Consider the following 67,992-nt stretch of genomic DNA (forward strand, 5'->3'; position numbering starts at 1 on the left):
CCCGGCGGGCGGGACGATTATTCACAGCCCAAATTTAACACCTTTGTGCAGCTCCTTAAAATCCTCCTTGGAAAAATAGAACAGAGAAAATCAATGTCATCAGCCTCCATTTTTATCAATGTCTCACTCTCACTCTCTCTCTCTGTCTCTCTGTCAGTATCAGTCTCTTTCTCTCTCTCTCTCTGTCTCTGTCTCGCTCTCTGTCTGTCTTTCTCTCTCTCTGTCTCTCTGTCAGTATCAGTCTCTTTCTCTCTCTCTCTCTCTTTCTCTGTCTCTGTCTCTCTCTCTCTCTCTCTCTCTCTCTGTCTCGCTCTCTGTCTGTCTTTCTCTCTCTCTGTCTCTCTGTCAGTATCAGTCTCTTTCTCTCTCTCTCTCTCTTTCTCTGTCTCGCTCTCTGTCTGTCTTTCTCTCTCTCTGTCTCTCTGTCAGTATCAGTCTCTTTCTCTCTCTCTCTCTCTCTGTCTCTCTCTCTCTGTCTCTCTCTCTTTCTTTCTCTCTGTCTCTCTCTCTCTGTCTCTCTCACTCTGTCTCTCTCACTCTCTCTCTCTGTCTCTCTCTCAGTCTCTCTCTCTATCACTCTCTGACTCTTTCTCTCTCTCTGTCTCTCTCTGTCTCTCTCTCTCTGTCTCGCTCTCTCTCTGTCTTTCTCTCTCTCTGTCTGTCTTTCTCGCGTGTCATGCGGGCGACCGGGGTTCAATTTCTCCGACCGGGAGGAAGAAAAGGTCTGGATTCATTTTACAATTCTTTGAGAGTTGGGAAAAAATGCCGTTTCAGCAGATGCTAAAATAGCATTTTAAGAATTACAGTTAAATATGGAATCTTTCTTTTCATCTCAATAAACATCTCATGATTTGATTGATGGAGATTCAGCAGATGGCAAACGAGTGTCACTGAGCAAGATGAAAAGAAATCGGTATTAAGTTAAAGAGATACCCGGAGTGGGGTTCCTACCAAGTTAGGTTTAAATCCATTGGATCTTAAGTCCAACGCCGGAACCACATTTTTTTACTCTTCTATTTTTCTCTGTAGCTTTTTAACACGAAGTTGCACCAAGAAATATAAACACTATTTCATATGGTAAAGACACTTTTTCCGGTTCGGGGAATTGAACCGCTGTCTCAGAGTGGGAGAGAGGGGGTACTCCACTACACTGACCAGCAACAGGGCAGAGGACAGCGCTGGGCGTTCACTGCAGAAGCTCAGAGCAAGAATGGTGCTGTGAACAGACCTTGGCTCATTCACCAGCCCCAGAGGGAGGAGTGAGCAAGGAGAGGGAAACAAAGAGCGAGAGAGACACGGAGAGAGGCAGAGAGAGAGAGAGAGCTTTGGCAATACGGTTCTCTGTAAACTTTCATGCCAATAAAGCATTGGAATTGGAGAGAGAGAGCTCTATACTAACGAGGAACTGGTGCAGGAAGTTGATATACAGTTCTTCATATGACAGTAAATCTTTCAAAATGAGTTTCAATCATTTTTTTCTGTCCTCATTTTCCAAGGAGGATTTTAAGAATCTGCGCAAAATTTTAAATTTCCAGATTTTGAACACTCTTTCTCCCCATCGGGGAATTGAACCCCGGTCTCCCGCGTGACAGGCAGGGATACTCACCACTATACTAACGAGGAATTGATGCCTGTGTGAGCTATGAACAGAACTCAACAAAAAAGAGACAGAGAGAGAGAGAGACATAGAGACAACGAGAAAGTGAGAGAATGAGAGAGAGAAACAGAGAGAGACTGAGAGAGAGACAGGCCGAGACAGGCAGAGACACAGAGAGAGACAGAGACATACAAACTGAGACACAGGGACAAAGAGAGAACGAGAGACAGAGGCAGAGACACAGAGAGAGATAGACAGACAGAGACACAGGGAGGGAGAGAGCTACAGAGAGAGACACACACAAACAGGGACAGCGAGTGTCAGAGACAGAGAGAGACAAAATAGGCTCTGACATTGATTTTTTTCTGCTGCACTTAAATTATAGAACTACCAGGAGTGAGAATCAAACCTACGTGGGTATAAACCCATTGGAACTATAACTCCAACACCTTAGCCACTCAGCCATCCTGGTGCAGTCACTGACAGGGGACTGTCTCTGTGAGAATCGGACTTCAAGTCCCACCCTGCCACAGAGTTGTGTCCAATTTTAGGCACCACACTTTAGGAAAGATGTGAAGGCTGAGGAAAGTAGCCCCGCTTGTTACCCGAGTGACTGGCAGACACACAGAAACACAGGCAGACACAAAGAGACACAGACAGAAACACATAAACATAGTGAGCAGGCATGTCTGTGTGCGTGCTCGAGTCTTTGTCTCAAACACTGCATAACTACTTCCTCTACCAGGTGCTTGATAGTATAGTGGTGAGGATTCAATTCCCCGACAGGTTCTCTCTGTCTCTCTCACTGGTTACCGCTCTCTCTCTCTCTTTCTCCATCTCTCTATCTGTCTCTCTCTCCCTCTCTCAGTCTCTCTCTCGCTCTCTGTTTCCCTCTCCTTGCTCACTCCTCCCTTTGGGGCTGGTGAATGAGCCCAGGTCTGTCCACAGCACCATTCTCGCTCTGCGCTTCTGCAGTGAACGCCCAGCGCTGTCCTCCGCCCTGTTGCTGGTCAGAATAGTGGAGTCGCCCCTCTCTCCCACCTGAGACAGCGGTTCAATTCACCGACCCGGAGGAAGAGCCTTTACAATTTCTGACCGTATATTTGGTGAATATTTGCAGATCAACGAAAACGAGAAAAATCCTAAAGTATTGAATGTTGTGGGGGTTAATTCCGCCTAATTCATGATTAGTTCTCCAGGGATTTGGTTACATTTTGAAATGAAATGGGATGAAAATGCTGAAATCGTAGTTGGCAGGATTCGAACCTGCACAGGGAGACCCCAATGGATTTACTAGTCCATCGGCCTTAACCACTCGGCCACAACTACTGGGTTTGAGAAACTTTAAATGTTGCTCAGATAAAATCGCAATCATCCATCACTCTGTAGGAAAACAGCACTCAGTCCCTGAACAGTCTCCGCTCAAGAAAATTCTCAGAGACAATCTCCTCTCGCATTGTTTTACTTTTCTTTTTTTCTCTGTAACTTTATAACACGATGCTACAGCTAGAAATGCAATTAAAGAGGGCGCTGCGAACTGAATTCCGGTCTCTATGGTGTAACAGGCGAGGATGCTCACCACTGCACTAAGGAAGGACATTGCAGTGCGTTCAGTGCAGAAGCGCAGAGCAAGAATCGCGCTGTGGACAGACCGGCGGGCGGGACGATTTTATTTAACACCTTTGCGCAGCTCCTTAAAATCACCCTTGGTAAAAGAGAGCAGAAATAAATCAACGTCAAAAACCTCCATTTTTGTCAATGTCTCTCTCTCTCTGTTTCTCTCTCTATGTCTGTCTCTCTCTGTCTGTCTCAGTCTCTCTCTGTGTTTCTCTCTCTGTGTCTGTCTCTCACTCTCTCTCTCTTTGTCTCTCTCTGTGTCAGTCTCTTTCTCTCTCACCCTGTCTCTGTCTCTCTCTGTCAGTGTCAGTCACAATTCACAATTCAAATGATTTATTGGCATGAAAGTTTACAAGGAACCATATTGCCAATGCTTACACAACAAAAAAAGTACAGTTTTCCAACATTCTGTAGGTGTCAAACAATTTTGACCCTTGTTGGGAACATACAATATTACTTTTAAACAATATTAATTTAAACAGTCTTTGTACATCATTGGGTACATTCAGTATTAATTTTAAACAGTCCTCAGGTTGTGACATGTTGTTACATATTTGGCACCAAGGTATGGTCTGTCTCCTTCTCCCAGGACTAATCTTAATTTTGACAGGTCATCCAAATCCTTGAAATCTGGGGTTGTTTGCCTTAGCTTGTTAAATAATATGTTTCTTGATGTGTTGAATTTTTCGCATTTTAGGAGGAAATGCATTTCTGTTTCAACCTCGCCGGTCAGACATTGATCGCATGTTCTATTCTCTCTAGGCTGCCAGGATTTCTTGTATCTCCCTTTTTCAATTGCCAGTTGGTGGTCGCTTAGTCTGTACCTGGTGAGGGTCTGTCTCTGTTTTGTGTCTCTGATGGTCGAGAGATAGTCTGCCAGTTTATATTCTCTTTTTAGGGCCCGGTAACATTCTAATCTGCTTTGGCTTTTGGTTATTTTGTTCCAATGTTCCAGGTAGGTTTCTTTACATTGTTTAATGATTTGGTTCACTCGGATTGGTGTTTTGGACGGCAGTGTTGGTCTGGGACTGGTCAGGGTCCGGCTGGGTAGGAGTACTTAGTTTCAGTAGCAGCTGACTCAGGGGACTCTTTTCTGGGTTTAGCTCTTGGGTCTGGAAGGCTTTAAAATGAAGGGTGTCTGGGGAGCTAGTTTTGAGGTGATTTAGGAATTTTAGTGCTCGTTTTTGGATGTTTATTATCAGTGGGTATCTGCCTAGTTCGGCTCTGCATGCATTTGTTGGTGTTTTCCTTTGGGTGAGAAGGATGCTTCGGCAAAATTCTGCATGTAGGGCTTCTATTGTGTGTTTTTCCCATTTAGTGTAGCTATGGTGATTTAGCGGGCCCCATACTTCACTACCGTACAGCGCAATGGGCAGGATTATGCTGTCAAATATTTTTAGCCAGATTTTGATTGGGATTTGGATGTTGTAGAATTTTCTTTTTATTGCATAAAGGGCTCTTTGGGCTTTTTCTTTTAGTGCATTCACTGCTATGCTGAAGCTCCCTGATGCTGTAATGGTTAGACCAAGGTAAGTGTAGCTCATAGTGTGTCCTATGATGGTATCACTGAGAGTAAACTGGTATTTGTTTTCCTGACACCTGGGTCTTTTTTGAAAAATCATGATGTTGGTTTTCTTTAGATTTACTGTTAGAGCCCATTTTTGGCAGTATTTGTCGAGTAGGTCTAGTTGTTGCTGTAATCCCTGTTCTGTGGGAGACAGCAGAACCAGGTCATCCGCATAGAACAGGGATTTCACTTCTCCATCCAGGAGACAGAGACCCGGTGACTCGCTTTGCTCCACCATGACTGCTAATTCATTTATGTATATGTTGAACAGGGTCGGGCTCAAATTACAGCCCTGCCGGACGCCTCTTCTCTGGGTGAAGAAATCGGTGCGTTTGTCTCCAATTTTGACCCCGCATTTATTTTTCAGATACATCGATTTAATAAGGTCATAGACTTTGCCCCCTATTCCACACTGAAGAAGTTTATAATAGAGCCCTTCGTGCCATATAGAGTCAAAGGCTTTCTTGAAGTCAATGAAACAAGCGAATATTTTCCCATTTTTTGTTTGGTGTATATGTTTTTCAATGAGAGTGTGAAGGGTATAGATATGGTCGGTGGTGCAGTGTTTTGGAAGAAAGCCTATTTGATTTTTTCTGAGGATATTATGTTTGTTAAGAAAATCCAGTAATCTACTATTTAGTATACTGCAGAATAATTTCCCTAGACAACTGTTGACACAGATGCCGCGGTAGTTATTTGGGTCTTATTTGTTTCCACTTTTATATATGGGAGAGATGAGACCTTGGCACCAGATATCGGGAATACAGCCTGAACGTAATATGATGTTGAATAACTTGAGTACCGCACCCCGCATCTCCATATTGCTGAACTTGAGCATTTCATTTTTGATGTTGTCTGGACCACAGGCTTTCTTTAGGTGGAGAGATTTTGTTTTTGTGGCCAGTTCTTTCCATGTGATTGGGGAGTCTAGAGGGTTTTGGTTGTCTTTAATTATTGCTTCTAATGTGTGGAGTTTTTCTGTGACATGATGTTGACTTGGGTTTGTTTCGTTTATTGGGATGTCTTTGTTGAGGTTTTCAAAATGTGTTCTCCAGATGTCGCCATCTTGGATTGGTAATGCTTGCAATTGTGTTGTACTCAGGTTATTCCACATTTCCCAGAATTGATTTGGATTAGTGGAGTTTTCAATTTCTTCGAGTATTTTGTGGGTATAATTTTGTGTTTTGTTTCTAATGGTGTGTTTATATCTTTTGAGGGTCTCATTGTATCTAATACGTAGGTCTGGATTGTTTGGTTGGCGATGCTTTTGGTTTGATATTTTTCTCAGGTCTTTTCTGGCATTTTTGCATTCGTGGTCAAACCATTTCTCATTTTTATTTTGTCTTTTGTAACATTTCCTCTTCTGTTTCACAAGGTCGGCTTTTACAGCTGCCTCATGGAAGATCATATTTATATCCTCTATGGCCATGTTTACACCATCTCTGGTGATCTCATATAGATTTTCTTTAAATTTTGATATTTTACTTGTGAGATCAGGTGAATTTAGTGCTGTGATGAATTTATCTCCACTGTCTGGTGCCCATCTGTATGCCTGGTTTATTTTATGTAGCTTAATGTGTTCCTTTTTTGTGTCTGTAGTTTCGGCAGAAAGTTTAAGGTACACATTTATTTGGTTATGGTCTGAGAGGGGGGATTGCTGCCTGACAGTGAATGCGTTGATATCGCAGGGGACCAGGTCAGTGATTGTTTAATCCACGACACTAGACCCAAGAGTTGAGGAATATGTGAGTCTCCCTAAGGAGTCCCCTCTGAACCTACCGTTAACTATGTACAGGCCTAAGGCTCGGCAGAGTTGCACTACCTCTCTACCGCTTTTATTTATTTCACAATCGAGGTTGTTCCAATTTGCGATGGCTGGTGTGACATATAGAGGGGTCTGGCCAAACACATGGTTGTTGCCCTGTGGGTCTATGAAGTCAGGCTCACATCCGGTCCTTGCATTTAGTCAGTCTCTCTCTCTCTCTCTGTCTATCTCTCTCTCTCCCTGTCTCTCTCTGTCGGTGTCAGTCTCTTTCTCTCTCTGTCTGTCTCTGTCTCTCTCTGTGTCTGTGTCAGTTCTTTCCCTCTCTCTCTGTCTTTGTCTCTCTCTGTCGGTGTCAGTCTCTTTCTCTCTCTCTCTATCGCTCTCTGACTATCTCTCTCTCTGTCTCTTTTTCTCTCTATATATATCAATCTCTCTCTCTCTCTCTCAGTCTCTCTCTGCCTCTCTCTCTATATTCCTCTCTCTCCATCTCTCTCTCTCTCTGCCTCCTTCTCACACTGTCCAGTTCTCTTCACAGCTCGATTGTTGCTCTGACAGACTTTGCTTTCATTAGTTCCTCGTTATTATAGTGGTGAGTATTCCCGCCTGTCACGCGGGGGACATGGATTCAATTCCCTGACGGGGAGGAAGACCAAGTGAGATACAGACTGAAAGGTATAGATACATTTCACAATTCCATCTCTTTGTTAGTTGAGAGTGACACACAGAGAGTTAGACAAAAATGCAGATTCAGCAGATGCCAAAACAGCATTTTAAAAATTACTGTTAAATAGGGAATCTTTCCTTTCATATCAATAAGCATCTCATTATTTGATTGATTGAGATTGAGCAGATGGCAAAAGAGTGTCACTGAGCAGGATGAAAAGAAATCGGTATTAATTTAAAGAGACACCCGGAGTGGGGTTCCAACCAAGTTGGGTTTAAAGCCATTGGATCTTAAGTCCAACGCCGGAATCACATTTTTTTACTCTTATATTTTTCTCTGTAGCTTTTTAACACGAAGTTACACCAAGAAAAATAAACACTATTTCACATGGTAAAGAGGCATTCTCCGGGTCGGGGAATTGAACCGCTGCCTCAGGTGGGAGAGAGGGGAGACTCCACTATACTGACCAGCAACAGGGCGGAGGACAGCGCTGGGCGTGCACTGCAGAACCGCAGAGCAAGAATGGCGCTGTGAACAGTCCTGGGCTCATTCACCAGCCCCAGAGGGAGGCGTGAGCATGGAAAGGGAAACAGAGAGCGAGAGAGACACGGAGAGAGGCAGAGAGAGAGACACACAAACAGAGAGAGAGACAGTCAGAGAGAGAGAGAGAGCTGCCAAACTATAGAACATCAGATGATATCTTCACCCTACAGACCCTAATTGACAAACACGTTCATCAAAACAAAAGCAAAATCTACGCATGCTTTATAGATTTCCAGAAGGCTTTCGATTCCATCTGGCACGACGGTTTATTCCTGAAACTTATCGAAAGCGGGGTAGGGGGAAAAACATATGATGTAATTAAATCAATGTATACAAACAACAAATGTGCAGTTAAAATTGGAGATAAACAAACAAAATACTTCCCACAGGGGTGGGGGGTGACGCAGGGCTCGCCAATCTCACCGACACTCTTTAATATTTACATAAATGAATTGGCAAAACTACTTGGACAATTTCCAGCACCTGGCCTCACCGTATATGAATCCAAGGTTAAATTCCACCTCTATGCAGATGACCTGGTTCTGCTGTCACCAACTAAGGAGGGTCTACAGCAGAACCTGGATCTGCTGGAGTCGTACTGCCAGACCTGGGCCCTGACAATAAATCCCCAAAAAACCAAAGTCCTTGTGTTCCAGCAAAGATCCAGACATCAGGGACCCAAAATAAATTTCACACTAGGAACAACCAAAATTGAACAAACCACTAACTACACATACTTGGGCTTAAAAATCAGTTCTACGGGAAATTTCCATCTGGCTGTGAATGAACTGAAAGAGAAAGCAAGAAGGGCTTTCTACGCCATTAAAAAATCAATCCAAATAGAAATCCCAATTAGCATTTGGCTCAAAATTTTCAAATCAATAATTGAACCAATTGCACTCTATGGCAGTGAGGTGTGGGGACCGCTAACACAACAAGAATTTGCAAAATGGGACAAACACCCAATTGAGATCCTACATGCAGAATTCTGGAAAAGTATCCTCCGGACTCAAAGGAAAACCATAAACAATGCATGCAGGGCAGAACCAGGCCAATATCCATTAATAATCACTATCCAAAAAAGAGCCACCAAATTTTGGAAACACCTAGAAATGAGCAACCCCCAATGCTATCATTACCAAGCCCTGAAATGCCAAGAGAGGACCATAAAGAAGAGTACCCTCAATCAACTAGTCCTGGGACTCAGTGAAACAATTACTAACACTACTAACAATAACCAGCCCCAGGACAGTGACAGAGTAACACAAAGAATTCGACCCAACACAATCGTCGCTAAGCAAAAGGAAAAATATCTGTCATATTGGGCAGAAACAACAAAAACCCAAAGCAAACTCAATTGCTACTTGGCCCTAAACAGACAATACAACATGGCTGATTACCTGACCATGGTAAAGGATAGCAAACTGAGAAAAACCTTGACAATGTACAGACTTAGTGAACATAACCTGGTGATCGAAAAAGGCAGACACAGGCAGACCCGGCTACCAAGAGAGGACAGGATATGCTCTCACTGCAGTCAGGGAGTGGTGGAGACAGAGATGCACTTCCTCACAGCTTGTAGAAAATATCAGGGCATAAGGGAGAATTTCTACCCAAAATTCACAAAAATATGCACGGAATTCAGAAATTTGAATGACGACCAATAACTCCCATACCTACTAGGGGAAGAGAGAAATTGTGTAACACTAGCGGCACACTATGTTACAGCTTGCCATAAACAGAGGGACAACCACTAAATATAAGAAAAGAGTATATATAAATTATATGGAAGTATATTTATACACTCAGGGATATATCTGTTTATACACTGTATGGATAGATCTGTATTTTTGTGTACAAACATGAATGTTTTTCGATGCTTTGGCAACATAAGATGTAACTTGTCATGCCAATAAAGCGATTTGAATTGAATTGAATTGAATTGAGTGACAGAATGAGAGAGAGAGAGCAACAGAGAGAGACAGGCAGAGACACAGACACAGATAGAGAGAGACAGACAGAGAGAGACAGAGACATACAAACAGAGACAAAGAGAGAAAGAGAGACTGAGAGAGAGAGGCAGAGACAAACAGGGACAGCCAGAGAGAGACAGAGACATACAAACAGAGACAAAGAGAGAAAGAGAGACTGAGAGTGAGAGGCAGAGACAGACACACAGAAGAGAGACAGACAGAGACACAGGGACAAAGAGAGGGAGAGAGCTACAGAGAAAGAGACAGAGAGCGAGAAACACAAACAGGGACAGAGAGGAGCAGAGACAGAGAGAGAGAGACCGAGACACAGACAGAGACACAGAAAAAGTGAGACTGGGAGAGAGAATGAGACAAAGGAGGCTATGACATTGATTTTTTCCTGCTGTACTTAAATTAAAGAACTACCAGGAGTGGGGTTCGTACCCATGCGGGTATAAACCCATTGGATCTTAAGTCCAACGCCTTAACCACTCGGCCATCCTGGTGCCGGTTTTGTTTGCGGATTATTTCTGTGAGAATCGGACTTCAAGCCCCACCCTGCCACAGAGTTGTGTCCAATTCTGGGCACCAGACTTTAGGAAAGATGTGAAGGCTGAGGAAAGTATGCCTGCTTGTTACCCGAGTGACTGGCAGACACACAGAAACACAGGCAGACACAAAGAGACACAGACAGAAACACAGGTAGATACAGAAAGAAACAGACATAAACACACACACACAGATTGATGTAAACAGACATAAACCCAGACAAACAGTGACTCAGACACAGAGAGAGACTGGCAGGTAGAGAGAAAAACTGTCGCTAATTTGCCTGATTTTTGTTCTATTTCTGACCGTATATTTGGTGAATACTTGCAGATCAATGAAAACGAGAAAAATCCCGAGGTGTTGAAAGTTGTGGGATTTAATTCCGCCCAACTCAGGATGAGCTGTCCAGGGATTTGATTACATTTTGAAATGAAATATGCTGGAATCGTAACCGTCAGGATTGGAACCTGCGCGGGGAGACCCCAATGGATTTTTAGTCCATCGCCTTAACCACTCGGCCACGACTACTAGGTCTGTGAGACTTTAAATGTTGCTCAGATAAAATCGCAATCATCCATCGCTCGGGAGCAAAACAGCACTCAGTCCCTGAACAGTCTCCACTCAAGAACATTCTCAGAGACAATCTCCTCTCGCATTTTTTAATTTTTCTCTGTAGCTTTATAACACGAAGCTACAGCAAGAAATAAAATTGAAAAGGCCGCCGCTCCGACGGAGAATCGATTCCCGACTCAGCGTATAGATAGGCGAGGATGCTCACCACTGCACTTACCAAGGACATTGCAGTGCGTTCACTGCAGAAGCTCAGAGCAAGAATCGCGCTGTGGACAGACCGGCGGGCGGGACGATTATTCACAGCCCAAATTTAACACCTTTGTGCAGCTCCTTAAAATCCTCCTTGGAAAAATAGAACAGAGAAAATCAATGTCATCAGCCTCCATTTTTATCAATGTCTCACTCTCACTCTCTCTCTCTGTCTCTCTGTCAGTATCAGTCTCTTTCTCTCTCTCTCTCAGTTCAGTTCAGTTCAGTTCAAATGCTTTATTGGCATGAAAGTTTACAGAGAACCATATTGCCAAAGCTTACATTGCAAAAAGGTACAGTTTTCCAACATTCTGTAGGTGTCAATCGATTTGACATTTGTTGGGTATATACAATATTACTTTTAAACAATATTAATTTTAAACAGTCTTTCTACTTCATTTGGTACGTTCAATATTAATTTTAAACAGTCTTACTTTTAAACAGTCCTCAGGTTGTGACATGTTGTTACATATTTAGCCCCAAGGTATGGTCTGTCTCCTTCTCCTAGGACTAATCTCAATTTTGACAGATCATCCAATTCCTTGAAATCTGGGGTTGTTTGGCTTAGCTTGTTGAATAATATGTTTCTTGATGTGTTGAATTTTTCGCATTTTAGGAGGAAATGCATTTCTGTTTCAACCTCGCCAGCCAGACATTGATCGCATATTCTATTCTCTCTAGGCTGCCAGGATTTCTTGTATCTGCCTTTTTCAATTTCCAGTTGGTGGTCGCTTAGTCTGTACCTGGTGAGGGTCTGTCTCTGTTTTGTGTCTCTGATGGTCGTGAGGTAGTCTGCCAGTTTATATTCTCTTTTTAGGGCCCGGTAACATTCTAATCTGCTTTGGCTTTCGGTTATTTTGTTCCAATGTTCCAGGTAGGTTTCTTTGCATTTTTTAATGATTTGGTTCACTCGGATTGGTGTTTGGACGGCTGTGTTGGTCTGGGGCTGGTCAGGGTCCGGCTGAGTACTTAGTTTCCGTAGCAGCTGACTCAGGGGACTCTTTTCTGGGTTTAGCTCTTGGGTCTGAAAGGCTTTGAAATGAAGGGTGTCTGGGGAGCTAGATTTGAGGTGATTTAGGAAGTTTAGTGCTCGTTTTTGGATGTTTATTATCAGTGGGTATCTGCCTAGTTCGGCTCTGCATGCATTTGTTGGCGTTTTTCTTTGGGTGCGAAGGATGCTTCGGCAGAATTCTGCATGTAGGGCTTCTATTGTGTGTTTTTCCCATTTAGTGTAGCTTTGGTGATTTAGCGGGCCCCATACTTCACTACCGTACAGTGCAATGGGCAGGATTATGCTGTCAAAAATTTTGAGCCAGATTTTGATTGGGATTTGGATGTTGTAGAATTTTCTTTTTATTGCATATAGGGCTCTTCGGGCTTTTTCTTTTAGTGCATTCACTGCTATGCTGAAGCTCCCTGATGCTGTAATAGTTAGACCAAGGTAGGTGTAGCTCATAGTGTGTCCTATAGTGGTATCACTGAGGGTAAACTGGTATTTGTTTTCCTGACATCTGGGTCTTTTCTGAAAAATCATGATGTTGGTTTTCTTTAGATTTACTGTTAGAGCCCAATTTTGGCAGTATTTGTCGAGTAGGTCTAGTTGTTGCTGTAATCCCTGTTCTGTGGGAGACAGCAGAACCAGGTCGTCCGCATAGAACAGGGACTTCACTTCTCCATCCAGGAGACGGAGACCTGGTGACTCGCTTTGCTCCAGCATGTCTGCTAATTCATTTATGTATATGTTGAACAGGGTCGGGCTCAAATTGCAGCCCTGCCGGACGCCTCTTCTCTGGGTGAAAAAATCGGTGCGTTTGTCTCCAATTTTGACCCCGCATTTGTTTTTCAGATACATTGATTTAATAAGGTCATAGACTTTGCCCCCTATTCCACACTGAAGAAGTTTATAATAGAGCCCTTCGTGCCATATAGAGTCAAAGGCTTTCTTGAAGTCGATGAAACAGGCGAATATTTTCCCATTTTTTGTTTGGTGTTTATGTTTTTCAATGAGGGTGTGAAGGGTATAGATATGGTCGGCGGTGCGGTGTTTTGGAAGAAAGCCTATTTGGTTTTTTCTGAGGATATTATGTTTGTTAAGAAAATCAAGTAATCTACTATTTAGAATACTGCAGAATAACTTCCCTAGACAACTGTTGACACAGATGCCGCGGTAGTTATTTGGGTCTGATTTGTTTCCACTTTTATATATGGGGGAGATTAGTCCTTGGCACCAGATATCGGGAAAACAGCCTGAGCGTAATATGATGTTGAATAGTTTGAGTATCGCACCCTGCATCTCCATATTGCTGAACTTTAGCATTTCATTTTTGATGTTGTCTGGGCCACAGGCTTTCTTTAGGTGGAGAGATTTTGTTTTTGTGTCCAGTTCTTTCCATGTGATTGGGGAGTCTAGAGGGTTTTGGTTGTCTTTAATTGTTGCTTCTAATGTGTGGAGTTTTTCTGTGACCTGATGTTGACTTGTGTTTGTTTTGTTTTTTGGGATGTCTTTGTAGAGGTTTTCAAAATGTGTTCTCCAGATGTCGCCATCTTGGATTGGTAATGCTTGCAATTGTGTTGTACTCAGGTTATTCCACATTTCCCAAAATTGTTTTGGATTGGTGGAGTTTTCAATTTCTTCGAGTATTTTGTGGGTATAGTTTTGTGTTTTGTTCCTAATGGTGTGTTTATATCTTTTGAGGGTTTCGTTGTATCTAGTACGTAGGTCCGGGTTGTTTGGTTGCCGATGCTTTTGGTTTGATATTTTTCTCAGGTCTTTTCTGGCATTTTTGCATTCGTGGTCAAACCATTTCATATTTTTATTTTGTCTTTTGTGATGCTTCCTCTTCTGTTTCACGAGGTCGGCTTTTACAGCTGCCTCATGGAAGATCATATTTATATCCTCTATGGCCGTGTTTACACCATCTCTGGTGATCTCATATAGATTTTCTTTAAATTTTGAAATTTTACTTGTGAGATCAGGTGAATTTAGTGCTGTGATGAATTTATCTCCACTGTCTGGGGCCCATCTGTATGTCTGGTTTATTTTATGGAGCTTACTGTGTTCTTTTTTTGTGTCTGTAGTTTGGGCAGAAAGTTTAAGGTACACATTTATTTGGTTATGGTCTGAGAGGGGGGATTGCTGCCTGACAGTGAATGCGTTGATATCGCAGGGGTCCAGGTCAGTGATTGTATAGTCCACCACACTAGACCCAAGAGTTGAGGAGTATGTGAGTCTCCCTAGGGAGTCCCCTCTGAACCTACCATTAACTATGTACAGGCCTAAGGCTCGGCAGAGTTGCACTACCTCCCTACCGCTTTTATTTATTTCACGATCAAGGTTGTTCCGATTTGCGATGGCTGGTGTGACATCTAAAGGGGTCTGGCCAAACACATGGTTGTTTCCCTGTGGGTCTATGAAGTCAGGTTCACAACCAGTCCTTGCATTTAGGTCCCCACATATTATAACCTTTCCTTGGGCCTGGAAATGGCTGATTTCCATGTGGAGAGTATCAAATAACTCCTCTTCGAAATATGGCGAATCTATTGGAGGTATGTCTCTCTCTCTCTGTCTCGCTCTCTGTCTGTCTTTCTCTCTCTCTGTCTCTCTGTCAGTATCAGTCTCTTTCTCTCTCTCTCTCTGTCTCGCTCTCTGTCTTTCTCTCTCTCTGTCTCTCTGTCAGTATCAGTCTCTGCCTCTCTCTCTCTCTCTCTCTCTCTCTCTGTCTCGCTCTCTGTCTTTCTCTCTCTCTGTCTCTCTGTCAGTATCAGTCTCTGTCTCTCTCTCTCTCTCTCTGTCTCTCTCACTCAGTTCAGTTCAGTTCAAATGCTTTATTGGCATGAAAGTTTACAGAGAACCATATTGCCAAAGCTTACATAGCAAAAAGGTACAGTTTTCCAACATTCTGTAGGTGTCAATCGATTTGACATTTGTTGGGTATATACAATATTACTTTTAAACAATATTAATTTTAAACAGTCTTTCTACTTCATTTGGTATGTTCAATATTAATTTTAAACAGTCTTACTTTTAAACAGTCCTCAGGTTGTGACATGTTGTTACGTATTTAGCCCCAAGGTATGGTCTGTCTCCTTCTCCTAGGACTAATCTCAATTTTGACAGATCATCCAATTCCTTGAAATCTGGGGTTGTTTGGCTTCTCTCTCTCTCTCTGTCTCTCTCTCTGTCAGTGTCAGTCTCTCTCTCTCTATCACTCTCTGACTCTGTCTCTCCCTCTCTGTCTCGCTCTCTGTCTGTCTTTCTCTCTCTCTCTGTCTTTCTCTCTCTCTGTCTCTCTCTCTCTCTGTCTCTCTCACTCTCTCTCTCTGTCTCTCTCTCTGTCAGTGTCAGTCTCTCTCTCTCTATCACTCTCTGACTCTGTCTCACTCTCTCTGTCTCTCTCTCTCTCTCTCTCTGTCTTTCTCTCTCTCTGTCTGTCTTTCTCGCGTGTCATGCGGGCAACCGGGGTTCAATTTCACCGACCGGGAGGAAGAAAAGGTCTGGATTCATTTTACAATTCTTTGAGAGTTGGGAAAAATGCCGTTTCAGCAGATGTTAAAATAGCATTTTAAGAATTACAGTTAAATATGGAATCTTTCTTTTAATCTCCATAAGCATCTCATTATTTGATTGATTGAGATTCAGCAGATGGCAAACGAGTGTCACTGAGCAGGATGAAAAGAAATCGGTATTAAGTTAAAGAGATACCCGGAGTGGGGTTCCAACCAAATTGGGTTTAAATCCATTGGATCTTAAGTCCAACGCCGTAACCACATTTTTTTACTCTTCTATTTTTCTCTGTAGCTTTTTAACACGAAGTTACACCAAGAAAAATAAACATTATTTCACATTATAAAGAGGCTTCCTCCGGGTCGGGGAATTGAACTGCTGCCTCAGGTGGGAGAGAGGGGGACTCCACTATACTGACCAGCAACAGGGCGGAGGACAGCGCTGGGCGTTCACTGCAGAAGCTCAGAGCAAGAATGGTGCTGTGGACAGACCTGGGCTCATTCACCAGCCCCAGAGGGAGGAGTGAGCAAGGAGAGGGAAACAAAGAGAGAGAGAGTTAGAGAGAGGCAGAGAGAGACACACAGAGAGAGAGTGCTCTATACTACCGAGGAACTGGTGCAGGAAGTTGTTATACAGTTCTTCATATGACAGTAAATCTTTCAAAATGAGTTTCAATCATTGTTTTCTGTCCTCATTTTCCAAGGAGGATTTTAAGAATCTGCACAAAATTTTAAATTTCCAGATGTTGAACACTCTTTCTCCCCGTCGGGGAATTGAACCCCGGTCTCCCGCGTGACAGGCGGGAATACTCACCACTACACTAACGAGGAATTGATGCCTGTATGAACTATGAACAGAATTCGACAAAAAAGAGACAGAGAGAGAGACATAGAGACAACGAGAAAGTGAGAGAATGAGAGACAGACTGAGAGAGAGACAGGCCGAGACAGGCAGAGACACAGAGAGAGACAGAGACATACAAACTGAGACACAGGGACAAAGAGAGAAAGAGAGACAGAGGCAGAGACACAGAGAGAGACTGGGAGAGAGATAGACAGACAGAGACACAGGGAGGGAGAGAGCTACAGAGAGAGAGAGAGACACAAACAGGGACAGCGAGTGTCAGAGACGGAGAGAGACAAAGGAGGCTCTGACATTGATTTTTTTCTGCTGCACTAAAATTATAGAATTACCAGGAGTGAGAATCAAACCTACGTGGGTATAAACCCATTGGAGCACCTTAACCACTCGGCCATCCTGATGCAGTCACTGATAGGGGACTGTCTCTGTGAGAATCGGACTTCAAGCCCCACCCTGCCACAGAGTTGTGTCCAATTTTAGGCACCACACTTTAGGAAAGATGTGAAGGCTGAGGAAAGTATCCCCGCTTGTTACCCGAGTGACTGGCAGACACACAGAAACACAGGCAGACACAAAGAGACACAGACAGAAACACATAAACATATTGAGCAGGCATGTCTGTGTGTGTGTGTTCGAGTCCTTGTCTCAAGCACTGCATAACTACTTCCTCTACCAGGTCCTTGAAAGTATAGTGGTGAGGATTCAATTCCCCGACAGGTTCGCTCTGTCTCTCTCACTGGTTACCGCTCTCTCTCTCTCTTTCTCCATCTCTCTAACTGTCTCTGTCTCTATCTCCCTCTCTCAGTCTCAGTCTCTCTCTCGCTCTCTGTTTCCCTCTCCTTGCTCACTCCTCCCTCTGGGGCTGGTGAATGAGCCCAGGTCTGTTCACAGCGCCATTCTTGCTCTGCGGTTCTACAGTGAACGCCCAGCGCTGTCCTCCGCCCTGTTGCTGGTCAGTGTAGTGCAGTCCCCCCTCTCTCCCACTTGAGGCAGCGGTTCAATTCACCGATCCGGAGGAAGCCTCTTTACAATTTCTGACCGTATATTTGGTGAATATTTGCAGATCAACGAAAACGAGAAAAATCTCGAGGTATTGAATGTTGTGGGAGTTAATTCCGCCTAACTCAGGCTTAGTTTTCCAGGGATTTGGTTACATTTTGAAATGAAATGGGATGAAAATGCTGGAATCGTAGTCGGCAGGATTCGAACCTGCGCGGGGAGACCCCAATGGATTTCTAGTCCATCGCCTTAACCACTCGGCCACGACTACTGGGGTTGCGAAACTTTAAATGTTGCTCAGATAAAATCGCAATCATCCCTCACTCTGTAGGAAAACAGCACTCAGTCCTTGAACAGTCTCCGCTCAAGAAAATTCTCAGAGACAATCTCCTCTCGCATTGTTTCACTTTTCTTTTTTTCTCTGTAACTTTATAACACGATGCTATAGCTAGAAATGCAATTAAAGAGGGCGCTGCGAACTGAATTCCGGTCTCTCTGGTGTAACAGGCGAGGATGCTCACCACTGCACTAAGGAAGGACATTGCAGTGCGTTCACTGCAGAAGCGCAGAGCAAGAATCGCGCTGTGGACAGACCGGCGGGCGGGACGATTTTATTTCACACCTTTGTGCAGCTCCTTAAAGTCACCCTTGGAAAAAGAGAGCAGAAAAAAATCAACGCCAAAAACCTCCATTTTTGTCAATGTCTCTCTCTCTCTGTTTCTCTCTCTGTCTGTCTCTGTCTCTCTCTGTGTCTGTGTCAGTTCTTTCCCTCTCTCTCTGTCTTTGTCTCTCTCTGTCGGTGTCAGTCTCTTTCTCTCTCTCTCTATCAATCTCTGAATCTCTCTCTCTCTGTCTCTTTTTCTCTCTATATATATCGCTCTCTCTCTCTCTCAGTCTCACTCTGTCTCTCTCTCACTATATTCCTCTCGCTCTATCTCTCTCTCTCCCTGCCTCCTTCTCACACTGTCCAGTTCTCTTCACAGCTCGATTGTTGCTCTGACAGACTTTGCTTTCATTAGTTCCTCGTTATTATAGTGGTGAGTATTCCCGCCTGTCACGCGGGGGACAGGGATTCAATTCCCTGACGGGGAGGAAGACCAAGTGAGATACAGACTGAAAGGTATAGATACATTTCACAATTCCATCTCTTTGTTAGTTGAGAGTGACACAGAGAGAGTTAGACAAAAATGCAGATTCAGCAGATGCCAAAACAGCATTTTAAAAATTACTGTTAAATAGGGAATCTTTCCTTTCATATCAATAAGCATCTCATTATTTGATTGATTGAGATTGAGCAGATGGCAAACGAGTGTCACTGAGCAGGATGAAAAGAAATCGGTATTAATTTAAAGAGATACCCGGAGTGGGGTTCCAACCAAGTTGGGTTTAAATCCATTGGATCTTAAGTCCAACGCCGGAATCACATTTTTTTACTCTTATATTTTTCTCTGTAGCTTTTTAACACCAAGTTACACCAAGAAAAATAAACACTATTTGACATGGTAAAGAGGCTTCCTCCGGGTCGGGGAATTGTCCCGCTGCCTCAGGTGGGAGAGAGGGGGTACTCCACTACACTGACCAGCAACAGGGCGGAGGACAGCGCTGGGCGTGCACTGCAGAAGCGCAGAGCAAGAATGGCGCTGTGAACAGACCTGGGCTCATTCACCAGCCCCAGAGGAAGGAGTGAGCAAGGAAAGGGAAACAGAGAGCGAGAGAGACACGGAGAGAGGCAGAGAGAGAGACACACAAACAGAGAGAGAGACAGTCAGAGAGAGAGAGAGCTGCCAAACTATAGAACATCAGATGATATCTTCACCCTACAGACCCTAATTGACAAACACGTTCATCAAAACAAAAGCAAAATCTACGCATGCTTTATAGATTTCCAGAAGGCTTTCGATTCCATCTGGCATGACGGTTTATTCCTGAAACTTATCGAAAGCGGGGTAGGGGGAAAAACATATGATGTAATTAAATCAATGTATACAAACAACAAATGTGCAGTTAAAATTGGAGATAAACAAACAAAATACTTCCCACAGGGGTGGGGGGTGACGCAGGGCTCGCCAATCTCACCGACACTCTTTAATATTTACATAAATGAATTGGCAAAACTACTTGAACAATCTACAGCACCCGGCCTCACCCTATATGAATCCAAGGTTAAATTCCTCCTCTATGCAGATGACCTGGTTCTGCTGTCACCAACTAAGGAGGGTCTACAGCAGAACCTGGATCTGCTGGAGTCGTACTGCCAGACCTGGGCCCTGACAATAAATCCCCAAAAAAACAAAGTCCTTGTGTTCCAGCAAAGATCCAGACATCAGGGACCCAAAATAAATTTCACACTAGGAACAACCAAAATTGAACAAACCACTAACTACACATACTTGGGCTTAAAAATCAGTTCTACGGGAAATTTCCATCTGGCTGTGAATGAACTGAAAGAGAAAGCAAGAAGGGCTTTCTACGCCATTAAAAAATCAATCCAAATAGAAATCCCAATTAGCATTTGGCTCAAAATTTTCAAATCAATAATTGAACCAATTGCACTCTATGGCAGTGAGGTATGGGGACCGCTAACACAGAAAGAATTTGCAAAATGGGACAAACACCCAATTGAGATCCTACATGCAGAATTCTGTAAAAGTATCCTCCGGACTCAAAGGAAAACCGTAAACAATGCACGCAGGGCAGAACCAGGCCAATATCCATTAATAATCACTATCCAAAAAAGAGCCACCAAATTTTGGAAACACCTAGAAATGAGCAACCCCCAATGCTATCATTACCAAGCCCTGAAATGCCAAGAGAGGACCATAAAGAAGAATACCCTCAGTCAACTAGTCCTGGGACTCAGTGAAGTAACTACTAACACTACTAACAATAACCAGCCCCAGGACAGTGACAGAGTAACACAAAGAATTCGACCCAACACAATCGTCGCTAAGCAAAAGGAAAAATATCTGTCATATTGGGCAGAAACAACAAAAACCCAAAGCAAACTCAATTGCTACTTGGCCCAAAACAGACAATACAACATGACTGATTACCTGACCATGGTAAAGGATAGCAAACTGAGAAAAACCTTGACAATGTACAGACTTAGTGAACATAACCTGGTGATCAAAAAATGCAGACACAGGCAGACCCGGCTACCAAGAGAGGACAGGATATGCTCTCACTGCAGTCAGGGAGTGGTGGAGACAGAGATGCACTTCCTCACAGCTTGTAGAAAATATCAGGGCATAAGGGAGAATTTCTACCCAAAATTCACAAAAATATGCCCGGAATTCAGAAATTTGAATGACGACCAATAACTCCCATACCTACTAGGGGAAGAGAGAAATTGTGTAACACTAGCGGCACACTATGTTACAGCTTGCCATAAACAGAGGGACAACCACTAAATATAAGAAAAGAGTATATATAAATTATATGAAAGTATATTTATACACTCAGGGATATATCTGTTTATACACTGTATGGATAGATCTGTATTTTTGTGTACAAACATGAATGTTTTTCGATGCTTTGGCAACATAAGATGTAACTTGTCATGCCAATAAAGCGATTTGAATTGAATTGAATTGAATTGAGTGACAGAATGAGAGAGAGAGAGCAACAGAGAGAGACAGGCAGAGACACAGACACAGATAGAGAGAGACAGACAGAGAGAGACATACAAACAGAGACAAAGAGAGACTGAGGCAGAGACAAACAGAGACAGCCAGAGAGAGACAGAGACAAAGAAACAGAGACAAACAGAGAAAGAGAGACTGAGAGTGAGAGGCAGAGACAGACAGAGACAGAGACACAGAAGAGACAGAGACTGGGAGAGAGACAGACAGAGACACAGGGACAAAGAGAGGGAGAGAGCTACAGAGAAAGAGACAGAGAGCGAGAAACACAAACAGGGACAGAGAGGAGCAGAGACAGAGAGAGAGAGACCGAGACACAGAAAAAGTGAGACTGGGAGAGAGAATGAGACAAAGGAGGCTATGACATTGATTTTTTCCTGCTGTACTTAAATTAAAGAACTACCAGGAGTGGGGTTCGAACCCACGCGGGTATAAACCCATTGGATCTTAAGTCCAACGCCTTAACCACTCGGCCATCCTGGTGCCGGTTTTGTTTGCGGATTGTTTCTGTGAGAATCGGATTTCAAGCCCCACCCTGCCACAGAGTTGTGTCCTATTCTGGGCACCAGACTTTAGGAAAGATGTGAAGGCTGAGGAAAGTATCCCCGCTTGTTGCCCGAGTGACTGGCAGACACACAGAAACACAGGCAGACACAAAGAGACACAGACAGAAACACAGGTAGATACAGAAAGACACAGACATAAACACACACACACAGATTGATGTAAACAGACATAAACATAAACCCAGACAGACAGTGACTCAGACATAGAGAGAGACTGGCAGGCAGAGAGAAACACTGTCGCTAATTTGCCTGATTTTTGTTCTATTTCTGACCGTATATTTGGTGAATACTTGCAGATCAATGAAAATGAGAAAAATCCCGAGGTGTTGAAAGTTGTGGGATTTAATTCCGCCCAACTCAGGATGAGCTCTCCAGGGATTTGATTACATTTTGAAATGAAATATGCTGGAATCGTAACCGTCAGAATTGGAACCTGCGCGGGGAGACCCCAATGGATTTCTAGTCCATCGCCTTAACCACTCGGTCACGACTACTAGGTCTGTGAGACTTTAAATGTTGCTCAGATAAAATCGCAATCATCTATCGCTCGGGAGCAAAACAGCACTCAGTCCCTGAACAGTCTCCGCTCAAGAACATTCTCAGAGACAATCTCTTCTCGCATTTTTTAATTTTTCTCTGTAGCTTTATAACACGAAGCTACAGCAAGAAATATAATTGAAAAGGCCGCTGCTCCGACGGAGAATCGATTCCCGACTCAGCGTGTAGATAGGCGAGGATGCTCACCACTGCACTAACCAAGGACATTGCGGTGCATTCACTGCAGAAGCTCAGAGCAAGAATCGCGCTGTGGACAGACCGGCGGGCGGGACGATTATTCACAGCCCAAATTTAACACCTTTGTGCAGCTCCTTAAAATCCTCCTTGGAAAAATAGAACAGAGAAAATCAATGTCATCAGCCTCCATTTTTATCAATGTCTCACTCTCACTCTCTCTCTCTGTCTCTCTGTCAGTATCAGTCTCTTTCTCTCTCTCGCTCTGTCTGTTTTTCTCTCTCTCTGTCAGTATCAGTCTCTTTCTCTCTCTGTCTCGCTCTCTGTCTGTCTTTCTCTCTCTCTGTCTCTCTGTCAGTATCAGTCTCTGTCTCTCTGTCTCTCTCTCTGTCTCTCTCTCTCTGTCTCTCTCACTCTCTCTCTCTGTCTCTCTCTCTGTCAGTCTCTCTCTCTCTCTATCACTCTCTGTCTCTCTCTCTCTGTCTCTCGCTCTCTCTCTGTCTTTCTCTCTCTCTGTCTGTCTTTCTCGCGTGTCATGCGGGCGACCGGGGTACAATTTCTCCGACCGGGAGGAAGAAAAGGTCTGGATTCATTTTACAATTCTTTGAGAGTTGGGAAAAAATGCCGTTTCAGCAGATGCTAAAATAGCATTTTAAGAATTACAGTTAAATATGGAATCTTTCTTTTCATCTCAATAAACATCTCATGATTTGATTGATTGAGATTCAGCAGATGGCAAACGAGTGTCACTGAGCAGGATGAAAAGAAATCGGTATTAAGTTAAAGAGATACCCGGAGTGGGGTTCCAACCAAGTTGGGTTTAAATCCTTTTGATCTTAAGTCCAACGCCAGAACCACATTTTTTTACTCTTCTATTTTTCTCTGTAGCTTTTTAACACAAAGTTACACCAAGAAAAATAAACACTATTTCACATGGTAAGGAGGCTTCCTCCGGGTCGGGGAATTGAACCGCTGCCTCAGGTGGGAGAGAGGGGGTACTCCACTATACTGACCAGCAACAGGGCGGAGGACAGCGCTGGGCGTTCACTGCAGAAGCTCAGAGCAAGAATGGCGCTGTGAACAGACCTGGGCTCATTCACCTGCCCCAGAGTGAGCAAGGAGAGGGAAACAAAGAGCGAGAGAGACACGGAGAGAGACAGATAGAGACAGAGAGAAAGAGAGACACACACAGACAGAGAGACAGACAGAGAGACAGACACTGTTATAGAGAGAGAGAGCGGGAGAGAGAGAGAGAACGTGTCGGGGAATTGAATCCTCACCACTATACTATCAAGGACCTGGTAGAGGAAGTAGTTATACAGTGTTTGAGACAAAGACTCGAACACACACAGACATGTGTGCCTGCTCTCTATGTTTATGTGTAAGTCACATATTTAATAAGCTTTTCTGAGTTTCATGTATTCATAGAATCTTACAGCACAGAAGGAGGCCATTCGGCCCGTCGTGCCTGTGCTGTCTCTTTGAAAGAGCAGTCGTGCTCAGTCCCACCCCCCGCTTTTTGTCCGTAACCCTGTTAATCTCTTTCTCTCTGTCACTCTCTCCCTCCTCCGCGCCCCACACAAAAGGGAGAGGGAAACAGAGAGAGAGCTCTATACTAACGGGGAACTGGCGCAGGAAGTTGTTATACAGTTCTTCATATGACAGTAAATCTTTCAAAATGAGTTTCAATCATTTTTTTCTGTCCTCATTTTCCAAGGAGGATTTTAAGAATCTGCACAAAATTTTAAATTTCCAGATGTTGAACACTCTTTCTCCCCGTCGGGGAATTGAACCCCGGTCTCCAGCGTGACAGGCGGGGATACTCACCACTATACTAACGAGGAATTGATGCCTGTGTGCGTTATGAACAGAACTCGACAAAAAAGAGACAGACAGAGAGAGAGACAGTGAGAGAATGAGACAGGCCGAGACACAGAGAGATACAAACTGAGACACAGGGACAAAGAGAGAAAGAGAGACAGAGACTGGGAGAGAGATAGACAGACAGAGACACAGGGAGGGAGAGAGCTACAGAGAGAGAGAGACACAAACAGGGACAGCGAGTGTCAGAGACAGAGAGAGACAAAGGAGGCCCTGACATTGATTTTTTTCTACTGCACTTAAATTATAGAACTACCAGGAGTGAGAATCAAACCTACGTGGGTATAAACCCATTGGAGCTATAACTCCAACACCTTAACCACTCGGCCATCCTGGTGCAGTCACTGACAGGGGACTGTCTCTGTGAGAATCGGACTTCAAGCCCCACCCTGCCACAGAGTTGTGTCCAATTTTAGGCACCACACTTTAGGAAAGATGTGAAGGCTGAGGAAAGTATCCCCGCTTGTTACCCGAGTGACTGGCAGACACACAGAAACACAGGCAGACACAAAGAGACACAGACAGAAACACATAAACATAGTGAGCAGGCATGTCTGTGTGTGTGTGTTCAAGTCCTTGTCTCAAGCACTGCATAACTACTTCCTCTACCAGGTCCTTGAAAGTATAGTGGTGAGGATTCAATTCCCCGACAGGTTCTCTCTGTCTCTCTCACTGGTTACCGCTCTCTCTCTCTCTTTCTCCATCTCTCTAACTGTCTCTGTCTCTCTCTCCCTCTCTCAGTCTCTCTCTCGCTCTTTGTTTCCCTCTCCTTGCTCACTCCTCCCTCTGGGGCTGGTGAATGAGCCCAGGTCTGTTCACAGCGCCATTCTTGCTCTGTGCTTCTGCAGTGAACGCCCAGCGCTGTCCTCCGCCCTGTTGCTGGTCAGTATAGTGGAGTAACCCTTCTCTCCCACCTGAGGCAGCGGTTCAATTCACCGACCCGGAGGAAGTGTCTTTACAATTTCTGACCGTATATTTGGTGAATATTTGCAGATCAACGAAAACGAGAAAAATCTCGAGGTATTGAATGTTGTGGGAGTTAATTCCGCCTAACTCAGGATTAGTTCTCCAGGGATTTGGTTACATTTTGAAATGAAATGGGATGAAAATGCTGGAATCGTAGTCGGCAGGATTCGAACCTGGGCGGGGAGACCCCAATGGATTTCTAGTCCATCGCCTTAACCACTCGGCCACGACTACTGGGTCTGAGAAACTTTAAATGTTGCTCAGATAAAATCGCAATCATCCATCACTCTGTAGGAAAACAGCACTCAGTCCTTGAACAGTCTCCGCTCAAGAAAATTCTCAGAGACAATCTCCTCTCGCATTGTTTTACTTTTCTTTTTTTCTCTGTAACTTTATAACACGATGCTACAGCTGGAAATGCAATTAAAGAGGGCGCCGCGAACTGAATTCCAGTCTCTATGGTGTAACAGGCGAGGATGCTCACCACTGCACTAAGGAAGGACATTGCAGTGCGTTCACTGCAGAAGCGCAGAGCAAGAATCGCGCTGTGGACAGACCGGCGGGCGGGACGATTTTATTTCACACCTTTGTGCAGCTCCTTAAAGTCACCCTTGGAAAAAGAGAGCAGAAAAAAATCAACGCCAAAAACCTCCATTTTTGTCAATGTCTCTCTCTCTCTGTTTCTCTCTCTGTCTGTCTCTGTCTCTCTCTGTGTCTGTGTCAGTTCTTTCCCTCTCTCTCTGTCTTTGTCTCTCTCTGTCGGTGTCAGTCTCTTTCTCTCTCTCTCTATCAATCTCTGAATCTCTCTCTCTCTGTCTCTTTTTCTCTCTATATATATCGCTCTCTCTCTCTCTCAGTCTCACTCTGTCTCTCTCTCACTATATTCCTCTCGCTCTATCTCTCTCTCTCCCTGCCTCCTTCTCACACTGTCCAGTTCTCTTCACAGCTCGATTGTTGCTCTGACAGACTTTGCTTTCATTAGTTCCTCGTTATTATAGTGGTGAGTATTCCCGCCTGTCACGCGGGGGACAGGGATTCAATTCCCTGACGGGGAGGAAGACCAAGTGAGATACAGACTGAAAGGTATAGATACATTTCACAATTCCATCTCTTTGTTAGTTGAGAGTGACACAGAGAGAGTTAGACAAAAATGCAGATTCAGCAGATGCCAAAACAGCATTTTAAAAATTACTGTTAAATAGGGAATCTTTCCTTTCATATCAATAAGCATCTCATTATTTGATTGATTGAGATTGAGCAGATGGCAAACGAGTGTCACTGAGCAGGATGAAAAGAAATCGGTATTAATTTAAAGAGATACCCGGAGTGGGGTTCCAACCAAGTTGGGTTTAAATCCATTGGATCTTAAGTCCAACGCCGGAATCACATTTTTTTACTCTTATATTTTTCTCTGTAGCTTTTTAACACCAAGTTACACCAAGAAAAATAAACACTATTTGACATGGTAAAGAGGCTTCCTCCGGGTCGGGGAATTGTCCCGCTGCCTCAGGTGGGAGAGAGGGGGTACTCCACTACACTGACCAGCAACAGGGCGGAGGACAGCGCTGGGCGTGCACTGCAGAAGCGCAGAGCAAGAATGGCGCTGTGAACAGACCTGGGCTCATTCACCAGCCCCAGAGGAAGGAGTGAGCAAGGAAAGGGAAACAGAGAGCGAGAGAGACACGGAGAGAGGCAGAGAGAGAGACACACAAACAGAGAGAGAGACAGTCAGAGAGAGAGAGAGCTGCCAAACTATAGAACATCAGATGATATCTTCACCCTACAGACCCTAATTGACAAACACGTTCATCAAAACAAAAGCAAAATCTACGCATGCTTTATAGATTTCCAGAAGGCTTTCGATTCCATCTGGCATGACGGTTTATTCCTGAAACTTATCGAAAGCGGGGTAGGGGGAAAAACATATGATGTAATTAAATCAATGTATACAAACAACAAATGTGCAGTTAAAATTGGAGATAAACAAACAAAATACTTCCCACAGGGGTGGGGGGTGACGCAGGGCTCGCCAATCTCACCGACACTCTTTAATATTTACATAAATGAATTGGCAAAACTACTTGAACAATCTACAGCACCCGGCCTCACCCTATATGAATCCAAGGTTAAATTCCTCCTCTATGCAGATGACCTGGTTCTGCTGTCACCAACTAAGGAGGGTCTACAGCAGAACCTGGATCTGCTGGAGTCGTACTGCCAGACCTGGGCCCTGACAATAAATCCCCAAAAAAACAAAGTCCTTGTGTTCCAGCAAAGATCCAGACATCAGGGACCCAAAATAAATTTCACACTAGGAACAACCAAAATTGAACAAACCACTAACTACACATACTTGGGCTTAAAAATCAGTTCTACGGGAAATTTCCATCTGGCTGTGAATGAACTGAAAGAGAAAGCAAGAAGGGCTTTCTACGCCATTAAAAAATCAATCCAAATAGAAATCCCAATTAGCATTTGGCTCAAAATTTTCAAATCAATAATTGAACCAATTGCACTCTATGGCAGTGAGGTATGGGGACCGCTAACACAGAAAGAATTTGCAAAATGGGACAAACACCCAATTGAGATCCTACATGCAGAATTCTGTAAAAGTATCCTCCGGACTCAAAGGAAAACCGTAAACAATGCACGCAGGGCAGAACCAGGCCAATATCCATTAATAATCACTATCCAAAAAAGAGCCACCAAATTTTGGAAACACCTAGAAATGAGCAACCCCCAATGCTATCATTACCAAGCCCTGAAATGCCAAGAGAGGACCATAAAGAAGAATACCCTCAGTCAACTAGTCCTGGGACTCAGTGAAGTAACTACTAACACTACTAACAATAACCAGCCCCAGGACAGTGACAGAGTAACACAAAGAATTCGACCCAACACAATCGTCGCTAAGCAAAAGGAAAAATATCTGTCATATTGGGCAGAAACAACAAAAACCCAAAGCAAACTCAATTGCTACTTGGCCCAAAACAGACAATACAACATGACTGATTACCTGACCATGGTAAAGGATAGCAAACTGAGAAAAACCTTGACAATGTACAGACTTAGTGAACATAACCTGGTGATCAAAAAATGCAGACACAGGCAGACCCGGCTACCAAGAGAGGACAGGATATGCTCTCACTGCAGTCAGGGAGTGGTGGAGACAGAGATGCACTTCCTCACAGCTTGTAGAAAATATCAGGGCATAAGGGAGAATTTCTACCCAAAATTCACAAAAATATGCCCGGAATTCAGAAATTTGAATGACGACCAATAACTCCCATACCTACTAGGGGAAGAGAGAAATTGTGTAACACTAGCGGCACACTATGTTACAGCTTGCCATAAACAGAGGGACAACCACTAAATATAAGAAAAGAGTATATATAAATTATATGAAAGTATATTTATACACTCAGGGATATATCTGTTCATACACTGTATGGATAGATCTGCATTTTTGTGTACAAACATGAATGTTTTTCGATGCTTTGGCAACATAAGATGTAACTTGTCATGCCAATAAAGCGATTTGAATTGAATTGAATTGAATTGAATTGAGTGACAGAATGAGAGAGAGAGAGCAACAGAGAGAGACAGGCAGAGACACAGACACAGATAGAGAGAGACAGACAGAGAGAGACAGAGACATACAAACAGAGACAAAGAGAGAAAGAGAGAGAGAGGCAGAGACAAACAGAGACAGCCAGAGAGAGACAGAGACATACAAACAGAGACAAACAGAGAAAGAGAGACTGAGAGTGAGAGACAGAAGAGGCAGAGACTGGGAGAGAGACAGACAGAGACACAGGGACAAAGCTACAGAGAAAGAGACAGAGAGCGAGAAACACAAACAGGGACAGAGAGGGTCAGAGACAGAGAGAGACCGAGACACAGAAAAAGTGAGACTGGGAAAGAGAATGAGACAAAGGAGGCTATGACATTGGTTTTTGCCTGCTGTACTTAAATTAAAGAACTACCAGGAGTGGGGTTCGAACCCACGTCGGTATAAACCCATTGGATCTTAAGTCCAACGCCTTAACCACTCGGCCATCCTGGTGCCGGTTTTGTTTGCGGATTGTTTCTGTGAGAATCGGACTTCAAGCCCCACCCTGCCACAGAGTTGTGTCCAATTTTAGGCACCAGACTTTAGGAAAGATGTGAAGGCTGAGGAAAGTATCCCTGCTTGTTACCCGAGTGACTGGCAGACACACAGAAACACAGGCAGACACAAAGAGATACAGACATAAACACAGGTAGATACAGAAAGAAACAGGCATAAACACACACACACAGATTGATGTAAACAGACATAAACATAAACCCAGACAGACAGTGACTCAGACATAGAGAGAGACTGGCAGGCAGAGAGAAACACTGTCGCTAATTTGCCTGATTTTTGTTCTATTTCTGACCGTATATCTGGTGAATACTTGCAGATCAATGAAAACGAGAAAAATCCCGAGGTGTTGAAAGTTGTGGGATTTAATTCCGCCCAACTCAGGATGAGCTCTCCAGGGATTTGATTACATTTTGAAATGAAATGGGATGAAAAATGCTGGAATCGTAACCGTCAGGATTGGAACCTGCACGGGGAGACCCACAATGGATTTCTAGTCCATCGCCTTAACCACTCGGCCACGACTACTGGGTCTGTGAGACTTTAAATGTTGCTCAGATAAAATCGCAATCATCCATCGCTCTGGAGCAAAACAGCACTCACTCCCTGAACAGTCTCCGCTCAAGAACATTCTCAGAGACAATCTCCTCTCGCATTTTTTAATTTTTCTCTGTAGCTTTATAACACGAAGCTACAGCAAGAAATATAATTGAAAAGGCCGCCGCTCCGACGGAGAATCGATTCCCGACTCAGCGTGTAGATAGGCGAGGATGCTCCCCACTGCACTAACCAAGGACATTGCAGTGCATTCAGTGCAGAAGCTCAGAGCAAGAATCGCGCTGTGGACAGCCCGGCGGGCGGGACGATTATTCACAGACCAAATTTAACACCTTTGTGCAGCTCCTTAAAATACTCCTTGGAAAAATAGAACAGAGAAAATCAATGTCATCAGCCTCCATTTTTTATCAATTTCTCACTCTCACTCTCTCTCTCTGTCTCTCTGTCAGTATCAGTCTCTTTCTCTCTCTCTCTGTCTCTCTTTCTCTGTCTCTGTCTCGCTCTCTGTCTGTCTTTCTGTCTCTCTGTCTCTCTGTCAGTATCAGTCTCTTTCTCTCTCTCTCTCTCTCTTTCTCTGTCTCGCTCTCTGTCTGTCTTTCTCTCTCTCTGTCTCTCTGTCAGTATCAGTCTCTCTCTCTCTCTCTCTCTCTCTCTCTTTCTCTGTCTCACTCTCTGTCTGTCTTTCTCTCTCTCTGTCAGTATCAGTCTCTTTCTCTCTCTCTCTCTCTCTGTCTCTCTCTCTCTCTCTGTCTCTCTCTCTGTCTTTCTCTCTGTCTCTCTCTCTCTGTCTCTCTCACTCTGTCTCTCTCACTCTCTCTCTCTCTGTCTCTCTCTCTGTCAGTCTCTCTCTCTCTCTCTATCACTCTCTGACTCTTTCTCTCTCTCTCTCTCTCTCTGTCTCTCTCTCTCTGTCTCGCTCTCTCTCTGTCTTTCTCTCTCTCTGTCTGTCTTTCTCGCGTGTCATGCGGGCGACCGGGGTTCAATTTCTCCGACCGGGAGGAAGAAAAGGTCTGGATTCATTTTACAATTCTTTGAGAGTTGGGAAAAAATGCCGTTTCAGCAGATGCTAAAATAGCATTTTAAGAATTACAGTTAAATATGGAATCTTTCTTTTCATCTCAATAAACATCTCATGATTTGATTGATTGAGATTCAGCAGATGGCAAACGAGTGTCACTGAGCAGGATGAAAAGAAATCGGTATTAAGTTAAAGAGATACCCGGAGTGGGGTTCCACCCAAGTTGGGTTTAAATCCATTGGATCTTAAGTCCAACGCCGGAACCACATTTTTTTACTCTTCTATTTTTCTCTGTAGCTTTTTAACACGAGGTTACAGCAAGAAAAATAAACACAATTTCACATCAGAAACAGGCTTCCTCCGGGTCGGGGAATTGAACCGCTGCCTCAGGTGGGAGAGAAGGGTTACTCCACTATACTGACCAGCAACAGGGCGGAGGACAGCGCTGGGCGTTCACTGCAGAAGCTCAGAGCAAGAATGGCGCTGTGAACAGACCTGGGCTCATTCACCAGCCCCAGAGGGAGGAGTGAGCAAGGAGAGGGAAACAAAGAGCGAGAGAGACACGGAGAGAGACAGAGAGAGACACACAGACAGAGAGAGAGAGAGAGAGAACCTGTCGGGGAATTGAATCCTCACCACTATACTATCAAGGACCTGGTAGAGGAAGTAGTTATGCAGTGCTTGATACAAAGACTCGAACACACACACACACAGACTCTCTCTCTCTGCTCTACGCATGCTTTATAGATTTCCAGAAGGCTTTCGATTCCATCTGGCACGACGGTTTATTCCTGAAACTTATCGAAAGCGGGGTAGGGGGAAAAACATATGATGTAATTAAATCAATGTATACAAACAACAAATGTGCAGTTAAAATTGGAGATAAACAAACAAAATACTTCCCACAGGGGTGGGGGGTGACGCAGGGCTCGCCAATCTCACTGACACTCTTTAATATTTACATAAATGAATTGGCAAAACTACTTGGACAATCTGCAGCACCTGGCCTCACCCTATATGAATCCAAGGTTAAATTCCTCCTCTATGCAGATGACCTGGTTCTGCTGTCACCAACTAAGGGGGGTCTACAGCAGAACCTGGATCTGCTGGAGTCGTACTGCCAGACCTGGGCCCTGACAATAAATCCCCAAAAAACCAAAGTCCTTGTGTTCCAGCAAAGATCCAGACATCAGGGACCCAAAATAAATTTCACACTAGGAACAACCAAAATTGAACAAACCACTAACTACACATACTTGGGCTTAAAAATCAGTTCTACGGGAAATTTCCATCTGGCTGTAAATGAACTGAAAGAGAAAGCAAGAAGGGCTTTCTATGCCATTAAAAAATCAATCCAAATAGAAATCCCAATTAGCATCTGGCTCAAAATTTTCAAATCAGTAATTGAACCAATTGCACTCTATGGCAGTGAGGTGTGGGGACCGCTAACACAACAAGAATTTGCAAAATGGGACAAACACCCAATTGAGGTCCTACATGCAGAATTCTGTAAAAGTATCCTCCGGACTCAAAGGAAAACCGTAAACAATGCATGCAGAGCAGAACCAGGCCAATATCCATTAATAATCACTATCCAAAAAAGAGCCACCAAATTTTGGAAACACCTAGAAATGAGCAACCTCCAATGCTATCATTACCAAGACCTGAAATGCCAAGAGAGGACCATAAAGAAGAGTACCCTCAATCAACTAGTCCTGGGACTGAGTGAAATAATTACTAACACTACTAACAATAACAAGCCCCAGGACAGTGACAGAGTAACACAAAGAATTCGACCCAACACAATCGTCGCGAAGCAAAAGGAAAAATATCTGTCATATTGGGCAGAAACAACAAAAACCCAAAGCAAACTCAATGCTACTTGGCCCTAAACAGACAATACAACATGGCTGATTACCTGACCATGGTAAAGGATAGCCAACTGAGAAAAACTTTGACAATGTACAAACTTAGTGAACATAACCTGGCGATCGAAAAAGGCAGACACAGGCAGACCCGGCTACCAAGAGAGGACAGGATATGCTCTCACTGCAGTCAGGGAGTGGTGGAGACAGAGATGCACTTCCTCACAACTTGTAGAAAATATCAGGGCATAAGGGAGATTTTCTACCCAAAATTCACAAAAATATGCCCGGAATTCAGAAATTTGAATGACGACCAATAACTCCCATACCTACTAGGGGAAGAGAGAAATTGTGTAACACTAGCGGCACACTATGTTACAGCTTGCCCTAAACAGAGGGACAACCACTAAATATAAGAAAAGAGTATATATAAATTATATGAAAGTATATTTATACACTCAGGGATATATTTGTTTATACACTGTATGGATAGATCTGTATTTTTGTGTACAAACATGAATGTTTTTCGATGCTTTGGCAACATAAGATGTAACTTGTCATGCCAATAAAGCGATTTGAATTGAATTGAGTGACAGAATGAGAGAGAGCAACAGAGAGAGACAGGCAGAGACACAGACACAGATGGAGAGAGACAGACAGAGAGAGACAGAGACATACAAACAGAGACAAAGAGAGAAAGAGAGACTGAGAGAGAGAGGCAGAGACAAACAGAGACAGCCAGAGACATACAAACAGAGACAAAGAGAGAAAGAGAGACTGAGAGGCAGAGACAGAGACACAGAAGAGACAGAGACTGGGAGAGAGACAGACAGAGACACAGGGACAAAGAGAGGGAGAGAGCTACAGAGAGAGAGACAGAGAGCGAGAAACACAAACAGGGACAGAGAGGAGCAGAGACAGAGAGAGAGAGACCGAGACACAGACAGAGACACAGAAAAAGTGAGACTGGGAGAGAGAATGAGACAAAGGAGGCTATGACTTTGATTTTTTTCTGCTGTACTTAAATTAAAGAACTACCAGGAGTGGGGTTCGAACCCACGCAGGTATAAACCCATTGGATCTTAAGTCCAACGCCTTAACCACTCGGCCATCCTGGTGCCGTTTTTGTTTGCTGACTGTTTCTGTGAGAATCGGACTTCAAGCCCCGCCCTGCCACAGATTTGTGTCCTATTCTGGGCACCAGACTTTAGGAAAGATGTGAAGGCTGAGGAAAGTATCCCCGCTTGTTACCCGAGTGACTGGCAGACACACAGAAACACAGGCAGACACAAAGAGACACAGACATAAACACAGGTAGATACAGAAAGACACAGACATAAACACACACACACAGGTTGATGTAAACAGACATAAACATAAACCCAGACAGACAGTGACTCAGACATAGAGACAGACAGAGAGAAACACTGTCGGTAATTTGCCTGATTTTTGTTCTATTCTGACCGTATATTTGATGAATACTTGCAGATCAATGAGAACGAGAAAAATCTCGAGGTGTTTAAAGTTGTGGGATTGAATCCCGCCTAACACAGGATTAGTTCTCCAGGAATTCGGTTACATTTTGAAATGAAAAATGCTGGAATCGTAGTCGGCAGGATTAGGAACCTACGCGGGGAAACCCCAATGGATTTCTAGTCCATCACCTTAACCACTCGGCCACGACTACTGGATCTGTGAGATTTTAAATGTTGCTCAGATAAAATCGCAATCATCCATCGCTCTGGAGCAAAACAGCACTGAGTCCCTGAACAGTCTCCCCTCAAGAAAATTCTCAGAGACAATCTCCTCTCGCATTGTTTTATTTTACTCTGTAGCTGTATAACACAAAGCTACAGCAAGAAATATAATTGATAAGGCCGCCGCTACGACGGGGAATCGATACCCGGCTTATCGTGTGATAGGCGAGGATGCTCACCACTGCACTAACCAAGGACATTGTGGTGCATTTGCTACAGAAGCGCAGAGCAAGAATCGCGCTGTGGACAGACCGGCGGGCGGGGCGATTATTCACATCCCAAATTTAACACCTTTGTGCAGCTCCTTAAAATCCTCCTTGGAAATAGAGAACAGAAAAACCCAATGTCATCAGCCTCCATTTTTGTCAATGTCTCTCTCTCTCTCTCTCTGTCTCTCTCTCTCTGTCTTTCACTCTCTGTCTGTCTCTGTCTCTCTCTCTTTGTCTCAGTCTCTCTCTCTGTCTCTCTCTGTCTGTCTCTCTCTCGCAGTCTGTGTCAGTCTCTTTCTCTCAATTCAAATGCTTTATTGGCATGAAAGTTTACAGGGAACCATGTTGCCAAAGCTTACATAACAAAAAGTACAGGTTTCCAACATTCTGTAGGTGTCAAACGTTTTTGACCCTCGTTGGGTACAGACAGTATTAATTTAAACAGTCGTTGACCCTCGTTGGGTGCATTCAGTATTAATTTAAAACAGTCGTTGGGTACATTCGGTATTGATTTAAACATTTTTAGCGTATATATGCTATGGGTGTGCTCATTAGTCACTCAATGTTCCTCAGGTTGTGACATGTTGTTACATATTGGGCACCAAGATATGGTCTGTCTGCCTCCCCCAGGACTATTCTTAATTTTGACAGGTCATCCAATTCTTTGAAATCTGGGGTTGTAAGGCTGAGCTTGTCAAAATATATGTTTCTTGTCTCGTTGAATTTTTCGCATTTTAGGAGGAAGTGCACATCTGTCTCAACCTCGCCGGCCAGACAGTGATCACATATTCTATTTTCTTTAGGTTGCCAGGATTTCTTCTATCTTCCTTTTTCAATTGCCAGTTGGTGGTCGCTTAGTCTGTACCTGGTGAGGGTCTGTCTCTGTTTTGTGTCTCTGATAGTCGAGAGATAGTCTGCCAGTTTATATTCTCTTTATAGGGCCCGGTAGCATTCTAATATGCTTTGGCTTTTGGTTATTGTGTTCCAATGTTCCAGGTAGGTTTCTTTGCATTGTTTAATGATTTGGATCACTCGGATTGGTGTTTGGGGAGCAGTGTTGGTCTGGGACTGGTCAGGGTCCGGCTGAGTAGGAGTACTTATTTTCAGTAACAACTGACTCAGGGGACTCGTTTCTGGGTTCAGCTCTTGGGTCTGGAGGGCTTTAAAATGAAGGGTGTCTGGGGAACTAGATTTGAGGTGATTTAGAAAGTTTAGTGCTCGTTTTTGGATGTTTATTATCAGTGGGTATCTGCCTAGTTCGGCTCTACATGCATTTGTTGGTGTTTTCCTTTGGGTGCGAAGAATGCTTCGGCAAAATTCTGCATGTAGGGCTTCTATTGTGTGTTTTTCCCATTGAGTGTAGCTTTGGTGATTTAGCGGGCCCCATACTTCACTACCGTACAGTGCAATGGGCAGGATTACGCTGTCAAATATTTTGAGCCAGATTTTGATTGGGATTTGGATGTTGTAGAATTTTCTTTTTATTGCATATAGGGCTCTTCGGGCTTTTTCTTTTAGTGCATTCACTGCTATGCTGAAGCTCCCTGATGCTGAAATGGTTAGACCAAGGTAAGTGTAGCTCATAGTGTGTCCTATAGTGGTATCACTGAGAGTAAACTGGTATTTGTTTTCCTGACACCTGGGCCTTTTTTGAAAAATCATGATGTTGGTTTTCTTTAGATTTACTGTTGGAGCCCAGTTTTGGCAGTATTTGTCGAGTAGGTCTAGTTGTTGCTGTAATCGCTGTTCTGTGGGAGACAGCAGAACCAGGTCGTCCGCATAGAACAGGGATTTCACTTCTCCATCCCGGTGACTCGCTTTGCTCCAGCATGTCTGCTAATTCATTTATGTATATGTTGAACAGGGTCGGGCTCAAATTGCAGCCCTGCTGGACGCCTCTTCTCTGGGTGAAGAAACCGGTGCGTTTGTCTCCAATTTTGACCCCGCATTTGTTTTTCAGATACATTGATTTAATAAGGTCATAGACTTTGCCCCCTATGCCGCACTGAAGAAGTTTATAATAGAGCCCTTCGTGCCAGATAGAGTCAAAGGCTTTCTTGAAGTCAATGAAACAAGCGAATATTTTCCCATTTTTTGTTTGGTGTATATGTTTTTCAATGAGAGTGTGAAGGGTATAGATATGGTCGGTGGTGCGGTGTTTTGGGAGAAAGCCTATTTGATTTTTTCTGAGGATATTATGTTTGTTAAGAAAATCCAGTAATCTACTATTTAGAATACTGCAGAATAACTTCCCTAGACAACTGTTGACACAGATGCCGCGGTAGTTATTTGGGTCTGATTTGTTTCCACTTTTATATATGGGAGAGATGAGTCCTTGGCACCAGATATCGGGAAAACAGCCTGAACGTAATATGATGTTGAATAGTTTGAGTATCGCACCCCGCATCTCCATATTGCTGAACTTGAGCATTTCATTTTTGATGCTGTCTGGACCACAGGCTTTCTTTAGGTGGAGAGATTTTGTTTTTGTGGCCAGTTCTTTCCATGTGATTGGGGAGTCTAGAGGGTTTTGGTTGTCTTTAATTGTTGCTTCTAATGTGTGGAGTTTTTCTGTGACATGATGTTGACTTGGGTTTGTTTCGTTTATTGGGATGTCTTTGTAGAGGTTTTCAAAATGTGTTCTCCAGATGTCGCCATCTTGGATTGGTAATGCTTGCAATTGTGTTGTACTCAGGTTATTCCACATTTCCCAGAATTGATTTGGATTAGTGGAGTTTTCAATTTCTTCGAGTATTTTGTGGGTATAATTTTGTGTTTTGTTTCTAATGGTGTGTTTATATCTTTTGAGGGTCTCATTGTATCTAATACGTAGGTCTGGATTGTTTGGTTGGCGATGCTTTTGGTTTGATATTTTTCTCAGGTCTTTTCTGGCATTTTTGCATTCGTGGTCAAACCATTTCTCATTTTTATTTTGTCTTTTGTAACGTTTCCTCTTCTGTTTCACAAGGTCGGCTTTTACAGCTGCCTCATGGAAGATCATATTTATATCCTCTATGGCCATGTTTACACCATCTCTGGTGATCTCATATAGATTTTCTTTAAATTTTGAAATTTTACTTGTGAGATCAGGTGAATTTAGTGCTGTGATGAATTTATCTCCACTGTCTGGGGCCCATCTGTATGTCTGGTTTATTTTATGTAGCTTACTGGGTTCCTTTTTTGTGTCTGTAGTTTGGGCAGAAAATGTAAGGTACACATTTATTTGGTTATGGTCTGAGAGGGGGGATTGCTGCCTGACAGTGAATGAGTTGATATCGCAGGGGTCCAGGTCAGTGATTGTATAATCCACCACACTAGACCCAAGAGTTGAGGAATATGTGAGTCTCCCTAAGGAGTCCCCTCTGAACCTACCGTTAACTATGTACAGGCCTAAGGCTCGGCAGAGTTGCCCTACCTCCCTACCGCTTTTATTTATTTCACAATCGAGGTTGTTCCGATTTGCGATGGCTGGTGTGACATATAGAGGGGTCTGGCCAAACACATGGTTGTTGCCCTGTTGGTCTATGAAATCAGGTTCACATCCGGTCCTTGCATTTAGGTCCCCACATAGTAGCACCTTTCCTTGGGCCTGGAAATGGCTGATTTCCATGTGGAGAGTGTCAAATATCTCCTCTTCAAAATATGGCGATTCTATTGGAGGTATGTAGATCGCACATAAGTAAACATAGTTTTTTGCTATTCCTATATTTTTATCTAATTTTAGCCATACGTGTGATTTTCCCTGTTTTATCGGTGAGATGTGTTTGTTCAGTTCTCCTTTATACCACACCAGGATTCCCTCGGAGGTTCTGCCCTTGCGTGTCTTAGTGTTCTTTACTGAGGGCACAATGATTTCATGGTACATTGGAGGACAGTGGGTCGGCATGTCCTTTTGGCACCATGTTTCTGTTAACACAATTATATCAATGTCTTTTATAGCTTTTAGGAATTCAGGGTCTGTACTCTTCATCCCAAAAGTTGAGGGGCGGAGACCCTGGATATTCCAGCAGCTTATGTGGAAAGAACGCATTTATATAGTTCAAAAAAACGAAATAAAATGGACCTATTTTGTGGGATGAGTGTGGAAACACTATTTTCTATAATGCTAAATGACGATTTAGTATAAATTTCATGAGGCATGCACATATAGCTATCTAATAATAGTAATAATAATGATAAGATAACAATAATGATAAGATAACAATATTAATAATTTAGTGCCTTCCTCTCCGGCTTTCTATCAGGCTGTTCATCATCGTCATGATCTTTCTCAGTTCTTGGTCTACAGTCTGTGGTCTAGAGGGGGGTCTGGGGTCAGGTATAAAAGCACGGTTCTGTTGTTGGTTTTGTATAGGGGGGTGGGGAACATTGGTGGTCCTGTTTGGGTTAGGGCTCCCAATGGTAGAGGGGGTGGGAGGGTTGCGTCTTTTGGCAGTGTTTATGAGGTTTCTTGCGAAGACCCACATCCGCTGTTTGAGTAGATGTATTTCGTCATAGAGGTCCCTTGTGTTGATGTTTGGATGATGGGCCAGGTAGACGTTGGGAAAGGCAAAACATCTCGTGTCGATCTCCCTGTTGGTGTTGTGGATTATATAGGCTGGGGTGTCCTTTCTGGGCAGTAGTGTGGAGATCACGATCCGCGTCTCGGGGAATTCCCTTCTGGCCTTTTCCGCCATCCTGCTCACCGCCCTAGCAGTGCCTTCCTGTAGGGTGCATAGGTCGTTTGTGCCTGTGTGGATCACAAGCCATTTGGGGCTTCCAAGGGATTCTTTGTTCAGGATCTTCATTGCATAGTCTGTGTTGCTGCACCATTTTTTTCAGGACTTGATGACCTGGGAACAGCCTCTGGGGGTCCAGAAACTTTCCGTTGGAGTCGGTCAGCAGGACCACCTGAGGGGCTGGCTTTTCAGACTGGGTAGCAGTAGTCTGGGCAGGACTCGACTGATGGCTGGTTGTTGGCTGGGTTTCTGGGATAGGTTGTGTGGCAGGAGCAGGGTTTGAGGCTTTCGGTGTGTCCTCATGTGGGGGGGCATCTGACGGGTTCTGTGTCCCTGTGTGTGAGGACTGGGTAGCGGTAGTCTGGGCAGGACTCGACTGAGGGCTGGTTGTTGGCTGGGTTTCTGGGATAGGCTGTGTGGCAGGAGCGGGGTTTGTGGCTTTCGGTGTGTCCTCGTGTGGGGTGGCATCCGACGGGTTCTGTGTCCTTGTGTGTGTTGTTTTTGTGTCATCAGGTTTTTGGACCTTAAGAGGTCTCTGTCTCTCACTATATATTCCTCTCTCTCTATCTCTCTCTCTCTCTCCCTGCCTCCTTCTCACACTGTCCAGTTCTCTTCACAGCTCGATTGTTGCTCTGACAGACTTTGCTTTCATTAGTTCCTCGTTATTATAGTGGTGAGTATTCCCGCCTGTCACGCGGGGGACAGGGATTCAATTCCCTGACGGGGAGGAAGACCAAGTGAGATACAAACTGAAAGGTATAGATTCATTTCACAATTCTATCTCTTTGTTAGTTGAGAGTGACACAGAGAGAGTTAGACAAAAATGCAGATTCAGCAGATGCCAAAACAGCATTTTAAAAATTACTGTTAAATAGGGAATCTTTCCTTTCATATCAATAAGCATCTCATTATTTGATTGATTGAGATTGAGCAGATGGCAAACGAGTGTCACTGAGCAGGATGAAAAGAAATCGGTATTAATTTAAAGAGATACCCGGAGTGGGGTTCCAACCAAGTTGGGTTTAAATCCATTGGATCTTAAGTCCAATGCCGGAATCACATTTTTTTACTCTTATATTTTTCTCTGTAGCTTTTTAACACGAAGTTACACCAAGAAAAAGAAACATTATTTCACATCGGAAAGAGGCTTCCTCCGGGTCGGGGAATTGAACCGCTGCCTCAGGTGGGAGCGAGGGGGTACTCCACTACACTGACCAGCAACAGGGCAGAGGACAGCGCTGGGCGTTCACTGCAGAACCGCAGAGCAAGAATGGCGCTGTGAACAGTCCTGGGCTCATTCACCAGCCCCAGAGGGAGGCGTGAGCATGGAAAGGGAAACAGAGAGTGAGAGAGACATGGAGAGAGGCAGAGAGAGAGACACACAAACAGAGAGAGAGACAGTCAGAGAGAGAGAGAGCTGCCAAACTATAGAACATCAGATGATATCTTCACCCTACAGACCCTAATTGACAAACACGTTCATCAAAACAAAAGCAAAATCTACGCATGCTTTATAGATTTCCAGAAGGCTTTCGATTCCATCTGGCACGACGGTTTATTCCTGAAACTTATCGAAAGCGGAGTAGGGGGAAAAACATATGATGTAATTAAATCAATGTATACAAACAACAAATGTGCAGTTAAAATTGGAGATAAACAAACAAAATACTTCCCACAGGGGTGGGGGGTGATGCAGGGCTCGCCAATCTCACCGACACTCTTTAATATTTACATAAATGAATTGGCAAAACTACTTGGACAATCTACAGCACCTGGCCTCATCCTATATGAATCCAAGGTTAAATTCCTCCTCTATGCAGATGACCTGGTTCTGCTGTCACCAACTAAGGGGGGTCTACAGCAGAACCTGGATCTGTTGGAGTCGTACTGCCAGACCTGGGCCCTGACAATAAATCCCCAAAAAACCAAAGTCCTTGTGTTCCAGCTAAGATCCAGACATCAGGGACCCAGAATAAATTTCACACTAGGAACAACCAAAATTGAACAAACCACTAACTACACATACTTGGGCTTAAAAATCAGTTCTGCGGGAAATTTCCATCTGGCTGTGAATGAACTGAAAGAGAAAGCAAGAAGGGCTTTCTATGCCATTAAAAAATCAATCCAAATAGAAATCCCAATTAGCATTTGGCTCAAAATTTTCAAATCAGTAATTGAACCAATTGCACTCTATGGCAGTGAGGTGTGGGGACCGAGAACACAACAAGAATTTGCAAAATGGGACAAACACCCAATTGATATCCTACATGCAGAATTCTGTAAAAGTGTCCTCCGGACTCAAAGGAAAACCGTAAACAATGCATGCAGGGCAGAACCAGGCCAATATCCATTAATAATCACTATCCAAAAAAGAGCCACCAAATTTTGGAAACACCTAGAAATGAGCAACCCCCAATGCTATCATTACCAAGCCCTGAAATGCCAAGAGAGGACCATAAAGAAGAGTACCCTCAATCAAATAGTCCTGGGACTCAGTGAAATAATTACTAACACTACTAACAATAACCAGCCCCAGGACAGTGACAGAGTAACACAAAGAATTCGACCCAACACAATCGTCGCTAAGCAAAAGGAAAAATATCTGTCATATTGGGCAGAAACAACAAAAACCCAAAGCAAACTCAATTGCTACTTAGCCCTAAACAGACAATACAACATGGCTGATTACCTGACCATGGTAAAGGATAGCAAACTGAGAAAAACCTTGACAATGTACAGACTTAGTGAACATAACCTGGTGATCGAAAAAGGCAGACACAGGCAGACCCAGCTACCAAGAGAGGACAGGATATGCTCTCACTGCAGTCAGGGAGTGGTGGAGACAGAGATGCACTTCCTCACAGCTTGTAGAAAATATCAGGGCATAAGGGAGAATTTCTACCCAAAATTCACAAAAATATGCCCGGAATTCAGAAATTTGAATGACGACCAATAACTCCCATACCTACTAGGGGAAGAGAGAAATTGTGTAACACTAGCGGCACACTATGTTACAGCTTGCCATAAACAGAGGGACAACCACTAAATATAAGAAAAGAGTATATATAAATTATATGAAAGTATATTTATACACTCAGGGATATATCTGTTTATACACTGTATGGATAGATCTGTATTTTTGTGTACAAACATGAATGTTTTTCGATGCTTTGGCAACATAAGATGTAACTTGTCATGCCAATAAAGCGATTTGAATTGAATTGAATTGAATTGAGTGACATAATGAGAGAGAGAGAGCAACAGAGAGAGACAGGCAGAGACATACAAACAGAGAGAGAGACAGAGACAAACAGAGACAGCCAGAAACACGGACAGAGAGAGAGAGACCGAGACACAGAAAGACTGGGAGAGAGAATGAGACAAAGGAGGCTATGACATTGATTTTTTCCTACTGTACTTAAGTTAAAGAACTACCAGGAGTGGGGTTCGAACCCACGCAGGTATAAACCCATTGGATCTTAAGTCCAACGCCTTAACCACTCGGCCATCCTGGTCCTGCTTTTGTTTGCGCACTGCTTCTGTGAGAATCGGACTTCAAGCCCCGCCCTGCCACAGAGTTGTGTCCAATTCTGGGCACCAGACTTTAGGAAAGATGTGAAGGCTGAGGAAAGTATCCCCGCTTGTTACCCGAGTGACTGGCAGACACACAGAAACACAAGCAGACACAAAGAGACACAGACATAAACACAGGTAGATACAGAAAGACACAGACATAAACACACACAGATTGATGTAAACAGACATAAACATAAACCCAGACAGACAGTGACTCAGACATAGAGAGAGACAGACAGACAGAAACACTGTCGGTAATTTGCCTGATTTTTGTTCTGTTCTGACCGTATATTTGATGAATACTTGCAGATCAATGAAAACGAGAAAATTCTCGAGGTGTTTAAAGTTGTGGGATTGAATCCCGCCTAACACAGGATTAGATCTCCAGGGATTCGGTTACATTTTGAAATGAAAAATGCTGGAACCGTAGTCGGCAGGATCCGAACCTAAGCGGGGAGACCCCAATGGATTTCTAGTCCATCGCCTTAACCACTCGGCCACGACTACTGGGTCTGTGAAACTTTAAATGTTGCTCAGATAAAATCACAATCATCCATCGCTCTGGAGCAAAACAGCACTCAGTCCCTGAACAGTCTCCGCTCAAGAACATTCTCAGAGACAATCTCCTCTCGCATTGTTTAATTTTTCTCTGTAGCTTTATAACACGAAGCTACAGCAAGAAATATAATTGAAAAGGCCGCCGCTACGACGGGGAATCGATCCCCGACTCATCGTGTAGATAGGCGAGGATGCTCACCACTGCACTAACCAAGGACATTGCAGTGCATTTGCTACAGAAGCGCAGAGCAAGAATCGCGCTGTGGACAGACCGGCGGGCAGGACGATTATTCACTGCCCAAATTTAACACCTTTGTGCAGCTCCTTAAAATCCTCCTTGGAAATAGAGAACAGAAAAAACCAGTGTCATCCGCCTCCATTTTTGTCAATGTCTCTCTCTCTATCTCTCTCTCTCTCTCTCTCTCTGTTTCTCACTCTCTCTGTCTCTCTCTCTCTCTCTGTGTCTCTCTCTCTCTGTCTTTCACTCTCTGTCTGTCTCTCTCTGTCTGTCTCTCTCTCGCTGTCTGTGTCAGTCCCTTTCTCTCAATTCAATTCAAATGCTTTATTGGCATGAAAGTTTACAGCGAACCATATTGCCAAACCTTACATAACAAAAAGTACAGGTTTCCAACATTCTGTAGGTGTCAAACGTTTTTGACCCTCGTTGGGTACAGACAGTATTAATTTAAACAGTCGTTGACCCTCGTTGGGTACATTCAGTATTAATTTAAAACAGTGGTTGGGTACATTCGGTATTGATTTAAACATTTTTAGCGTATATATGCTATGGGTGTGCTCGTTAGTCACTCAATGTTCCTCAGGTTGTGACATGTTGTTGCATATTGGGCACCAAGATATGGTCTGTCTCCCTCCCCCAGGACTATTCTTAATTTTGACAGGTCATCCAATTCTTTGAAACCTGGGGTTGTAAGGCTGAGCTTGTCAAAATATATGTTTCTTGTCTCGTTGAATTTTTTGCATTTTTGGAGGAAGTGCACCTCTGTCTCAACCTCTCCGGCCAGACAGTGATCACATATTCTATTTTCTTTAGGTTGCCAGGATTTCTTGTATCTTCCTTTTTCAATTGCCAGTTGGTGGTCGCTTAGTCTGTATCTGGTGAGGGTCTGTCTCTGTTTTGTGTCTCTGATAGTCGAGAGATAGTCTGCCAGTTTATATTCTCTTTTTAGGGCCCGGTAGCATTCTAATCTGCTTTGGCTTTTGGTTATTGTGTTCCAATGTTCCAGGTAGGTTTCTTTGCATTGTTTAATGATTTGGTTCACTCGGATTGGTGTTTGGGGAGCAGTGTTGGTCTAGGACTGGTCAGGGTCCGGCTGGGTAGGAGAACTTAGTTTCAGTAACAACTGACTCAGGGGACTCGTTTCTGGGTTCAGCTCTTGAGTCTGGAGGGCTTTAAAATGAAGGGTGTCTGGGGAACTAGATTTGAGGTGATTTAGAAAGTTTAGTGCTCGTTTTTGGATGTTTATTATCAGTGGGTATCTGCCTAGTTCGGCTCTACATGCATTTGTTGGTGTTTTCCTTTGGGTGCGAAGAATGCTTCAGCAAAATTCTGCATGTAGGGCTTCTATTGTGTGTTTTTCCCATTTAGTGTAGCTATGGTGATTGAGTGGGCCTCATACTTCACTACCATACAGCGCAATGGGCAGGATTATACTATCAAATATTTTGAGCCAGATTTTGATTGGAATTTGGATGTTGTAGAATTTTCTTTTTATTGCATATAGGGCTCTTCGGGCTTTTTCTTTTAGTTCATTCACTGCTATGTTGAAGCTCCCTGATGCTGTAATGGTTAGACCAAGGTAAGTGTAGCTCATAGTGTGTCCTATGATGGTATCACTGAGCGTAAACTGGTATTTGTTTTCCTGACATCTGGGCCTTTTTTGAAAAATCATGATGTTGGTTTTCTTTAGATTTACTGTCAGGGCCCAATTTTGGCAGTATTTGTCGAGTAGGTCTAAATGTTGCTGTAATCCCTGTTCTGTGGGAGACAGCAGAACCAGGTCATCCGCATAGAACAGGGATTTCACTTCCCCATCCAGGAGACAGAGACCCGGTGACTCGCTTTGCTCCAGCTTGTCTGCTAACTCATTTATGTATATGTTGAACAGGGTCGGACTCAAGTTGCAACCCTGCCGGACACCTCTTCTCTGGGTGAAGAAACCGGTGCATTTGTCTCCAATTTTGACACCGCATTTATTTTTCAGATACATCGATTTAATAAGGTCATAGACTTTGCCCCCTATTCCACACTGAAGAAGTTTGTAATAGAGCCCTTCGTGCCAAATAGAGTCAAAGGCTTTCTTGAAGTCAATGAAACAAGCGAATATTTTCCCATTTTTTGTTTGGTGTATATGTTTTTCAATGAGAGTGTGAAGGGTATATATATGGTCGGTGGTGCGGTGTTTTGGAAGAAAGCCGATTTGATTTTTTGTAAGGATATTATGTTTATTAAGAAAATCCAGTAATCTGCTATTTAGAATACTGCAGAATAACTTCCCTAGACAACTGTTGACACAGATGCCATGGTAGTTGTTTGGGTCTGATTTGTTTCCACTTTTATATATGGGAGAGATGAGTCCTTGGCACCAGATATCTGGAAACCAGCCCGAACGTAATATGATGTTGAATAACTTGAGTACCGCACCCTGCATCTCCATAGTGCTGAACTTGAGCATTTCATTTTTGATGTTGTCTGGACCACAGGCTTTCTTTAGGTGGAGAGATTTTGTTCTTGTGGCCAGTTCTTTCCAAGTGATTGGGGAGTCCAGAGGGTTTTGGTTGTCTTTAATTGTTACTTCTAATGTGTGGAGTTTTTCTGTGACATGATGTTGACTTGAGTTTGATTCGTTTACTGGGATGTCTTTGTAGAGGTTTTCAAAATGTGTTCTCCAGATGTCACCATCTTGGATTGGTAATGCTTGTAATTGAGTTGTACTCAGGTTATTCCACATATCCCAGAATTGATTTTGATTAATGGAGTTTTCAATTTCTTCAAGTCTTTTTTGGGTATAGTTTTGTGTTTTGTTCCTAATGGTGTGTTTATATCTTTTGAGGGTCTCATTGTATCTAATACGCAGGTCTGGGTTGTTTGGTTGGCGATGCTTTTGGTTTGATATTTTTCTCAGGTCTTTTCTGGCATTTTTGCATTCGTGATCAAACCATTTCTCATTCTTTTGTCTTTTGTAACGTTTCCTCTTCTGTTTCACAAGGTCGGCTTTTACAGCTGCCTCATGGAAGATCCTATTTATATCGTCTATGGCCATGTTTACACCCTCTCTGGTGATCTCATATAGATTTTCTTTAAACTTTGATATTTTACTTGTGAGATCAGGTGAATTTAGTGCTGATCTCACAAGTGTTGAATTTATCTCCACTGTCTGGGGGCCATCTGTATGTCTGGTTTAGTTTATGGAGCTTACTGGGTTCCTTTTTTGTGTCTGTCGTTTGGGCAGAAAGTTTAAGGTACACATTTATTTGGTTATGGTCTGAGAGGGGGGATTGCTGCCTGACAGCGAATGCGTTGATATCGCAGGGGTCCATGTCAGTGATTGTATAATCCACCACACTAGACCCAAGAGTAGAGGAATAGGTGAGTCTCCCTAAGGAGTCCCCTCTGAACCTACCGTTAACTATGTACAGGCCTAAGGCTCGGCAGAGTTGCACTACCTCCTTGCCGCTTTTATTTATTTCACAGTCAAGGTTGTTCCGATTTGTGATGGCTGGTGTGACATATAAAGGGGTCTGGCCAAACACATGGTTGTTGCCCTGTGGGTCTATGAAGTCAGGTTCACATCCGGTCCTTGCGTTTAGGTCCCCACATAGTAGCACCTTTCCTTGGGCCTGGAAATGGCTGATTTCCATGTGTGTCTCTCTCTCTCTCTGTCTCGCTGTCTGTGTCAGTCTCTTTCTCTCTCTCTTTGTCTCTGTCTCTCTCTGTGTCACTCTCTTTCTATCTCTCCCTGTATTCCTCGCTCTCTCCCTGTCTCCTTCTCACACTGTCCAGTCCTGTTCACAGCTCGATTGTTGCTCTGATAGACTTTGCTTTCATTAGTTTCTCGTTAGTATCGGGGTGAGTATCCCCGGGGGAGACTGGGGTTAAAATTGCCCGGGTAGGAAGACCGAGATTGAGATACAGACAGTTGAATGGTATCGATTCATTTCACAATTCCATTTCTTTGTTAGTTCAGAAAGTTACTGAAAAATGTAGATTCAGCAGATGCCAAAATAGCATTTTAAGAATTACAGTTAAAAATGGAAACTTACTTTTCAGATCAATAAGCATCTCATTATTTGATTGATTGAGATTCAGCAGATGGCAAAGGAGTGTCACGGAGCAGGATGAAAAGAAATCGGGATTAAGTTAAAGAGATACACGGAGTGGGGTTCTACCCAAGTTGGGTTTAATCCATTGGATCTTAAGCCCAACGCCGTAACCACGTTTTTTAACTCTTCTATTTTTCTCTGTAGCTTTTTAACACGAAGTTACACCAAGAAAAATAAACACTATTTCACATGGTAAAGAGGCTTCCTCCGGGTCGGGGAATTGAACCGGTGCCTCAGGTGGGAGAGCACTGACCAGCAACAGGGCGGAGGACAGCGCTGGGTGCTCACTGCAGAAGCGCAGAGCAAGAATGGCGCTGTGGACAGACCTGGGCTCATTCACCAGCCCCAGAGGGAGCAGTGAGCAAGGAGAGGGAAACAAAGAGCGAGAGAGACACGGAGAGAGACAGAGAGAGACACACAGAGAGAGAGAGAGAGACACTAAATGGGAAAAACACACAATAGAAGCCCTACATGCAGAATTTTGCCGAAGCATTCTTCGCACCCAAAGGAAAACACCAACAAATGCATGTAGAGCCGAACTAGGCAGATACCCACTGATAATAAACATCCAAAAACGAGCACTAAACTTTCTAAATCACCTCAAATCTAGTTCCCCAGACACCCTTCATTTTAAAGCCCTCCAGACCCAAGAGCTGAACCCAGAAACGAGTCCCCTGAGTCAGTTGTTACTGAAACTAAGTTCTCCTACCCAGCCGGACCCTGACCAGTCCCAGACCAACACTGCTCCCCAAACACCAATCCGAGTGAACCAAATCATTAAACAATGCAAAGAAACCTACCTGGAACATTGGAACACAATAACCAAAAGCCAAAGCAGATTAGAATGCTACCGGGCCCTAAAAAGAGAATATAAACTGGCAGACTATCTCTCGACCATCAGAGACACAAAACAGAGACAGACCCTCACCAGATACAGACTAAGCGGCCACCAACTGGCAATTGAAAAAGGAAGATAGAAGAAATCCTGGCAACCTAAAGAAAATAGAATATGTGATCACTGTCTGGCCGGCGAGGTTGAGACAGAGGTGCACTTCCTCCTAAAATGCGAAAAATTCAACGAGACAAGAAACATATATTTTGACAAGCTCAGCCTTACAACCCCAGATTTCAAAGAATTGGATGACCTGTCAAAATTAAGAATAGTCCTGGGGGAGGCAGACAGACCATATCTTGGTGCCCAATATGTAACAACATGTCACAACCTGAGGAACAGTGAGTGACTAACGAGCACACCCATAGCATATATACGCTAAAAATGTTTAAATCAATACCGAATGTACCCAACGACTGTTTTAAATTAATACTGAATGCACCCAACGAGGGTCAACGACTGTTTAAATTAATACTGTCTGTAACCAACGAGGGTCAAAAACATTTGACACCTACAGAATGTTGGAAACCTGTACTTTTTGTTATGTAAGCTTTGGCAATATGGCTCCCTGTAAACTTTCATGCCAATAAAGCATTTGAATTTGATTTGACAGTTAGAGAGAGAGACACGGAGAGAGGCAGAGAGAGACGGAAACAGTGAGTGAGACAGAGAGAACCTGTCGGGGAATTGAATCCTCACCACTATACTATCAAGGACCTGGTAGAGGAAGTAGTTATACAGTGTTTGAGACAAAGACTCGAACACACACACAGACATGTGTACCTGCTCTCTATGTTTATGTGTAAGTCACATATTTAATAAGCTTTTCTGAGTGTCATGAATTCATAGAAGCTTACAGCACAGAAGGAGGCCATTCGGCCCGCCGTGCCTGTGCTGTCTCTTTGAAAGAGCAGTCGTGCTCAGTCCCACCCCTCGCTTTTTGTCCGTAACCCTGTTAATCTCTTTCTCTCTGTCACTCTCTCCCTCCTCCGCGCCCCACACAAAAGGGAGAGGGAAACAGAGAGAGAGAGCTCTATACTAACGAGGAACTGGTGCAGGGAGTTGTTATAGAATTCTTCATATGACAGTAAATCTTTTAAAATTATTTTAGATGATTTATTTCTGTTCTATTTTTGCAAGGGGGATTTTAAGGAGCTGCACAATGTTTTAAAATTGGTGATGTTAAAAACACTTCCTCCCCGTCGGGGAATTGAACCCCGGTCTCCCGCGTGACAGGCGGGGATACTCACCACTATACTAACGAGGAATTACTGAACATAGAAACTGTCAGAGCAAGAATTAAGCTGTGAACAGAACTGGACAAAACAGAATGAGACTGAGAGAGAGAGACAGGCAGAGACACAGAGAGAGGCACAGACAGACAGGGACACAGACACAGACAGACAGGCAGAGTCACAGTCACAGAGAGAGACAGGGAGCGAGAGAGAGGCAGAGACACAGAGAGAGACAGAGACAGGCAGAGATACAGACACAGAGAGAGACAGAGACAGGCAGAGATACAGACACGGAGAGAGACAGAGACAGGGAGAGAGACAGAGACAGGGAGAGAGACAGACAGACAGAGACACAGGGACAAAGAGAGGGAGAGAGAGACAGAGAGCAAGAGACACAAACAGGGACAGAGAGGGTCAGAGACAAAGAGAGAGACAGAGAGACAGAGAGACAGAGAGAGACAGAGCCACAGACAGAGAGAGACAGAGAGAGACAAAGACAGAGCCAAAGGGAGACTGAGAGAGAGAATGAGACAGAAAGACTGGGAGAGGCAAAAAAGGAGGTTATGACATTGATGTTTTTCTGTTAAAGAGTTACCAGGTGTGGGGTTCAAACCCACGTGGGTATAAACACCCAGCATCGACCTTGGCACCGGAAATGACAACGACAACGGCAAACCCAGCCCTGTCGACCCTGCAAAGTCCTCCTTTCCAACATCTGGGGGCTTCTGCCAAAATTGGGAGAGCCGTCCCACAGACTAGTCAAGCAACAGCCTGACATAGTCATAATTACCGAATCATACCTTACAACCAATGTCCCAGACACCACCATCACCATCCCTGGGTATGTCCTGTCCCACCGGCAGGACAGACCCACCAGAGGTGCTGGCACCGTGGTATACAGTCGGGAGGGAGTAGCCCTGGGAGTCCTCAACATTGACTCAGGACCCCATGAGGTCTCATGGCATCAAGTCAAACATGGGCAAGGAAACCTCCTGCTAATTACCACCTACCGCCCTCCCTCAGCTGATGAATCAGTACTCCTTCATGTTGAACACCAATTGGAAGAAGCACTGAGAGTAGCAAGGGCACAAAATGTCCTCTGGGTAGGGGACTTCAATATCCATCACCAAGAGTGGCTCGGTAGCACCACAACTGACTGAGCTGGCCGAGTCCTAAAGGACATAGCTGCCAGACTGGGTCTGCGACAGGTGGTAAGGGAACCAACAAGAGGGAAAAACCTACTTGATCTCGTCCTCACCAATCTACCTGTTGCAGATGCATCTGTCCATGACAGCATTGGTGGAAGTGACCACCGCACAGTCCTTGTGGAGACGAAGTCCCATCTTTATGTTGAGGATACCCACCACCGTGTTGTGTGGCACTACCACCGTGCTAAATGGGACAGATTTCGAACAGATCTGGCAACTCAAAACTGGGCATCCATGAGGCGCTGTGGGCCATCAGCAGCAGCAGAATTGTATTCAACCACAATCTGTAACCTCATGGCCCGGCATATCCCTCACTCTACCATTACCATCAAGCCAGGAGATCAACCCTGGTTTAACGAAGAGTGCAGGAGAGCATGCCGGGAACAGCACCAGGCATACCGAAAAATGAGGTGTCAACCTGGTGAGGCTGCAACACAGGACTACTTGCATGCCTAACAATGGAAGCAACACACGATAGACAGAGCTAAGCGATCTCACAACCATCGGATCAAATCAAAGCTCTGCAGTCCTGCCACATCCAGTCACGAGTGGTGGTGGACAATTAAACAGTTAACAGGAGGAGGAGGCTCCAAAAATATCCCCATCCTCAATGATGGTGGAGCCCAGCACGTGAGTGCAAAAGACAAGGCTGAAGCATTTGCAACTATCTTCAGCCAGAAGTGCCGAGTGGATGATCCATCTCGGCCTCCTCCTGAGGTTCCCAGCATCACAGATGCCAGTCTTCAGCCCATTCAATTCACTCCACGTGATGTCAAGAAATGGCTGAAGACACTGGATACTGCAAAGGCTATGGGCCCTGACAACATTCCGGCAATAGTACTGAAGACTTGTGCTCCAGAACTAGCTGTGCCCCTAGCCAAGCTGTTCCAGTACAGCTACAACACTAGCATCTACCCGGCAATGTGGAAAATTGCCCAAGTATGTCCGGTCCACAAAAAGCAGGACAAATCCGACCCGGCCAATTACCGCCCCATCAGTCTACTCTCAATCATCAGCAAAGTGATGGAAGGGGTCATCGACAGTGCTATCAAGCGGCACTTACTCAGCAATAACCTGTGAACTGACGCCCAGTTTGGGTTCCGCCAGGGCCACTCAGCTCCTGACCTCATTACAGCCTTGGTCCAAACATGGACAAAAGAGCTCAACTCAAGAGGTGAGGTGAGAGTGAATGCCCTTGACATCAAGGCAGCATTTGATCGAGTGTGGCATCAAGGAGCCCTAGCAAAACTGAAGTCAATGGGAATCAAGGGGAAAACTCTCCATTGGTTGGAATCATACCTAGCACAAAGGAAGTTGGCTGTGATTGTTGGAGGTCATTCATCTCAATCACATGACATCACTGCAGGAGTTCCTCAGGGCAGTGTCCTAGGCCCAACCATCTTCAGCTGTTTCATCAATGACCTTCCCTCCATCATAAGGTCAGAAGTGGGGATGTTCGCTGATGATTGCACACTGTTCAGCACCATTCGAGACTCGTCAGATACTGACGCAGTCCGTGTCCATATGCAGCAAGACCCGGACAACATTCAGACTTGGGCTCACAAGTGGCAAGTAACATTCGCACCACACAAGTGCCAGGCAATGACCATCTCCAATAAGCGAGACTCTAACCATCTCCCCTTGACATTCAATGGCATTACCATTGCTGAATCCCCCACTATCAACATCCTGGGGGTTAACATTGAACAGAAACTGAACTGGAACAGCCATATAAATACTGTGGCTACAAGAGCAGGCCAGAGGCTGGGAATTCTGCGGCGAGTGTCTCACCTCCTGACTCCCCAAAGCCTTTCCACCATCTACAAGGCACAAGTCAGGAGTGTGATGGAATACTCTCCACTTGCCTGGATGAGTGCAGCTCCAACAACACTCAAGAAGCTCGACACCAATCAGGATAAAGCAGCCCGCTTGATTGTCACTCCCTCCACCACCGGCGCACTGTGGCTGCAGTGTGTACCATCTACAAGATGCACTGCAGCAACTCGCCAAGGCTTCTTCAACAGCACATTCCAAACCCGCGACCTCTACCACTTAGAAGGACAAGGGCAGCAGACGCATGGGAACATCACCACCTACAAGTTCCCCTCCAAGCCACACACCATCCTGACTTGGACCTGTATCGCCATTCCTTCACTGTCGCTGGGCCAAAATCCTGGAACTCCCTTCCTAACAGCATTGTGGGTGTACCTACACCATATGGACTGCAGCAATTCAATAAGGCGGCTCACCACCACCTTCTCAAGGGCAATTAGGGATGGGCACTAAATGCAGGCCTAGCCAGCCAGCGATGCCCACATCCCATCAATGAATAAAAAAAAGTCCAATGCCTTAACCACTCGGCAACACTGGTGCTGTCCCTGGCTATGAATTGTTTCTGTGAGAATTGGGACTTCAAGCCCCACCCTGCCACAGAGTTGTGTCCAATTCTGGGCACCACACTTTAGGAAGGATGAGAAGGCTGAGGAAATTATCCCGGCTTGTTACCCGAGTGACTGGCAGACACACAGGCAGACACAAAGGGACACAGACATAAACACAGGTAGATACAGAAAGACACAGACATAAACACACACACACATTGATGTAAACAGACATGAACATAAACATAAACCCAGAAAGACAGTGACTAAGATAGAGAGACAGACAGACAGAGAGAAACACTGTCGGTAATTTGCCTGATTTCTGTAATGTTTTCAACCGTATATTTGGTGAATACTTGCAGATCAATGAAAACGAGAAAAATCTTGAGGTGTTGAAAGTTGTGGGATTTAATTCCGCCCAACTCAGGATTTGTTCTCCAGGGATTTGGTTACATTTTGAAATGAAATGTGATGAAAAATGCTGGAACCGTAGTCGGCAGGATTGGAACCTGCGCAGGGAGACACCAATGGATTTGCTAGTCCATCACCTTAACCACTCGGCCACGACTACTGGGTCTGTGAGCCTTTAAATGTTGCTCAGATAAAATCGCAATCATCCATCGCTCTGGAGCAAAACAGCACTCAGTCCTTGAACAGTCTCCGCTCAGGAAAATTCTCAGAGACAATCTCCTCTCGCAGTTTTTTATTTTTCTCTGTAGCTTTATAACATGAAGCTACAGCAAGAAATATCATTAAAGAGGCCGCCGCTCCGACAGGGATTGAACTTTTCCCAACGGCGCAAGGGTCGAGAACCAGATTTAAGGTGATTGACAGTAGATCCAAAGGTGACAATAGAAAAAAAAAGTATGCAGCGAGTGGTTAGGATCTGGAACAGAAGATAGGAGCAGGAGTAGGCCATTCGGCTCCTCGAGCCTTCTCCGCCATTCAGTGAGATCATGGCTGATCATCCAAATTCAGTACCCTGTCCCTGCCTTCTCCCCATATCCATTGATCCCTTTAGCCTTAAGAAATATATCTAACTCCTTCTTGAATATATTTAATGAATTGGCCTCAACTGCCTTCTGTGGTAGAGAATTCCACAGGTTCACCACTCTCTGGGTGAAGAAATTCCTCCTCATCTCAGTACTAAATGGCTTACCCCTTATCCTTAGGCTGTGACCCCTGGTTCTGGACTCCCCGACCATCGGGAACATCCTTCCTGCATCTAGTCTGTCTAGTCCTGTTAGAATTTTACAAGTTTCAATCAGATCCCCTCTCATTCTTCTAAACTCCAGCGAGTATAAGCCCAATCGACCCAATGTCTCTTCAGACGTCATTCCTGCCATCCCAGGTATCAGTCTGGTGAATCTTCGCTGCACTCCCTCCATGGCAAGAACATCCTTCCTCAGATAAGGTGCCTTTCACGAACCCAGGACACCTCCAAGCGGTTTACAGCGAAATAAGTATTTGGAAGTGTAGTCACTGTTGTGATGTAGGAGAGCGTGACGGAGAGACACACACAGACGTAGAAAAACACACACAGGCATTTTTGATAATCTTGTTTATTAATTTTTCATACAATACTCGTCATTTCAGCAATTCAAAAAAAAATATTTTTTTCAAATATATCAGAGACCAGTGCAAATATTAGTAGCTCTAATAAATAAATGTTCTCATGCGCTGTAAGGGTTAGTGGGCGAGAGGGTGCAAGGATGCGCCAGTCACATGCCAATCTCCAGTGCCCCCAAGGCCACCTGCCCTCCAAAGTGCAATTAAGGCAGCATATTCCTTTGGTAACTTATTCTCGGCCATTGATCCTGCACGTCAGACAGACCCGTCACAGGGCAGTCTGCGAACGCTGCTCGCTTCACCTGGGCAGTTGGTAGTGCTCCTAAGCTTGAGTTATCTCTTCTGTACCTCCCTCCTCCTTCATCTGTGACCCAGCAAACACTCCCAGGGTAGGTACAGCACGGGTTAGATACAGAGTAAAGCTCCCTCTACACTGTCCCATCAAACACTCCCAGGGCAGGTACAGCACGGGTTAGATACAGAGTAAAGCTCCCTCTACACTGTCCCATCAAACACTCCCAGGGCAGGTACAGCACGGATTAGATACAGAGTAAAGCTCCCTCTACACTGCCCCATCAAACACTCCCAGGGCAGGTACAGCACGGGTTAGATACAGAGTAAAGCTCCCTCTACACTCACATTAAGGACTCCCAGTGCAGGTACAGCACGGGTTAGATACAGGGTAAAGCTCCTTCTACACTGTCCCCATCAAAAACTCCCAGGGCAGGTACAGCACGGGTTAGATTCAGAGTAAAGCTCCCTCTACACTGTCCCATCAAACACTCCCAGAGTAGGTACAGCACGGGTTAGATTCAGAGTAAAGCTCCCTCTACACTGTCCCATCAAACACTCCCAGAGTAGGTACAGCACGGGTTAGATACAGAGTAAAGCTCCCTCTACACTGTCCCATCAAACACTCCCAGGGCAGGTACAGCACGGGTTAGATACAGAGTAAAGCTCCCTCTACACTGTCCCATCAAACACTCCCAGGGCAGGTACAGCACGGGTTAGATACAGAGTAAAGCTCCCTCTACACTCACATTAAGGACTCCCAGTGCAGGTACAGCACGGGTTAGATACAGAGTAAAGCTCCTTCTACACTGTCCCCATCAAACACTCCCAGAGTAGGTACAGCACGGGTTAGATTCAGAGTAAAGCTCACTCTACACTGTCCTTTCAAACACTGCCAGGGCAGGTACAGCACGGGTTATATACAGAGTAAAGCTCCCACTACACTGTCCCATCAAACACTCCCAAGGCAGGTACAGCAAGGGGTTACATACAGAGTAAAGCTCCCTCTACACTGTCCCGTCAAACACTCCCAGGGCAGGTACAGCACGGGTCAGATACAGTGTAAAGCTCCCTCTACAGTGTCCCATCAAACACTCCCAGGGCAGGTACAGCATGGGTTAGATACAGAGTAAAGCTACCTCTACACTGTCCCGTCAAACACTCCCAGGGCAGGTACAGCACGGGTTAGATACAGAGTAAAGCGGTCTCCACACTGCCCCTTCAAACACTCCCAGGGCAGGAACAGCATAGGGTTGGATACAGCGTAAAGCTTCCTCTACACAGTCCCATCAAACACTTCCAGGGCAGCTACAGCACGGGTTAGATACAGAGTAAAGCTCCCTCTACACTGTCCCATCAAACACTCCGAGGGCAGGTACAGCACGGGTTAGATACAGAGTAAAGCTCCCTCTACACTGTCCCATCAAACACTCCCAGGGCAGGTACAGCACGGGTTAGATACAGAGTAAAGCTCCCTCTACACTGTCCCATCAAACACTCCCAGGGCAGACACAGCACGGGTTAGATACAGAATAAATCTCCCTCTACACTGGCCCATCAAAGACACACTGGGCATGCACAGCAGAGGTTGGATACAGATTAAAGCTCCCTCTACACTGTCCCATCAAAGACACGCTGGGCATGCACAGCACGGGTTAGATACAGTGTAAAGCTCCCTCAACACCGTCCCATCAAACATTGCCAGGGCAGGTACAGCATGGGGTTGGATACAGAATAAAGCTCCCTCTACACTGCCCCATCAAAAACTCCCAGGGCAGGTACAGCACGGGTTAGATACAGAGTAAAGCTCCCTCTACACTGTCACATCAAAACACTCCCAGGGCAGGTACAGCATGGGGTTGGATACAGAATAAAGCTCCCTCTACACTGCCCCGTCAAACACTCCCAGAGGAGGTACAGCACAGGTTAGATACAGAGTAAAGCTCCCTTTACACTGTCCCATCAGTGACTCCCAGGGCAGGTACAGCACTGGTTAGGTGCAGAGTAAAGCGGTCTCTACACTGTCCCATCAAACACTCCCAGGGCAGGTACAGCACAGGTTAGATACAGAGTAAAGCTTCCTCTACACTGTCCCATCAAACACTCCCAGGGCAGGTACAGCACGGGTTAGATACAGAGTAAAGCTCCCTCTACACTGTCCCATCAAACACTCCCAGGGCAGGTGCAGCACAGGATAGATACAGAGTAAAGCTCCCTCAACACTGTCCCAACAAAAACACCCAGGGCAGGTACAGCACGGGTTAGATACAGAGTAAAGCTGCCTCTACACTGTCCCATCAAACACTCCCAGGGCAGGTGCAGCACAGGATAGATACAGAGTAAAGCTCCCTCAACACTGTCCCAACAAAAACACCCAGGGCAGGTACAGCACGGGTTAGATACAGAGTAAAGCTCCCTCTACACTGTCCCATGAAACACTCCCAGGGCAGGTGCAGTACGGGTTAGATACAGAGTAAAGTTACCTCTACACTGTCCCATCAAACATTGCCAGGGCAGGTACAGCACGGGTTAGACACAGAGTAAAGCTCCCTCTACACTGTCCCATGAAACACTCCCAGGGCAGGTACAGCACGGGTTAGATACAGAGTAAAGCTCCCTCTACACTGTCCCCATCAAACACTCCCAGGGCAGGTACAGCACGGGTTAGGTACAGAGTAAAGCTCCCTCTACACTGCCCCATCAAACACTCCCAGGGCAGGTACAGCACGGGTTAGATACAGAGTAAAGCTCCCTCTACACTGTCCCATCAAACACTCCCAGGGCAGGTGCAGTACGGGTTAGATACAGAGTAAAGTTACCTCTACACTGTCCCATCAAACACTCCCAGGGCAGGTACAGCACGGGTTAGATACAGAGTAAAGTTACCTCTACACTGTCCCATCAAACACTCCCAGGGCAGGTCCAGCACGGGTTAGATACAGAGTAAAGCTCCCTCTAGTGTGCATGACAGGCCTTGATTTGAATCTAGGTTCCAGAGGGTAAAAGAATAATTTATGAGCCCCCCACCCCAAGCAGGTGAGTCGCTGGTGAGGCGGGAGAGTGGGTCTGGACTAACCCAAGGGGCTATTCTTCGAGTTGGAATACTGTCTGGTAGAGACCGGAAGCAATTGCAAGGGAGAGAGGGGCAGACAATCATAAAATGGTTACAGCAGAGAAGGAGGCCATTTTGTCCGTCGAGCCCGTGCCGTCTCTCTGCAAGAGCACTTCAGCCAGTCCCACTCCCCCGCCCTTTCCCCGTAGCCCTGCAGATTCTTTCCTTCAGATACTTATCCAATTCCCTTTTGAATGCCGTGATTGAATCTGCCTCCGCCGCCCTTTCAGGCAGCGCATTCCAGATCCTAACCACTCGCCGCGTAAAAAGGTTTTTCCTCATGTCGCCTTTGGTTCTTCTGTCAATCACCTTAAATCTGTGACCTCTGGTTCTCGAGCCTTCCGCCAATGGGAACAGTTTCTCTCTATCTACTCTGTACAGACCCCTCATGATTTTGAACACCTCTATCAGATCTCCTCTCAATCTTCTCTGCTCCAAGGAGAACAACTCCGGGTTCGCTAGACTCTCCGCGTAACTGAAGTCCCTGGGATGGCAGGAATGACGTATGAGGAGAGATTGGGTCGATTGGGCTTGTATTCGCTAGAGTTTAGAAGAATGAGAGGGGATCGCATTGAATCTTATAAAATTCTAACAGGACTGGACAGACTAGATGCAGGAAGGATGTTCCCGATGGTCGGGGAGTCCAGAACCAGGGGTCACTGTCTAAGGATAAGGGGTAAGCCATTTAGGACTGAAATGAGGAGGAATTTCTTCACCCAAGAGTGGTGAACCTGTGGAATTCTCTACTACAGAAGGCAGTTGAGGCCAACTTATTAAATATATTCAAGAAGGAGTTAGATATAGTTCTTAAGGCTAAAGGGATCAAGGGATATGGGGAGAAAGCAGGGACAGGGTACTGAATTTGGATGATCAGCCATGATCTCATTAAATGGTGGAACAGGCTCGAGGGGCCGAATGGCCTACTCCTGCTCCTATCTTCTATGTTTCTATCCCTGGAACCATTCTGGTAAATCTTTTCTGCACCCTCTCTAAGGCCTTCACATCCTTCCTAAAGTGCGGTGCTCAGAATTAGACACAATACTCCAGTTGTGGCCGAACCACTGTTTTATAAAGGTTCATCATAACTTCCTTGCTTTTGTACTCTATGCCTCTATTCATGAAGCCCAGGATCCCCGTAAGCTTTTTTAACCGCTTTCTCAACCTACCCTGCCACCTTCAACGATTTGTGCACATTTACCCCCAGGTCTCTCAGTTCATGCACCCCCTTTAGAATTGTACCCTTTAGTTTATATGTCCTCTCCTCATTCTTCCTACCAAAACGTATCACTTCGCACTTTTCTGCGTTAAACTTCATTTGCCCCCTGTCCGCCCATCCCACCAGCCTGTCTATGTCCTCTTGAAGTCTATCACTATCATCCCCACTGTTCACTATACCGCCAAGTTTTTGTGTCAAATTTTGTGCCCTGTGCACTCGAGTCCAAGTCATTGATATAAATCAAGAAAAGCAGCACCGACCCCTGGGGAACACCACTGTGTACCTTCCTCCAGTCTGAAAAACAACCATTCACCACTACTCTCTGTTTCCCATCACTTATCCAATTCCGTATCCATGCTGCCTCTGTCCCTTTCATTCCATGGGCTTCAACTTTGCAGGCAAGCCTATTATGTGGCATGTGGGAGGTATCTAACAATCGGAAGTCCGCTGGGAACTTTCAAGCATGCGGTCGGACTCAAACCTGGAGAGAAAACAAGTTGAGGAGCCGTGTTGAACGACCAAAAAAAAGAAAGTTGGCTTTAGTTCAAGCTTAAAACAGTCTTATTTAAATATTTGTATAAAATAGATACAGGAGACTTAACATACAAGAATGTCACATCCTTTTTCTTAATAAAAAAAGTAAAATCCCTTTTTTGTGCGCAAGTGGGCAAGAGTCTTAACAGGAAGTTCCCGTTGAAAGCAGCCCCTCTTGTAGAGGATGTCTTGCGCGAACCACTTCCCTTTCAAGGCAAGTTGCCTTTCAGAACTTTCTGTGTGTGAAAAGGGGCTCAACCCCTCCCTCGTGAAGCCAAGCCCTTTCCATCGAGACAGGAAATTCTCGTCCAAGTACATCCAGTGGCAGGAAGTGACCTTCTCGAGGGCAATTAGGAACGGGCAATAAATGCTGGCCTTGCCCGCATCCTGCGAACGAATAATTTAAAAAGTTCTGGCGGTGGGAAGGGGTTGAAAAAAGCACTCCCCCCGCGGGTGGACAGGGAGCTCCTGCCACTAGTCGCTTGCTGCCACTGGAGGCCACGAGAGAAAAAGAAAAAAAGGGGTGAGGAAGGGGGAAAATGGTCATCATCGGGAACAGGAACTTCCTGCGAGATCACTGCCTCTGGAGAAGCTTCTAGGGGCAGCCATCTCAGAACGCAGCCCGCCCACCCCGCCGAAGAACAGAACACAAAGGGACACTGGGCCTCAAAGTCGACATGCAACGCCCAGCGCTAACCAGCAGACGACAGGCAAACATCGGCCTAAAATGTCCATGAGGCCTTCCGCCTCCACAAGATCCCAAACCACCACCCACCCCAACCAAAAAAAAATGACTGTTAAGGCTGAGCATTTCCCCCCCCGCCACCCCACTTTTAAAATTCCAAGTCATGCGAGTTTGATGCACATCTGATCACGTTGCAATGGGCCAGGGAAGGAAGAAACAGGCCCGGAAGCACATCCCAGGCGGACGACAAGCGAGAGCAAGCCCCCTTACTCCCGCTGTAGGAACCTGCGTCACTGGGTCTGGAGTCACCTGTAGGGCCAGGGAAGGAAATCTACCGCCCTTACCCGGTCTGGCCGGTATGCGGCGCCAGACCCCGACAGTTCAACTGCCCCTCTGAAATGGCCGAGCGAGCCACTCCGTTTTTATTTAAGAAGGGGTGGCTCAACATCGTCCTTCTCGAGGGCAATTAGGGATGGGCAATAAATGCTGGCCTGGCCAGCGACGCCCACATCCCGTGAATGAATGCGCTGTCGGGTCCCTTGAATTTCAGCTGCGGGCAGGTAGGGGGTGGGGGACTAGAGTGAAAACCAATCAGATGGAGAGGAGTCAGTGTTCTCCCACTGCCCCCCCACCATCACCCCTTGACCAGAGGGTTGGAATCTCCCAGCTTCACATCGCGGCCTGGCCCCTGGCCCTGGCCAACCACCTCTCCTTTCTACCCAATGGCCGAAGGAAGATTCTCCACGTTCTGATCCAAATCACGACGTCAGCCGGCGGGATAGCCCATCTGAGAAGGAGAGGGTCATTGAGAAAGAGGCGACGTCATCTTGCCAAGTGCTCGGACCAGTTGAGGGGGGCGGGGGTCAGGAGATTGGCTGTTGAGTTAATACAGTCTGAAGATCCCAATTGCCCCCGACTTCTTCTTGGCGCACCCCACCCCCCAAAAATTCCGCATATTATTGTACTTCCGCTGCCCCATTGGGTCCGCCGGATTTCCCAGGATGCCTCAGGGTCCACCCCCTGCCCACCCTGCCAGAAACAAAGATGGCGCCAGCTGGCCCCTCCCTCTTCCTCCCCCCAAAAAAGTCTTAGAAAATACATGGTTGCCTCGATGGGAGGATTTGAGGTACTGATGGACCATGGGAATGGGAAGATGGAGGGAATAGGGGGGAGTGATGAAGGGAAGGGTGTGACGGAGGGAATCTGAGCGATGAGGGTGATGGGAGAGAATGGGAGGGACGATGGCGGGAATGGGAGGGGCGATGGAGAGAATGGGAGGGGCGATGGCGAGAAAGGGAGGGGCGATGGCGAGAAAGAAATGGCGATAGCGGGAATGGGAAAGCAATGGAAGGGGGTTATGGGGATGTTGTATTTGGGGTGCGGGGTGGGGGGGAAGCAGAGGACAGTGGGCAGGTGTGTCAGGGGGAGAACATCCCCGGGCAGTGGTTGGACACGGGAAGAAAGAGACCGACAGACGCCCGAAAAGACAAGTGAAGATGCCGTAGAAAGTTGATCGTGGGAGCCCTTCAGTTGTGTAATAGTTCTGCAAAAAAAAGTCTCAGGTTGGCCCAAGAGGGCCTGAAGGAGGAGGAGGAGGAGGGGGCGAGGGAGCGACAGTCATCAGGTGAGAAAGAGCGACAGCAGGTAAGCGACGCCGACATTGGCGAAGATCACCGCGGCAACCAGGAGCGGGTTGGTGCTCTGCGAAGGAAACAAAGGGTTAATTTATATCTTCGGCTCCCCTCCCACCACCCACCTCCCCCCTCACCCCCAGCCCTCGTCTCTTCACCATTCGCTTCCCCCAGTCGGATTTCTCCCGCCCCCTTGCACTGCTCTCACTCCCAGGGTCGTGGCCGAGGTAGGGGGGTTCTGAGCCCTCCCGCTTCAGGTCAACCCCCAACCTCCTAGAACCACTGCATGTAATCCCAAGCAACAACATTATATCGCACCTTTTAACAGGAGCCCTATCAAAGAAAATCTGACACGGAGCCACATAAGGAGATATTAGGGCAGGTGACCAAATGCTTGGTCAAAGAGGTAGGTATTAAGAACATAAGAATTAGGAGCAGGAGTCAGCCATACGGCCCTTCGAGCCTGCTCCGCCATTCAATAAGATCATGGCTGATTATCGACCTCAACTCCACTTTCCCGCCCGATCTCCATATTCCACAGAAACCACAGAAACCCCACAGTGCAGATAGAGGCCATTTCGGCCCATCGAGCCTGCACCGACACATATCCCACCCGATACCCGTAACCCCTACACCAACACATATCCCACCCTATCCCCGTAACCCGACGTATTTAAATCCCCCTAACACTAAGGGTCAATTTATCATAGCCAATCAACCTAACCCGCACATCTTTGGACTGTGGGAGGAAACCGGAGCACCCGGAGGAAACCCACGCAAACACGGGGAGAATGTGCAAACTCCACACAGACAGTCACCCGAGGCCGGATTCGAACCCGGGTCCCTGGCGCTGTGAGGCAACAGTGCTAACCACTATGCCACCGTCCTCGATTCCCCTAGAGTCTAAAAATCTATCGATCTCAGCCTTGAATGTACTCAACGACTCAGCATCCACAGCCCTCTGGGGTAGAGAAATCCAAAGATTCACAACCATCTGAGTGAAAAAAATCCTCCACATCTCGGTCCTAAAGGGCCGACCCCTTATCCTTATGTTCGAAGGAGAACAATCCCAGCTTCTCCAGTCTCTCCACATAACTGAAGTCCCTCATCCCTCATTCTGGTCAATCTCCCCTTAACCTTCTCTGCTCTAAGGAGAACAACCCCAGCTTCTCCAGTCTCTCCACATAACTGAAGTCCCTCATCCGTGGTACCATTCTGGTCAATCTCCCCTTGCACCCTATTTCCCCCTCTCTCTGTCCTTTATTTTATTTTTTATTTACTCATTCATGGGATGTGGGCGTCACTGTCAAGGCCCAGCATTTATTGCCCATTCCTAATTGCCCTTGAGAAGGTGGCGGTGAGCCGCCTTCTTGAACCGCTGCAGTCTGTGTGGTGAAGGTACTCCCACAGTGCTGTTAGGGAGGGAGTTCCAGGATTTTGACCCAGCGACGATGAAGGATCGGCCGATATATTTCCAAGTCAGGATGGTGTGTGACTTGGAGGGGAACTTGGAGGTGGTGGTGTTCTCATGTGCCTGCTGCCCTTGTCCCTCTAGGTGGAAGAGGTCGCAGGTTTGGGAGGTGTTGCCGAAGAAGCCTTGGCGAGTTGCTGCAGTGCATCTTGTAGATGGTACACACTGCAGCCACGGTGCGCCGGTGGTGGAGGGAGTGAATGTTTAAGGTGGTGGATGCGGTGCCGATCAAACGGGCTGCTTTGTCCTGGATGGTGTCGAGCTTCTTGAGTGTTGTTGGAGCTGCACTCACCCAGGCAAGTGGAGAATATTCCATCACACTCCTGACTTGTGCCTTGTAGATGGTGGAAAGGCTTTGGGGAGTCAGGAGGTGAGTCACTTGCAGCAGAATACCTAGCCTCTGACCTGCTCTTGCAGCCACGGTATTTATGTGGCTAAGTCAGTTGAGTTTCTGCTCAATGGTAACCCCCCAGGATGTCGACGGTCACTCTTTTGGAGTCAAGACCCATCTCCCACTCCAACTCATTCTCCAGCAAAGAACCTCAGAGAAAGTTGGCGTCAACTGACCCTTACTTGATGACCCTTACTAGATTGGGAGAAGGGGAAGTGCAACGAGACCTGGGTGTCATAGAAACATAGAAGATAGGAGCAGGAGTAGGCCATTCGGCCCCTCGAGCCTGTTCCGCCATTCAATGAGATCACGGCTGATCATCCAAATTCAGTACCCTGTCCCTGCCTTCTCCCCATATCCCTTGATCCCTTTAGCCTCAAGAAATATATCCAACTCTTTCTTGAATATACTTAATGAATTGGCCTCCACCGCCCTCTGTGGCAGAGAATTCCACAGGTTCACCACTCTCTGGGTGAAGAAATTCCTCCTCATTTCAGTCCTAAATGGCTTACCCCTTATCCTTAGATGATGACCCCTGGTTCTGGACTCCCCGGCCATCAGAAACATCCTTCCTGCATCTAGTCTGTCCAGGCCTGACAGAATTTTATAGGTTTCGATGAGATCCCCTCTCAATCTTCTAAACTCCAGTGAGTATAAGCCCAATCGACCCAATCTCTCCTCATACGTCATTCCTGCCATCTCAGGTATCAGCCTGGTGAATCTTCGCTGCACTCCTTCCATGGCAAGAACATCCTTCCTCAGGTAAGGCGACCAAAACTGCGCACAATACTCAAGGTGTGGTCTCACCAAGGCCCTGTACAACTGCAGCAAGACATCCTTGCTCCTGTACTCGAACCCTCTTGCTACGAAGGCCAACATACCATTTGCCTTCTTAACCGCCTGCTGCACTTGCATGCTTACCTTCAGCGACTGGTGTACAAGAACACCCAGGTTTCTTTGCACTTCCCCTTCTCCCAATCTATTGCCGTTCAAATAATAATCTGCCTTCCTGTTTTTGCCACCAAAGTGGATAACCTCACATTTATCCACATTTGCCATGTTTTTGCCCAATCACCCAACCTGTCCAAATCGTGCTGGAGTTTCACGACATCCTCCTCACAGCATACGCTCCCGCCCAGCTTTGTGTCGTCTGCAAATTTGGAGATATTACATCCAATTCCCTCGTCCAGATCATTAATATATATTGTGAACAGCTGGGGTCCTAGGACCGATCCTTGCGGTACCCCACTAGTCACTGCCTGCCACTCGGAAAACGACCCGTTTATTCCAACTCTTTGCTTTCTGTCCGCCAACCAGTTCTCTATCCAAGTCAATACTTTGCCCCCAATCCAATGTGCCTTAACTTTACACGCCAATCTCTTATGCGGGACCTTATCGAAAGCCTTCTGAAAGTCCAAATACACCACATCCACTGGTTCTCCCTTATCTATTTTACCAGTTACATCCTCAAAAAATTCCAGTAGATTAGTCAAGCATGATTTATCTTTTGTAAATCCATGTTGACTTTGTCCGATCCAGTCACTGCTTTCCAAGTGCTCTGCTATTACATCTTTTATAATGGACTCTAGCATTTTCCCCACTACCGATGTCAAACTTACCGGTCTATAATTCCCCGCCTTCTCTCTACCACCTTTTTTGAATAGTGGGGTACCATTAGCTACCCGCCAATCCATGGGTACCGTTCCAGAGTCTATTGAGTTCTGGAAGATGCCCAGCAAAGCATCTACTATTTCTAGGGCCACTTCCTTAAGTACCCTGGGATGTAGATTATCAGGCCCTGGGGATTTATCGGCCTTCAGTCCCATAAATTTTCCGAACACGATTTCCCTACAAATACTGATTTCTTTCAGTTCCACCCTTTCATCAGACCCTATGTTCCCCGGCATCTCTGGGAGGTTATTTGTGTCCTCCTTTGTGAAGACAGAACCAAAATATGTATTTAGTTGGTCTGCCATTTCTTTGTTCCCCATTATAAATTCCCCCGATTCTGACTGCAAGGGACCTACGCTTGACTTCACCAATCTTTTTCTCTTCACATATCTATAAAAGCTTTTACAGTCAGTTTTTATGTTCCCTGCAAGCTTACTCTCATATTCTATTTTCCCTTTCTTAATTAATCCCTTTGTCCTCCTTTGTTGAATCCTAAACTGCTCCCAATCCTCAGGATTATTGCTTTTTCTGGCCAATTTATATGTCCTCTCCTTGGATCTTATGCTATCCCTAATTTCCCTTGTTAGCCACGGTTGGGTCACCTTTTTTGTTTTATTTTTATGCCAAACTGGGATGAACAAATTCTGTAGTTCATCCATTTGGTCTTTGAATGTTTGCCATTGCCTATCCACCGTCAACCCTTTGAGTGCCATTCCCCAATCAATCCTACCCAACTCGCTCCTCAGACCATCGTAGTTTCCTTTATTTAAATTGAGGACCCTCGTCTGCGAGTCAACTACTTCATTCTCCATCTTAATGAAGAATTCGATCATATTACATTATGATCGCTCCGACCTAAGGGGCCTCGTACAACAAGATTGCTAATTAATCCTTTCTCGTTACATAATACCCAGTCTAAGATGGCCTGATCTCTGGTTGGTTCCTCGACATATTGGTCCAGGAAACCATCCCGTAAACACTCCAGGAATTCCTCCTCCACAGTATTGTTACTCATTTGGTTGGCCGAATCTATATGTAGATTAAAGTCACCCATGATGACTGCTGTGCCCTTATTGCACGCTTCTTTAATTTCTCTTTTAATGCCATCCCCAACCTCCGCCTTACTGTTTGGAGGTCTATAAACCACTCCCACTAACGTTTTTTTCCCCTTAGTATTTCTCAATTCTACCCATACAGATTCCACCTCATCAGAGCTAATATCCTTCATTACAATTGTGTTAATCCCTTCTTTAACCAGTAATGCTACCCCACCTCACTTTCCTTTTTGCCTATCTTTCCTGAATATCGAATACCCCTGGATGTTGAGTTCCCAGTCCTGGCCTTTCTTGAGCCACGTTTCCGTAATCCCAACCAAATCATATTTGTTTACTTCTATTTGCGCAGCCAATTCATCCACCTTATTACAAATGCTCCTCGCATTAAGACACAAAGCCTTCAGGCTTGTTTTTTATTAGAATTATTATTTACTGTGGCCATGTTTGATTTAAACCGTTGATTTCTCTGTCTGCCACTTTTGTTTTTCTCCTTCCTATCTTTTGCTTTTATCCTTGTTTCCCTTTCCTCTGTCTCCCTGCTCAGGTTCCCAACCCCCTGCCATTATAGTTTAAACCCTCCCCCACAGCACTAGCAAACACTCCCCCTAGGACATTGGTTCCAGCCCTGCCCAGGTGCAAACCGTCCGGTTTGAACTGGTCCCACCTCCCCCAGAACC

At 45.2% G+C, this 67,992-nt stretch overlaps 12 non-coding genes across 12 annotated transcripts; all 12 read right to left on the bottom strand.

Moving 5' to 3' along the window:
* Positions 1 to 2,842: 2,842 nt before the first annotated feature.
* trnat-agu (transfer RNA threonine (anticodon AGU)) lies at positions 2,843 to 2,926 on the bottom strand. The gene has a single exon. It is a non-coding gene; the product is annotated as a tRNA-Thr (tRNA).
* A 7,223-nt stretch (positions 2,927 to 10,149) lies between these two features.
* On the bottom strand, positions 10,150 to 10,232 carry trnal-uaa (transfer RNA leucine (anticodon UAA)). Its single transcript has one exon. It is a non-coding gene; the product is annotated as a tRNA-Leu (tRNA).
* A 489-nt stretch (positions 10,233 to 10,721) lies between these two features.
* Positions 10,722 to 10,803, bottom strand: trnaf-aaa (transfer RNA phenylalanine (anticodon AAA)). The gene has a single exon. It is a non-coding gene; the product is annotated as a tRNA-Phe (tRNA).
* Positions 10,804 to 16,359: 5,556 nt separating this feature from the next.
* Positions 16,360 to 16,431, bottom strand: trnad-guc (transfer RNA aspartic acid (anticodon GUC)). The gene has a single exon. It is a non-coding gene; the product is annotated as a tRNA-Asp (tRNA).
* Positions 16,432 to 17,650: 1,219 nt separating this feature from the next.
* Positions 17,651 to 17,732, bottom strand: trnas-aga (transfer RNA serine (anticodon AGA)). The gene has a single exon. It is a non-coding gene; the product is annotated as a tRNA-Ser (tRNA).
* A 3,770-nt stretch (positions 17,733 to 21,502) lies between these two features.
* Positions 21,503 to 21,585, bottom strand: trnal-uaa (transfer RNA leucine (anticodon UAA)). Its single transcript has one exon. It is a non-coding gene; the product is annotated as a tRNA-Leu (tRNA).
* Positions 21,586 to 25,399: 3,814 nt separating this feature from the next.
* On the bottom strand, positions 25,400 to 25,481 carry trnas-aga (transfer RNA serine (anticodon AGA)). The gene has a single exon. It is a non-coding gene; the product is annotated as a tRNA-Ser (tRNA).
* A 3,749-nt stretch (positions 25,482 to 29,230) lies between these two features.
* Positions 29,231 to 29,313, bottom strand: trnal-uaa (transfer RNA leucine (anticodon UAA)). The gene has a single exon. It is a non-coding gene; the product is annotated as a tRNA-Leu (tRNA).
* Positions 29,314 to 33,849: 4,536 nt separating this feature from the next.
* Positions 33,850 to 33,932, bottom strand: trnal-uaa (transfer RNA leucine (anticodon UAA)). Its single transcript has one exon. It is a non-coding gene; the product is annotated as a tRNA-Leu (tRNA).
* An 8,998-nt stretch (positions 33,933 to 42,930) lies between these two features.
* On the bottom strand, positions 42,931 to 43,013 carry trnal-uaa (transfer RNA leucine (anticodon UAA)). Its single transcript has one exon. It is a non-coding gene; the product is annotated as a tRNA-Leu (tRNA).
* Positions 43,014 to 50,060: 7,047 nt separating this feature from the next.
* Positions 50,061 to 50,132, bottom strand: trnad-guc (transfer RNA aspartic acid (anticodon GUC)). The gene has a single exon. It is a non-coding gene; the product is annotated as a tRNA-Asp (tRNA).
* A 4,045-nt stretch (positions 50,133 to 54,177) lies between these two features.
* Positions 54,178 to 54,260, bottom strand: trnaa-agc (transfer RNA alanine (anticodon AGC)). The gene has a single exon. It is a non-coding gene; the product is annotated as a tRNA-Ala (tRNA).
* Between the last annotated feature and the right edge of the window lie 13,732 nt (positions 54,261 to 67,992).

Source organism: Somniosus microcephalus, chromosome 4, assembly GCF_052327205.1.
Source record: "Somniosus microcephalus isolate GS21.2 chromosome 4, FLI_Smic_1.0, whole genome shotgun sequence".
Taxonomy (NCBI): domain Eukaryota; kingdom Metazoa; phylum Chordata; class Chondrichthyes; order Squaliformes; family Somniosidae; genus Somniosus; species Somniosus microcephalus.